At 39.3% G+C, this 60948-nt stretch overlaps 7 protein-coding genes, 1 long non-coding RNA gene and 1 pseudogene across 12 annotated transcripts in view; 3 read left to right on the forward strand and 6 right to left on the reverse strand.

Moving 5' to 3' along the window:
• The window catches only part of LOC122031049 (long chain acyl-CoA synthetase 4-like), an 8450-nt gene extending 6691 nt beyond the window's left edge, over positions 1-1759 (reverse strand). Inside the window, exons 1-3 of one of the 2 annotated variants that reach the window (XM_042590098.1) lie at positions 1523-1759; positions 1381-1444; positions 1217-1306 (exon numbers count right to left, since the gene is read on the reverse strand). In XM_042590098.1, the coding sequence (XP_042446032.1) occupies positions 1217-1306; positions 1381-1444; positions 1523-1683 (315 nt within the window). In that variant the 5' untranslated portion in view covers positions 1684-1759. The remainder of the gene's footprint in view (positions 1-1216; positions 1307-1380; positions 1445-1522) is intronic. The other variant, XM_042590099.1, reaches the window with a different exon arrangement.
• Positions 1760-2120: 361 nt separating this feature from the next.
• LOC122031051 (probable protein ABIL1) lies at positions 2121-6050 on the reverse strand. Of its 2 annotated transcripts, none has more exons than XM_042590102.1 (9): positions 5794-6050; positions 5299-5381; positions 4815-4965; positions 4640-4742; positions 4464-4556; positions 4279-4363; positions 4128-4180; positions 3973-4040; positions 2121-2560 (listed from the first exon to the last, which is right to left on the reverse strand). In XM_042590102.1, the coding sequence occupies exons 1-9, from the start codon at positions 5878-5880 to the stop codon at positions 2402-2404; spliced, it is 882 nt and encodes a 293-aa protein (XP_042446036.1). In that variant the 5' UTR covers positions 5881-6050; the 3' UTR covers positions 2121-2401. The 2 variants fall into 2 exon arrangements, with proteins under 2 accessions (XP_042446036.1, XP_042446035.1); XM_042590101.1 differs by having other exon boundaries at positions 2121-2569.
• Positions 6051-6600: 550 nt separating this feature from the next.
• LOC122031050 (protein TOO MANY MOUTHS-like) lies at positions 6601-8120 on the reverse strand. Its single transcript, XM_042590100.1, has one exon. The coding sequence runs from the start codon at positions 8051-8053 to the stop codon at positions 6650-6652; it is 1404 nt and encodes a 467-aa protein (XP_042446034.1). The 5' UTR covers positions 8054-8120; the 3' UTR covers positions 6601-6649.
• A 344-nt stretch (positions 8121-8464) lies between these two features.
• Positions 8465-13963, forward strand: LOC122032887. Its single transcript, XR_006126242.1, has 3 exons — positions 8465-8802; positions 12310-12939; positions 13094-13963. It is a non-coding gene; the product is annotated as an uncharacterized LOC122032887 (long non-coding RNA).
• A 3386-nt stretch (positions 13964-17349) lies between these two features.
• On the forward strand, positions 17350-19186 carry LOC122032951 (probable membrane-associated kinase regulator 2). 2 transcript variants are annotated; one of them, XM_042592269.1, is made up of 3 exons: positions 17350-18110; positions 18309-18800; positions 18865-19186. In XM_042592269.1, the coding sequence occupies exons 1-3, from the start codon at positions 17741-17743 to the stop codon at positions 18978-18980; spliced, it is 978 nt and encodes a 325-aa protein (XP_042448203.1). In that variant the 5' UTR covers positions 17350-17740; the 3' UTR covers positions 18981-19186. The 2 variants fall into 2 exon arrangements, with proteins under 2 accessions (XP_042448203.1, XP_042448202.1); XM_042592268.1 differs by having other exon boundaries at positions 17356-18800.
• Positions 19187-27541: 8355 nt separating this feature from the next.
• Positions 27542-27937, reverse strand: LOC122031660. Its single transcript, XM_042590750.1, has one exon. The coding sequence runs from the start codon at positions 27935-27937 to the stop codon at positions 27542-27544; it is 396 nt and encodes a 131-aa protein (XP_042446684.1).
• Positions 27938-28174: 237 nt separating this feature from the next.
• On the forward strand, positions 28175-46776 carry LOC122031785 (heat stress transcription factor C-1a-like). Of its 2 annotated transcripts, XM_042590926.1 has the most exons (3): positions 28175-28182; positions 45575-45866; positions 45946-46776. In XM_042590926.1, the coding sequence occupies exons 2-3, from the start codon at positions 45654-45656 to the stop codon at positions 46621-46623; spliced, it is 891 nt and encodes a 296-aa protein (XP_042446860.1). In that variant the 5' UTR covers positions 28175-28182; positions 45575-45653; the 3' UTR covers positions 46624-46776. The 2 variants fall into 2 exon arrangements, with proteins under 2 accessions (XP_042446860.1, XP_042446859.1); XM_042590925.1 differs by lacking the exon at positions 28175-28182 and having other exon boundaries at positions 45535-45866.
• A 603-nt stretch (positions 46777-47379) lies between these two features.
• Positions 47380-50241, reverse strand: LOC122031784 (GTP-binding protein At2g22870-like). Its single transcript, XM_042590924.1, has 4 exons — positions 49647-50241; positions 49290-49359; positions 48718-48880; positions 47380-47989 (listed from the first exon to the last, which is right to left on the reverse strand). The coding sequence occupies exons 1-4, from the start codon at positions 50158-50160 to the stop codon at positions 47771-47773; spliced, it is 966 nt and encodes a 321-aa protein (XP_042446858.1). The 5' UTR covers positions 50161-50241; the 3' UTR covers positions 47380-47770.
• A 5033-nt stretch (positions 50242-55274) lies between these two features.
• On the reverse strand, positions 55275-58053 carry LOC122031661 (annotated as a pseudogene).
• Between the last annotated feature and the right edge of the window lie 2895 nt (positions 58054-60948).

Genomic DNA, 60948 nt, shown 5'->3' on the forward strand with positions numbered 1-60948 from the left:
ATCTCTGTTAGAGGGTCTCAAATGAAATAGCTTTGGAATGAATTGGGAATATTAGATAATACATTCTCCAAGTTGATAGGAGTTTAAAAGCTAATATTGGAAGTGAAGGAGTCGACAGTGTTCAAGCCTTGTATGTGAAAATCTGGTAAAAAGGAAGATTAGTACTTCCCTTGTTGGATGGCACAATCTCTGTTAGAGAGTCTCAAATGAAATAGCTTTGGAATGAATTGGGAATATTAGATAATACATTCTCCAAGTTGATAGGAGTTTGAAAGTTAATATTGGAAGTGAAGGAGTCGACAGTGTTTTTCATGAGAGGAAAATTATTGGTAGTGTAAAAAATGAGATCTCAGCTCAGGGTGGTTGGTAATTTTTTTTAACAACCATTTGATTGATCTCTTTCATTTACATGCAATTCCATCTAAGATCAAAAAAGAAACAGACTAGAGGTTGTCTCTTTTGAAGAATAATAAATTAAAAAGATGGGCATATTGGAAAGACAAGGTAAACAGAGAGGAGATACGAGAAAGAATTGTTCCTTGAGTTGTTTCCTTGAATGGATGCATTCTTAAGGATGCATAATTTTTTGCACTTTTAAATTTCTACCCGGATTTGGGCCAGACAAGTTACTGAGAATGGGTGGTTAAATTTGCCCTTTCAAATACTAATCTCCCTCTTTATTCATCCAATAAATAATGGAAAAAATGATCCCACCATTCACTTATCCCTAGCTTCTAGTTCATCTTTCAATTTATCCATTCAATGAAACTGACCTAAAGTTCTAAACCCTAAAGTTAAGGCATATAAGGATCGAGTCTCAGCTTCGGCGAATTAACGGATGAATTTCCTTTAATGGGCGGATTAGTCTGCGTAAGCTGGATACCTGGAGGCAACTAAAAAAAAAATACTTACTTTCAAATCAACAGTGAATTGTGACAATCTCAGATACTTGCGTTTCTGAAATGTGAAGGGTGGCAGTTGCCAAAACACTGCAGATTACCAGACAAGTAACGACAACATGAAAGTGTGAGACGGCCATCAGCAAGAATCTAAAATGGTCTAAAGCGTATCAATCACAAACAACGAATGCAAGGAATCAGTTTGTATTTTTTATAAGATATGCAGCAGTTGCCACTAAGTCCCTTCATTTGGGAATATCACTCGCTATTCACTTTACGAGAACAAAGACTAACTGTGACAATCTCATAGCTCTTACCTGCTCGATCCCGCAACTCCTTAGGGAAGCCCCGAGTTTAATCACAGTGTCGTACACTTCCTTATAAGTCATCCAGACATATTTACCGGCCTGAAAACGAATTTGAGGAAAAGAATAATGATAGGTCAAAAGAAATAACAGACTGCAAATAACCAGCATCCAACCTTTCCATCCACGACTTCTCGACGGCCAAGCATGTTCCTCCCAGGAAATTTCTCAGCAGACAAACTAAATTAAATCGAGGTTTAACAACGTTCTTTTTTGGAAATAAGACAGCAAACGAATCTGATATCAAGGGCATCGCACCGGAAGATGTCCCAGCAGGAGTCTATACCAGGGACGGGCGGAGGGAAGCCGTCCTTAGCAAAGGCGCTGCGGTAAACTGGTCCGACGGAGGGCCGGCCGTCGATGGCCTCCTGCCCCTTCTCCACCTCTACCAGGTGCTTCATCTCGCGGCTGCTGCCCATTGGTCGCCTCGCTTTTCCGCCCTTTCCGATCTCGATTCACAACGATCGAAGAAATTCAGATCTGGGGTGGAGATGGAGATGACCGTTTGGTAGGTGATGAAAATAGAAAGATGCCGTTACGTGACCTTGCGGGATCATCCAGGTCGGTACCCGCCGCGTGATTGGAAGAACGCGATCAGCATGGTGGACCCTGCTCACCATTCCCACCGATCCAGGGATCGGGCGAGCTTCCGCACGTGAGATAGCACGTGAGATCACCTGAATATGGGCCATCCCTGAATCGAACGGGCCTAGCTCATAGCGGGCCTTGAAATTGCCCATCTTGGAAGCTGAGCTGGAATTTGGGATGAGAATATGCTGAAAATGCATATATTAGGAAAAAAAACAAAATATCAAATACACAAGGGAAGCGTGCAAAGAACTGTCACAAATAATGGTGAACCACACAGAACCCCCAAAAAATCCTCATACCAAACAACATATCATCTGTTTCGTTCTCATACAAACAGGTGAGAATTTTTCTGAACAAACCATGTTGAGCAGGACCGACTCTCTCAAACAATACAGACTGACAAATGAGGAAGCAATTGCAGAGATTCCCACTGACAGACAGATACACTCGTCAGTAAACCAACAAACTAGATGCTCACTCGCTCCAGGACACAGCTGTCTGCGCCAACCATGGAAATGGGGGAACTACGTATCAGTAACTGCCACATTAGGAGACTGGAACTCTTTTGGGCTTGAAGTTCTTGTTTCTAGGAAACAATGCTGAAATTATGTTCTTGCTGCGAGGAGGAGGCTGGCTGATCTCGCCCCGTACAGACTTGTCGAATGACTTGAATTCTGATAGAGATTTTTTAGCCTCCATTTCGTCCTGCTTCCACTAAGAAGACATTGTCAATAAGACCAGAAAGTTTGGCTATTATGTGAGTATGTTAGTCATTACCAAAATATCAGTCATATTAAGTTCCGATCGAAACACTAATGTAGATGCTAAAACATCACTTCTATAATTACATTAACACAGGTTAAAAACATCTCATTTTTATAAGTTCAGTGCATGAGTAATCGATCTTCCAAGAGACATCAAAGGACATGAAAAGATTAATCAGAAGAGGAAGAAAAATGCGAGATAAAAAAACTTGTGTTTACTTTTGAATAAATTTATCCAAGTAGTGGACATGAAAATATCTTTCTGTATATGTGGGGCAACCCCAAAGATTCAAAAGAACATATTGGTATGACAGATGCTGCCAAGAAAGATAATACATATATTCTTCAACCAATCAGTGTCTCATTTTAGGTCTCATTGGAATGATTTCTTTTTTTTTTTTAGGATAGCCATGATGCTCAAAAAGTTGATACATATTGCAAAAGATTGATATTCATATACTCTATCAAGTGCTACAAGTAGGATTTAATTTCTATTTGGTGGGTTAACACTTGAATCAATCAGACCCCACCTATTGGGATAAAGCATGATTGTTGTTATTGTGTTGGGTTAACACTTGATTAAGAACACACACAATAATTGCCATTAAGGAACTAAACCCCAATTAAGTAATCTAATGTTTAAGAGATAGAGAGAGAGAGGGGGGGGGGGGGGGTTATAATGTTGGATGTGGATTTAACGTGTAGATCCGTTAACCCGGTTCATTAATATTAATGGATTGTTAATGATGTATGAACTTTATGTGCACGGTTCCTATAGGATGAGTCAAGGGAAGAAGTCTCCTGATTTGGCATCTTGAATCTTGGATTCAATTGAGCTTCTTCATCTTCTTCCTCTCTTCCCCATTGAAAAGGACTACGGATTGTCATCCATTCCCTAGAAGACCATTCCACACTTGTAGGATCTCCGACAAGTAAGAGATACAATGGCATTAGCTATGAACTCAGGTCACATTTGGTTTGTCATTGTATCAATTTCAGTTTTGTTTTACCTTAAAGCTTGATGATAGCTGGATTCTATTGTAGATACATCATATGATTTGTTTTTCAATGTATCACTATTCTTTTCACTACATTTTATGAAAACAATTCCAGAATAAAAATCAAAATGCATGATAAAAAATGTTTGCCAAAAAATGAAATTAAACTACATTGTGCAGATTTTTGCTTAGTGAATCATGAATGTTGCCTTAATTTGAATGAATGGAGGATTGATCATTTATGATTATTAACATTTTGAACAGTCAAGTTTTTGCGCTATAACAAAAATTCAAGTTAATGAAGAAGGAGATTCTTTGGATATGCAGACTTATGCATCATCAAGAAAATTCTCACCTCCACACTAGTACCATTTCCCTTGGCAGCCTGAAGATGACTTGATAAGGACATTGGCGCCCCATGCTCTATTTACAATTGAATGGACTTCAGTAAAATGAGTGAGAATATCAAAAGAGAGAACAAGAATGAGAAGCCATTGAAAGGCAAGATACCTGAAGGAGGGAGAGAATTCATAGTCACATTTCGATCTCTAGAATCTTCAACCCTGTCAGAAGGCAAGAGATAAAGAATTATCCATAGAAAAAAAAAATACAAAGTTAAAATTGTGTGAATTAGCATTCAGTGAAGAAATCCAGGGACTACAAAAGTGATGTCCATGACTCTTTGCTCGGTGCAGGGCTGTTATCCGAGGCAAGGTGCCAAGATAAAGTTTTGGGTGCAAGAGTTCCTTATTGGCCAACCAAAAAAAAAAAAGCTTGAGATTCAGCAAAAAACTGTTATAAGAACAAGACCAACATCAACATACATAGATGAAAAAAACTACACACCATAAGATTGAGGAAGAGGCATTGATTGAACATGACTTGACCTGTTATCCTTTGGTAAGTTTGAAATGTTCTCTAGACGTTTGTGGATGGGACCTAACTTAGCAATTAAAATGAAAGAATTATATATATTGTTTAAACAATTTCAGAAAATAGCAAATTTTAATTTAAAATCATACTCGGAAGTATGTAATGTTTTTTATGCCTCGGTGTCGTTCTTGAAGACAGTTGCTGCTGCCTAAGACCTTCTTTATCGGCGAAAGTTTGGCAGGTAAGTATTTGCTGAAAATTATTTTAAAAAAAAGTCTTAGTGAAATACCAAATAAATTCTGCTCCATTTTGTCGCACATTAACCTGAGATAGGCATGAAATCTTCAGCTCTACAGTTGAGATGTCAGATGATTGCTGCTCAGAAATCTCTGTCAATTTGTAAGTAACTGTACCAAGATGATCAACAGCATTTACAAGGGCACGGACAGCATACTCTTTCAGATGATCCAATACCCTGAAAGCACGAGATCACAGATCAGGTAAGCAAACAGCCAAAAATAGTTGATAATCGGTTGCCCAATATTAGATTTCCTGAAAGCCAAGAAATATCCACCATATACTTCACACAGACAACTTCAAAACAGCTATACTTTACCATCTAAAATATTACATTAGTACAACTTGACAAGACCTTATGAGCTTTCTAGATGGTTCAAAAGTGCTAAAGGGGAAAAGGATGTAGATTGCTTATAAATGTATTCAAGACAATATTTGTAACAAACTGAAAGAAAGATAAATAGACAAAAGAAAAACAGTCAAACAACAATTACAAGAAGAGAAAACTTACATTTGTTTCTGTTCACTGTGAAGATAAGCTTTTTCGCAGTAGTCCGCAGCAGAATAAAGCTGAGGCCTCAAATTTTTGAGTTCCTAAGCATGATCAAAGAAAGTATATCGAGAAGTGTTTCAGACCATATTATACCAATATAACAGCAAAAATTGTTAATACAGCCGAAAAATGACTTGCGGCGGTTGTTTCCCACTCTATTGCGTAGTAAGAAAATTATCGTGAGAATCAAGTAACCTAAAGCGATAGAACAGCGACAAATTAGAATCGCCAGCAGGCCCAATTACAGCAAGCAGGAAAAAATAACTGGAACAAAGAAGCAAATATCCAGCAAGTAATACAAGAAAAGGGGGGAAATATATAATCTTTGGGTAAACGATATCATGAGCCATAAACGAAACTACGAAGGAGAGAAATCAGCGTCGAAGAAATCATAAAGAAGGGATGAATATCAGATCAGGAGCCCATCGGATTAGGAGGAGAATCAGGGCTCACCTGCAACGCTTGGACGAAGCTCTTGCTCCGCTCCAAAGAGACCTCATCGAAGGTCATGGCCGGTCTCTCGGGCCCAAGTTGCTGCATCCTTCCTCCCCTCACTCAGCCTCCGTGATCCGGCGCCAAACCGACGAAGCAAGAAAGACTCGAACGGTTCCGAAGTGAAGATGCGATTTTTGTTTCGATTCTGAAGAAGGAAGAAAGGGAGAGAGAGGATACGACAGAGACGATTCGGTACCGGGAAGCGCACTTTTTGGTTTCGGATTTTATTTTTTATTTCATTCTATTTTTTTTTTTGCTTTCTATTTAAATAATGCGACGGGTGATGAAGCACTCATTTCCCCGCGCGTGGACCCGATGCGAATGTGGTCAGGTCTTTAGTCCGTCACATGACGCACATGGCGTTTGGATTATAAGATTGATCGGATTAATTGGATCGGGCGCTTGTGCAGTGATGCAGTCGACGTAGATGACTCAACTCAAAACGGTAGATATTTTTCTTTTTTAAAAAATATATAATAATAATAATAAATTAATTAATTAATAAATTAATGATGGATCCAGTGAATACAATCTTGCTTGAGCTTTGCATTTGCTTTCCTTCAAAGAAAACAAATTTCTTTTATTAAATCAAATCTAATGTTTAATAACTATTGATTATGTTTTGAGTTATGGTGCAGTGATATGATATTCAAATTATTATTTAGATATTTATGATTATATTCGTTATAAATACTTCTTGATTTATTCTAATGATAAATAAAAAATTTACATCAAATCGAATCGGTCACTTAGACTCAATGATTGTTACCTTGCGTTCTATTGAAGAAGTCATATTTACATACAGAGGCTGAAGCTATAAAAAGACGGTTACCAAGAACAGCAACTCAGCGACCGCAACGAGCCGCTCAAGGGTCCCTCCTAATCCAGGGACCGAGTCCGACGAGCTCGAACCGGAGGCCGAGGGAGGAGTGCGGTTCACCCTCGCCGTGTCCGCCGCCGCCGCCGCATAATGCTTCGTCGCGTGCCTCCCTTCTTCCCCCTCCGCCGACTTCACTTGGCAGTACTTGACGCCCGACATCGACTCCATCCCCTCGTATCTCCCATTGCTCAGATCATAGCACAGCCCCGAGTTGTTGTGAACCATCAGCTTCCGGCCCATCTTCCACACAAGTTCCCGCCCGATGGGGATCGGTCCGGCGAGCATGTTGTCGTTCACTCTCAGCTCGCTCAGCTTCTCCAGCTTCATCAGGTTTCTGGGCAATGAGCCGTTGAACTTATTGCCGTCGAGATATAGAATCCGAAGCTTTTCTAGTTCTCCAATCGATTCGGGTAAGGGTCCTCGCAGGCCCATGTTGGATAGCACCAGAGTGTTCAGCTCCGTCATGCCCTTGAATGCCTTCTCTGGTATGGTGGCCGAGCTCATGGGGTTGCTGTTGAGGAGCAGAGTGGTCAGTGAGTTAGGGAAAGAACAGGGGAATGGACCGGAGAGTCGATTGTGGCTCAAATCCAGTAGAATTAGGTCCGTTAGCTCCCCGAGGGATGGCGGAATTGGGCCGGCGAGAAGATTCCGACTGAGATCGATTTTGACCAAGGAATTGCACTGGGAAATCGAGCTTGGGATCCGTCCCTGGAGGTGGTTGTGGCTGACATCCATGACGGTCAACTCCGGGAAGCTGAAATCCGGCAGCGGACCGTTGAGTTGGTTATAACTGAGGTCGAGTAATCGGAGCCGCGTCAGCCGGCAAAGCGAAGTGGGAACGGAATTACTCAGCCCGTTGCCGTGGAGGTCGAGCACGCGTAGCCCAGTGAGGTTCCCGAGCTCCTCCGGGATGCCGCCGGCGAGCTCGTTGTCTCGGACGACGAGAGAGCGAAGCATAGGGCCGAGCCGACCGAGGAATTCCGGGAGTCGGGTGTTGCCGCCGGCGAAGCAACGGTAGAAGAATAGGGAGCGGAGATGGGGGAGCGCGAGGAGCGCCGGGGAGAAGCCGGCGCGCGCGAGGTCGCAGGTGGGGAAGGCTGTGTCGGCGGAGAGGGAGCCGAAGGCGAGGGAGACGACGTGGTAGACATCCTCGGTGTCCGGCATGCACTCGATGCCGTGCCAGCGGCCGCGGCACACGTCGGGGATGGACGTGGCCCACCCGTTGCCGGTGGCCTCCATGATGGCGTACACCGCGCGCTGCTCGTCGGGGTCGGTCCGGGCGCGGTCGGAGAAGCCAGTTTGCGGGGCATCGACGAGAGCGGAGGAGGAGTCCGGCATGACCACGGTGTACTCCGACGAGTACAGGGGAACAAACGTTAGTATGAGAAGGCACAAGAAGGTTGCGATGGCGGCCATTTTGGATGGGAATTTGGAGGGAAGGGAGGTTTTTTATACGCGGAGCGAGTGCGTGGGGCAGAGGAAGGGCAATAAGTGAGATCACGGGTAGGGAAAGGGAAGGGAGGAATCAAAGAAGCTGCATTGAATGGGTTTCACGGGAATGTCGCCGGAGCATTCAGCTCTCCTCCCCAAATTCGATTAAGGGCTAAGATTGAAACAAACCAAGCGTCGGGCCCGACCCAATTAGATATCTGTCCTGTTATCCTAAGATCTCCGCGTCCGGCCCGGCCCATGATTCCTCCTTAAATTAATCACGTGCCCGGTGGGTCCTTCTCCAACCTCTCCCGTCGCTTCTGCTACAATCTTCACCTCCGAAGTCTCCGCCTCGCCGATTGCTTCCGCTCGTCGTGTTCAACGAATACCCTCCTTATCAAGGGATGCCTCAAGCACGGGAAGCCTACGGTTCGTCGGCGGCTGAGATGGCGGTGCTAACATCTTGTGCGGCGTGAGCCCGACGGGCGCACGTTTCACTTCGTTGTCACAGCGTGCACCCATTTGTAGAGACGGGGCTCATCTGTATGCCCTAAAGTGGAACTCCGTGGTATTGCAGCCGCACGCAAGGTCTTAGCCATGGGATTTCCCTAATGAACTCCGTGGTATCAAACTTGCTCTCATCGGTTGCTCTAAAGGTATGGATTTTTTTTTAAAAAAAAACAGGATGGAGATTTAGAATGCTATCTTGAGTGGTATGATTGGTGTTCCAAGACAACCAGTCACGTGAAGCTCTCAATTTGTTCAATTGGATAGCCATGAGACGATATAATCCTTCTCAATCTATTTTCGCTAATGTGATTCTTGCTTGTGCAAATTTCGGTTATTGAGAGGATGGTAAATTTCACAGATGAGAAGCATTCTTCACTGGGCATTCTTATCAGAGTTGAGAAAATGAGATACTTTATTTACTTCAGATTTAAATTAGTGAAACCTGTACTGAGATTAATACCATCAATAAAGTTTTGAGTCTCGCGTTTGAAAATTTATAATTTTCATTTGGCTCTCTGCTGTGTCCTGCATTCCCTTCCTAAAGATAATAATGGACATTCATGCTCAGGCTATCAAAATACGCTCTGAATTAAGATGGTTCCAACTCTGTTATGGATGCATATACAAGCGTGGAATTATGACCGCATCAAGTAAAATATTAAATGGAAAATATGTATACTGAGCTGCAAGGTTGTCTGATGCATACAATTTAGTCAAAAATATGATTCAAGGATCTGAGAATCATACTATTGAAGGGGTGCCCGTGCCTTGCTCAGTGCTTTCAGATTGTATTTTGATCATCCTAGTGCAGTAGCAGCTGCCAAGCATCTCTTCCAGCTAGAACCAAAATTGTAGCAAATTACAAGATGCTTGCAGTTACTTTTACATCAGGGAGAAGAACTGATGTTAATGATGTTTCATAATACCGTGTCAAATGGTTTGTGAAAGATTCCTTGTTTGAGTTGCTCTAGATGTTGGAAGTTGACAGTTTTCCTTGTCATGGTTTGACTCAAGAATGGAGTTAGACATACATCCTCGCTATTTGACTAGACCATACCAGAAGTAAAGCTGATGGCATGCTAAGCAAACAAACAATCTTAATTTATTTCTTCCTCTTGCTCATAGATTCTATCCAGAGTGAAATAATTTACACCAACTAGTGTGTATAAAGAATTAAATAGGCAAAACAGAGACATGCTATTGAAGTGAGAAGGATTGCCAGTAATGTATGGTTTTGTTTGACCATTTAATTTATCTTTTTTTATCTTTCAAGTGGAATGGGATATTATGTTGCAATTACACCCCATTTTACTCAGAGAAGCTGTCTGCATTGGCTTCAAATGAAAAGTATTGTTGGATCAGTCTTTTCTTGGAGACTTGGATTCCGGTTTACTACATGATTCTTTACACGGAAATAAATTGAGGTGGTTAGTGTTGATTTTTAACTAATATCAAGAAAGGCACTAAAAGATTAAGTACATCTATGATCTACAATGATTTCTAATTGAAGTAAGCCAGTAAGGTTTATTACGTTCACCCAGAGAATGCTCATTGCGAATTATTAATTGGGAAAAAAGACACCTCATGGTCAATTTTGAGTAAAATTTGAATTTGATTTTTTTTCTTTGTTTGTGCCAACCACTACACGATCATATAGTGCTGTCTGTCAGATGAATGATTGTTAATCCTTGCCTTTTGGATAATCATCTGGGCCATTCATTGATTACTATTCTATATTAAATGTTGAATTGGAATTGGGTTTGCCAGATCTAGATTATCCCTTATCCTTTCCAAATGGAGAGTTGATTCAAACATTAGTTCTTTGGCATACTTATGTTAACATTCAGACTATTCCTGCTTGTTTGGTGGACTTAAAGATCAAAGAACTGTTTAGTGTTTATGGGTAAGGAACTTGATACTGATTCCGCTATGCATTGATGACATGTAATTTTATAAGCAGGACTACATCAACACGGGTAGAAAGTAAATGTGAATTGTGGCCATTTGTTTGACCCTTTGATTTAGCTATTTTTAGCTTTCAAGTGGAATGGGATATTATATTTCAATTACACCCCATTTTACTCAAAAGAAGTTGTCTGCATTGGCTTCGAATGAAAAGTATTGTTGGATCAGTATTTTCTTGGAGACTTGGATTCCAGTTTAATATATGCTTCTTTACATGGAAAAAAATTGAGGCGGTTAGTGTTGATTTTTAACTAATATCAAGAAAGGCACCAAAAGATTAAGTACATCTATGATCTACAATGATTTCTAATCGAAGTCAGGTTTATTAGGTTTACCCAGAGAATACTCATTGCAAATTATTTATTGGGAGAAAGAAACCTCATGGTCAATTTTGAGTAAAATTTGAATTCGATGTTTTTTTTTGTCTGTGCCAACCACTACATGATCATACAGTACTGTTTCACATGAATGACTGTTAATCCTTGCCTTTTGGATAATCATCTGGGCCATCCATTGATGACTATTCTATATTCAATGTTGAATTGGAATTGGGTTCTCTAGATCTAGATTACACTTATCCTTTCAAATGATGAGTTGATTCAAACATAATTGTTTCAGCGTACTTAAATGTTGGCATTCAGACTATTCCTGCTAGTTTTGGTGGTCTTTCTAATCGAAGAACTGTTTACTGTTTATGGGTAGGGAACTTCACGGGTAGAAAGTAAATGTGGATTGTGTCCATTTTTTTGTCATTATCTAACTGCCAACTGATTGGGGTCAGTTTCATGAATCTTATCCCTTTAGTGGCCTTGTGTGACATATGAAACTAAAAGTGCTTGACTGATATTTGTTGCAATATTCTCAGATCATACTACTTTTAGTTCCATGTATACAGAATACTTTGATCAATTAAATAGAGATGAATATATTTTCTCATGCCTGTTTATCTAAGATTGATATTAATGCAATTTTGGAAATGGAAGAGATTGAAGCAGTAACTGGCGCGAATGCTCCAGAAGTGGCATTCTTTTCTGTTGGTCGCCATGCATGATTGTTTTTTTACAGCCGTTACTTGGATTGAGACCTAATAATGAGAATGGAAAGATGATAGTTCCCAGTGTTAAAAATTTCAGGAGGTGGCTCCAAAACATTTTAGAGTTCCTACTCTGAATTAGCTATATACTTGTGTCTCTGTGCAAGACCATGAGTTCAGATAAATAGCAGATTTACTGTATAGTAATTGAGATTGTCCATTGATTATTGATCACTAAAAATGAATGTGTGTGGTAGGGTTGGAATTGTTGATTGAGGAAACTGTAAAGGATGCTGTTGCTGATGATGGCAGTATCTAATGTAAATTGGAGATTACACAGAAGGGCCTATTCGAATTGTCTGGCAAGGAGGATCTATATATACTCAGTTTGTGGCAGTTACCTCAATTCTTCAGCATTTGGGGATTTACTAGAGTTCTCTTTTGCGCTATACTTTCCTTTTCTTCTGGTGTTTTATTTCTTAGTTTAAGTGAGAAGTGATTTTCGTTGGCTTTTACTTTAGCACATGCTTTAAATTTGGTAAATTGCCGAATGTCGGCAGGCCCTATGTGCTTCTTCATCCACCTTTACTTCCTGTGTGCAAATCCAATTGTGCAAATTTCTGATTTTTGTTTCTGTTCATCCTCATGCGTGTAGATCCTTGGTTAATTTATCTGGCCAATTGCACAATCGCCTGATTAATGGATTTCTGTACTTGTGGGTCCACCATCTGAAAATAGATCTCGGCCTACCTAACCAACTTCAGGATTGCACATTGAAATGGTCCGATTACTCCGATAGCTCAAGCTTGAATCAGACTGGTGATCCTGACCTTTGCCTGGCTTCCCAGTGACAAACAGCACATTGTGGGACCTTCATTTTTAGGTTTGCAGAGGGTATTCATTTTTCTACGAAGCAGCAGTAGCAGCAGCTTTTGATTAGATTTTTAAAGTCAGGAACGGTTGCTCGGAATTATGCAGGAGTAACTTTCAATATCCAATCATGCCACCTTTTGAATTGTATCTGCTGTTGAATTCCAATAACAGGACAGCACTAATCCTTACTGTAGACCCACCAGAAGATTGTATGCTCTGTAAAGGCCAAGAATTTTGATTGAAAAAAGGTCGAGAATAGCAAATGTATCTTGCAAGTGTCAACATGTGTGGCTCACCTTAAATTAAGGAATCTGCTTCTACTTCATCAGCATGATATCCAGAGACTAAGGCTTGGGCAAGTTGTTACAAGGATCTCTGGATTATCACTTTCTCGGATAGCAACGAGTAAGATGTAAGTTTTTTTTTTTTTATTTTGGATTTAATTTTGCTGTTTGTTATTTGGGCATTTCATGTGCCCTTGACCATGATTTGACAAGTTCTTCCAGCACTTCACTGTCCATTCCACCATGCTCGGTTAACTTGTGCTTCTTTGTTACATTTTGCAGTTGATGGAACAGAAAAAGAATGGCTGTCTCATAAGAACCAGAGATGTTTATTAGAAAACAAATACCTCTGGTCGACAAGTTACAAAACATGTGTTGGACAATGTACAAGTTATGAGAATTTGAATAGAAAGGCTCTGACTTTGGACAAACCGGACACTCTTGGTTAGAATGAAGTTCGACATGATGATCTAATAATGGGTTGACCATTGGGTAAATGCGCACACTGGTATCAGCTCTAAACTTGATTTCTTGCCAACGATCAACTACTGGTCATATTTCAGAGGTTCTTGATTTATTGAAAAAAAATATATGGAGAATTTTGTTGACACACGGTTCTTTACAGCCAAATTAACCTTGGAGCAGGTGGCTGCTATATTTGCCAGTTTCAGACAAAGGAAAAAATATTTGCCAGTGCCTGCACCTAATAATACTCTGTTTTAAAAAAGTGAGGTGAAACCTAACATTTGTCACCATGATGTCTCAACCAAATTATTGTCTCTTATGAAATAAATTTGGTGGTTGTAAGAATTTAGCTTAGCAGAGCAGACAAGATGGGTCGACCATCAACGTTATTGCTTCCTACCAATTTGGATGCATACGGAAACAAATCATATGAGCTCTTCAGACAGTCGAAGTGTCCCCAGCAATTTGGTAGAGTTAGAAAAGGACCATTTTTTCTGCTCCTGCAACACTTGTTCTTGCATTAGATTTCACTTCAGCTGCCACCGTATAGTATCACTGTCATAGTCCTAAAATTTGAGGGTAGTGTGATGATATAACATCTGCACCTGCCTCCGTCATATCATATCAAATCAATTATATTGTCATATTTTTCATGTTGTTATAGTAACATAAAGTAACTTTGATGAACATTGAGCAATGTTTTGCAGGTTTTAAAAGGTCAACTTGGTGAATAACTTTAAGCCATGAGGTCTCCTTTTGATGATAAATGAAAAAGAAGAAAGTAAAAGCTGCCAAGTCTTTGCTGAGGGCTTGAGACTCCCCTCTCCCTCTACTTTTGAGTTTGGAGAAGCTCGGTGCTGCACATGCCTCGCACCTAGTCACCAGTAGTCGTCTCCAAACAGATCAACTCCCTGCTCCCCTTTCTTTAACATCGTCGTTTGCGCAATTTTGCCTTGAACACGCACGATAAAAAGATGTCTCCGATTCCCTTTTTGCAACTTTATTAACCTGGTGAGAAAATCGTTGGGCAATCCATTGCCTTACATGAGTGATATGATTCAGAAATATGAGCATACATCCAATCCTTTTCACCTACTTGATTTACCACTTTATGGGAGCTTTTGTCTCTACAAAATTTGTCTTAAATTTTAAATAAGGGTATTTATATCAACTTCTTTAAATATAGAATTTATCTTAAATTTTAAACAAGAGCATCTAAATTAATTTATCTAAATACAGAATTTATCTTAAATTTTATATTTTACATAAAAAATTTTTATATTAGGTACGCTATCTATTCTCTAATTTTAGATTTTATAAATAGTATTTTTCTAAATTTAAAAAATAAAATTTATTTTTTAAATATTAAAATATCATTTAAGTTGAGAGAGAAAAAAAATAAAAGGAATACATTGGATAATGAAAAATAAATATTACATAGGGAGAATGCAAAAATAATAAAAAAGAAAAAAAAAAGAAAATAATAAAAAGTAAAGATAATGAAAATTATAGGACAACTGATATAATGTGTAGTAAAAAAATAATAGGATAAAATAATATTACTTCGAGTTGAATCGAGATAAAGAAGGATTCTTTGCGAAAGTTAGTCCTTTCACGTGAAAGAAGAGAAAAGAGAGGAAAGGAGAGGGAGAGAGGCGAATCATTGTGGAAAAGGGGAAAGGAGAGGAAGAAATATTGTGGAAAAGGGTGAGGAAAAAAGAGAGAAATAGAGAAACTCATTAAAGGAAAAAAAATAGAAAAATAACATTAGCGCAAGACCTCCCTTCCCTTTGCGAGCTGTTGCGTAAGGCCTCTCTTTGCTAGCGGTCGGTGAGTAGAAGCGGTGACATGAGGAGTTCGGAAATGTGGGGTTTTATTTAAATACGTGATAACTTTCTCTCTCTTTTAGAACTCACAACTTTGCCCAAGCAGTCGTCTATGGCTACTTTTCCTTTTCCCTCTTCATCCTCCAACTATGGCGATGCTTTTCCCATCGTTGGAGAGGTAGGAAATGTCGTCCCTCCCTTTCTCTCTCATCGCTGGCGATCCGGTGGTAAGGATGAGGGATTCTCATGGGCAGAGGGTCAAAGACACGTGGAGGTCAATCCCAAGTTCGCGCCGAACGAAGGATGCCGGGCCGAACGGAGGATGCCTGACCGAACGGAAGGATGCCCTGCCAAACGAAGGATGCCGGGCTGAACGGAAGGATGTCCTGTCGAACGGAGGATGCCGGGCTGAACGAAAGGATGCCGGGCTGAACGGAAGGATGCCGGGCCGAACGGAAGAATGCCGAGCCGACCTGACATTCGGCCAGGAGCTTCCTGGGTCGGACAGAAGACAACCCGACCATGGACGGGTTTCCGATGCTCATAGTGAAAAGGGTCACCTTGTGCTCGGACTGTAGCAGTATGGTGTCAGGTAAGCTCTTCTGACAAGCCCATACCGAGGTATGGACAGAGGACACGTATGCACCTCAGTATGTGTGCCCGAGCCTCTTCACAGCTCTATATAAAGGGTCCTCATCATTCGCCGGAGGTACGCATTCTACGATTTTTGGAGCCACTGCTTTGTTGCATGCTTGCCTGACTTGAGCGTCGGAGGAAGTTCGTGCAACCCGACGGAGATCTACATCAGCGACTCGGAGAGCGCCACGTGCCCAGCGTCCGTTGATTCAGCTTTCGAACAGGATCAGCTGGTTAGCTTGGGAGATGCCTACCTTCGTGTCGGCCTTGGCACATGTGGTGTCCGGAAAGTCTATCGTTATCTCTTCTTTGTTGAGAACTCACCCTAATTGCGGAGCATATTATGAACTGTCTCATAGACCCCTCAATCTCATGCTCCAATAGTAGCCATGGAACCGCCTTCGCCTCCTTCCACCCCAAGGCAGTACTGTGACGTCTAATAGCGGCTATGGGGCAAAATGGACGGTGAAGATCCACGACCCATGCAAGATGTTCAAAGTGTGGTTGGGACCTTCGGGACGACGGAGGACCTTCGAGATGGCAGAGATCCTCTCTTCTTTTTTTTGTTTTCTTTTCATTATTATCGATGTTCGAACATGCTCAAGGCCGGTGGCGACACAGTGCAATCCACACGCATGGTTGAGGACAGCGACAATCACGAGGAAGGAAGGAAAGTGGTGTTCCGTCAAATTTTAGATGGATAATAGTTTATTCACGAAGGAATCAATGGATGGATTTATAAATCCATCCGTCTATGATTTTAGATCAAGTAAACAAAGAAAAGGATATCAAATTCATTCTCTTATGTGAAATACACTGAGGAAAATTTTGCACACAAATTTTTTCTTAATTTTTAAATCAAGGTCTTCATGTGACAAAAGGTGATTCGTTTGTCCCAATTTTCCTGCTAATCTATTTCTAGACCAACACGGAGAAGATAAATTATAGGTGACCACTAGCTATAGTGCAGATGGCCAAAGTATAAAAGAATACATACTTAGTAAACCGAGTTTTGACCATAAGATCCCATATAATAATATTTCATATCTCAATCATTGCACCGCTTGTAGGGAATTTTTAAATCCACCCTCCAGAGTTAGGGGTATTATCAAGTCAAGCCAAGTCAAGTCAAACTCTTAAATGTTTAAGTTTGGCTCGTTTATAATCGAGTCTAAATGAGTTTAATAAATATAAATTATAAATTTAAATATTCATAAAAAATAAATTATGTATTTAGAGGAAATTATAATATTTTTATTAAAATTTATAATTTTATTCTAATAAATAAATTTAATATATTTATTTATATTTTTCATAAGTAGAATTTAAAATCTATAAATTTAATATTAAAATTATTATTTTTTCATTTAAAAATTGATTCATGAGTTTACTAACGAATATATTCATTAGCTAATGAGTGAATATTATGAAACTTAAATTTGATTTATTTAGTTCAAATAAATTTTTATGAATTAAATTTGGAATAGTTCATGAATAATTTGATTCGTTAAATCTCTATTAAGAGTCATGTAATGTTTCATAGAGCGAAACAATCAACCGAAAAGGTTTTGATTTTTTTGCATCGAGTCAAATGAACGGCGGATGTGATCTCCCGCGTGATGCGTGCCCGCTGAAATCACGTCGCTTTATCCTGTCGTAGGGCACAGGCTCCGGTCAAAGGAGGGCAGGAAGGAGAGCAGACAGCCGTGCTCTCGCTATCCGATCGAATCCGAATCCAATTCATGGCGCGTCGGCGTCTCCTACTGTCTACTTCCACTCTATCTCTGTCAGCTGATGCTGGCGTTCTCCTTCTCCCTCCTGCTGAGGAGCCGCGCCCGAGCGCCCCTCATGCACGGCACCATGACCACGCCCCCAATTGCATGCGTGCCCTCCTTTAACTTGAGCCTGCCTTTTGCTCTTTTCTTCTTGTTCCCTCTACGACTACAAAAGCCCTCAAAGCAGATCCCTAAAACAAAGCCATAGGCCACAGGGTGAGAGCGCCATGAAGCTCCTCAGACTCCTCACTCAAGCTAAACAAGGCGGCGGGCCACTTTTCCTTTCTTCGAGGCGCGCCGCCATCGTCACCACCACCATCTCCACCACCGTTGACTTCGGCGGCGGCGGAGATTGTGAGGACGACGGCCCTTTCTTCGACCTCGAGTTCATGACCTTACCGCTGCAGGATGGAGCGCGGCATGCTCTAGAAAAGCAACAGCAGAAGTACTCTGACGCGGAGTCGGATGAGGAGGCCGACGAGTTCGAGCTCGCGATGTCCCCGGAGGGTGCAAGGTGCGGGCTTGAAGGCTGCGGCGGCGGTAGCCTCCGACGCATGGACGGCGTCGCCGTCTTCTCTGACGATCTCTTCCTCAAAGGTAGGCTCTTCCCGCTTCAGCCGCCTTTGCTCGGTGATTTTGCAGCGTCGGAGCCGGGGTCATCGACGCCTCAAGTTCCGGCCTTTGTCAACCCTGCCGCCAAGTTTCGCGCCTTCAAGCTGGGATTTCGCAGGAAATCGAATTCGAGCTTCCCGCCAGCTGATCCCGCTGACAAACCGTTTGTGAATTTCAAAACAGAGGCTGCGGCGGCGGCGGCGGCGGCCCACTTTACCAGGGACATCAGCTCCCGAAGCTCCTGCAGCAGCAGCTCCGGCGCGAGTCGGTTTCCTAAGGACGTGCTTCATCGCTACATCAGCAAGATCAAGCCGCTCTACGTCCTGCTCTCTAAGCGGTACAGCAAGAAGCTACGCTTCTCTGGGCCGCTGGTATCCAGCGACGCCGGTAAGGTGCGCCCCGCCGGGGAGCTCGGTGAAGATGGCTTCGGAGATCACCCGAAAGATCAACCTTCGGCGGCGAGTGGCCCCAAGCGATCGTTGAAGGCCCAAGATGCGAACATCCCAGCGGGGCTGAGGGTGGTGTGCCGACGGCTAAGGAAGAGCCGATCAGCGTCGGCCGCCGTCTCATTCCGCTCTCCTTCGCTGGCGTCCGGGCGACGCGACGACTCGCTCCTGGAGCAGCAAGACGGCATCCAAAGCGCCATCGCCCACTGCAAGCGCTCCTTCAACAAAGGTACCATCTTCCCTCTGCCGAGGTCGAATCCCCATCTAACTCGCAGGGTCAACTCTCCCTGCAGGTTCCGAGTCGCCGCTTACTCGATCAAGAAGCGATCCCGGCGACGGCAGATCAGCAGAATCCAGCAGGAGCTGCGACGTCGTCGTATCATCATCGTCCGTTCCGAATTTTTATTAGAACGGAGAACGATTTCAATTCACCATAAAAAAAAAAAAAAAATCAAAATCCCGTCCTTTCTCTGTCTAGCGCAGTGTTTACTCCCTTCCTCGTACATTTCCATGTAACGTTTGTAACTAGTAAGATTCTGCTGTTCGTTCGATTACTCGACTCCTCTCGTCTTGTAAATTGTAAGGCATCTAATGATCTGATATGTTCTTGTTGCACCCGATGGAAAAAGAAAAACTCGAAGCGATGTATCGAATTAGAGATGGTCCGGGAATGATGGCGAGGAAGAGGACAAAGGCCTGAATGATTCCGAGCGTTGGAAATCGTGCCATCCTTTTGATTATTTAAGTAACTGGCGACAGTCGTCTTCGTTTTCTTTTTTATTGGAGGCAGAGGTCGTCTCTTTCCTTCTTTCCTTGGCCTTCCGATGGGCGAGGGCGTCGGTTAGCTCATCGGCAGCACGAAATCCTGCCTTCGTTTTTTCTTTCACTTAAATTCTGAAAGCAAAAGGAAAGAAAAGGGTAGACAATGACCGGAACAATAAAAAGCTTTGACCACTGAAAAAGATAAGCCACCACTACCGCTCTGCTCCTTACGCTCTCCCACTAATTGTCTCCATATCCGAGCTTCATCCTCTCTCTCTCTCTCTCTCTCTCTCTTGGTTGCACTGACATTGGAAAATTTACCTGTTTTGTCTTGGATGAATCAATTGGCATGATGTTCTTCTCTACTGTCACTGCCGGCATGAAATAACAATCATAAAGCAACCAACGCTCCCACCGAGATACGATACTGGTGGTTTTTTCTTCAGGGGACAGTCTGGTGGTTCAGATTTAAAATGTTACGATATAAAGGGTTACAGTTGAAATTCAGTAGTTTAAGCATGCTTTTATTGATATGTTGATCATATGTACTGATGTCTAGTAGACGTATAGGGATGAGCTATAGTAGCCGTAATAGCTCAGATTTAAACTCGATTCTATATTAAATTCGTCACATTTAAGATGAGTTTAAACTCGATTAAACGGATTATGAGGTCGGTTTAAATCTGTTGATCATGTTTAGAAGTGGGTTCGAAGCAGATTACGAATTTTAATGAACTCATCCAAAACCCGTCGCATATATATATATATATATATATATATACGGTGATGAGGAGGGGTCTCATCCCACGAAGGTAATTGGCACAGTAGAGATCAAAGTCAAAGCGGCCAACACTCAGATATCATCGATCGGTCGAGTGATCATTCCTCGACCGAAGGGAGAAGGTCCCGATCCACCGCAGCCTCCGACACGAGGAGTCAAACGACTGACGTTCAATGGAGTATGAGACGATGTGCAGAAACCAAGCCAAGTGGCTACCCCGATCGCGCGAGGCAGTAAGACTTGATATTGACACAATGGAACTTCTGTTGAGCGTCTACCCCGCTCGGTCGGGCAACAAGGCGCGACAAACATAGTGAAATACGGTCGAGCGAACGTGTCACGAGCACGGTTGGGTTCCGGCCGAGCGGACGAGATACAGGAACAGCGAAGTCCCGGCCGAGCGGTCAGTCAGCTCGGCCTAACGGCATACTCTCTCTGATATCCATCGACATTCCTTTGGGAATTAGTTGTCGTCGACGTCGGACACGGACAGCTAGAAGATCGTACCGCGGAAACTTCCACTGTCACTTCAAAGATTTGCTTGGACTGTTAACGTAATATGTCAGGGACACTTTACTGACAAGTCTTTTCAGGGAAAACTTTGGGAAGTGTGCTCGCCTTGGATAGTGTGTACACGTGCTACAGGAGCTCTCTATAAAGGGGGGTCCAAGCATCGACAGAGGTATGCGATATTCACCGTTTGTACCATAGTCTTCTTGTTGTTCCGCCTTACACTTCATCGTCGGTGACTGAGTTGAGCGTCGGAGGGCCAACGCCGGGGACCCCTTCCCTGGCTCGACACTGACGTCATCTGTGTTGTAAGTCAAAGCGGAGTCTATAAGCGGTCAGCGGGAGTGTCACATCCCCAGCTTTCCATCTCTTCGACTTTCTAACAGGATCATATTTAGCGTCATCTGTGGGAACATAACCTGCATCCGAGCCAGGAAGATGGAGGACCCTAGATGACTCACCACCGCGACGCTCACCCAGTAAGAGCTCAATATGCTCGTGCAAGCTCGAGTGACAAAGATGATCGAGCAGCAACAACAACAGGCATTAGCCGATCGGCAAGCATCACAACCTGCGACATTAGCAGCTGGGAGACGGGTAGGGTAGGAAGATCGAGCGAAGCAAATCTTCATATGGGGGCATAATAGAAGGCCAACTGGCACACAGGGGGAAACACCGCCCGCGCCGATCCCCTTTCATTGCACCTTGGTCCAAATCCCCTCAGAAATATCCCAAGCGAATCAAGAACGAGGATCATCTTCGAATGATGCTCCCGTTCGGGATGCACGAAAAGCAAGGCGCCCCCGAAGCAACGCGTCGCCCGAACGGATCAATCAACAATTCTCTGAGGAGATCTTACAAGACTCTCTGCCCAGACATTATACCTTGCCTCTATACGTATCCACGCCGAGTTCCTCAAAACAACTCCTTGAGTATAAGCCTCTCCTTTGAAAGTTACTAGCTACGAGCGAAGAAGAGGGATTAAGAGGAAGAGGAAGAGAAACACACAAGGGAGAGTTTTCTCCCTTGTGGTGGTCACAAGAACAAGGGAAGGGCTTCCCCTTATTAGAGGCGGCAAAGAGAGAGGGGAGAGGGAGAGGAGAAGAGAAATTAGGTTAAGGTTTTTCCAAAAACCTTATAAGTCAATTAATGATCTCATGTGTATAATCTTCTCTCAACTATATCAATATATAGCTCTCATTAATGAGTTGAATTAGAATGCCCAAATTCAACTCATTACCCCTTAACCAAAAATTAACCCATTAACCCCTTGGTTTGGTTCACAACTAAACCAAGTTGGTTCATGACTAATTTATGATTAAACTAAATATGGTCCAACTCTTCCATAAGAAATGTGGCTCATCCGCACTTCTATTGTGACAAATATTTTCATATTTATCTTATATATGGTCTAATCAAATATTTATCTGTTGATAAAAAAATCTTATTCTTTAACTTATTTTACGTCTTTTAGAGACTCGTTAGTGCGTATGACCCAATAGATTCTCGATTTATGTTGGTCGTCCATAATTAACTACTTAATTATAGAACGATCATGAGTGACACCTAGTAGTACATCATGATTCTCAATTAGTTGGAAAATCATAGTTGATCTTAGAATTAATTCTAAACCCTTTAGCAACTATAGTGAGTCATGTCTCGTTCCTTTCACTCGTCTTATACCCACTTGGATTAGGGCATGGTCTATGTGTCTTGTCCCCACTAGGCTGACTACGTCAAACCTAGTCCAAGTAATACTTTCTCGTTCTATGGATTCAAATTAGTGGTACATATGTACAAGAGTCTCGCACTCTTAACATGTGATACTTTGGTCAAAAATTTTAAGTAATAATCCTAACGAGTGGACATAGGGTATACCTCTCCTCGCAAGGAGCAGTGAATCCTCCGTGGGCTATCCAAACACCTTTGGACACTTCAATTTATACTCAGTCATCCCGGGCCTACACCTCAATGAGATGCTTGCTTATACTCTATGACAAAGATGACTTATATACCTCGAGTCGAAGGAAACTTGTACTCGTGCTGCAGTAAGAACTTCACATACATATCTATATATATGTAGAGAATCATAGAATCTTACAACGAGTCACTCTAATGAACTAATTACCATAACCAGCATCCACGTTTAACTCTTGATATCCCAATATCTCCAGACAATGAGAAAACAGCTGCTTGGTTGAATCAAGCAGTATAACCCCGTGCTAGTCTTACAGAATTGATGATGTCCGAATGCATCAATTCGATGATTAGAGAAATTTCAATATATTCATAATTGCGCATGTAGAGATAATCACTAGTTGCGATCTAATCGCAAATTCTTTCATGCTATGAATTATATTACAAACATTCAGTAAATAACTTTAAGACAATCAGACATATAATATGCAATCAAATAGTGAATCTATACTTATCAAATAAATAAAAAAATAGTCAGGTTATTGCCTTAGGACATCCTTCACATTCTAATAATATGAACTGTAGTGGGCTTGACCAAAAGGCTAAAGGTCTCAACATAGTCAATGTCTAGTTGTTGGTGGAAACCCTTGGCAACCAGGCGAGCTTTATGACGATCAATAGAGTTGTTTGCCTTTCGGTTCAATTTAAATACCCATTTGCAACCAACAAGATTTTAATGAGCAGTACAAGGAACCAAGGACCATGTATCATTGCTGATGAGAGCGTTGTACTCTGAAGCCATAATAGTTGGTTGGCTCAGAAGGATCGGAAGTGACAAGATGGGCATGGAGACGAAGAGACCCAATTTTGTCACGAGTAATCATGGGATGTAAAGAATAAGAATGAGCCCTGAGAAGGCCCCGTGTTAGACATTGTCAACCGGGAATCTGAGGAGAATGGTAGAGAATAAGCAAGAGCCCTGAGAAGGCCCATGTCAGACGATGTCGGCGAAGAGTCTGAGGAAGATGGTACCTCGGCTAGAGGAGTAGAATTTCTGGTGATAGTGGAGGGGTTACTGGGCAACAATGATGAGAAACCATTGGTATGTGACTTGGAGCCTGCAAGGATATCTAATACGATAGGAGTAGGACCATGGAGTGATCCAGAATCCTTGTGATCAATAAAAGGAAAAGAGGTTTCATCAAAAACCACATGCCGAGAAATAAATAGCCTCCCTGTAGAAATATGAAGACAATGATAACCTTTGTGTGATAGGCTATATCCCAGAAAAATACATTTGATGGATCGAAAAGTTAGCTTGTGACGATTGTATGGGCGAGTAAGAGGAAAGCAGCTGCAACTAAAAATTTTAAAGAACCTATAATTAGGAGACCGTTGAAATAACATCTCAAAAGGAGAACGATAATCTAGTGTGACAGTGGAAAGTTGATTGATTAAGTATGCTACATTAGGAAATGCTTCATTCCAATAAAGTAAGGGCATAGAGGCGTGAGCTAGCATAGCAAGACTCGTCTCGGTGATGTGATGAATTTTGCGTTCAGCAACACTATTCTATTCACTCATGTGTGGACATGATAGGTAATGTCTTTCCTCCCCCAATCTGTCTTTATTATTTTGATCATCCTGCTAAATTGATTTTCAATAAAAATTTAAAATCGGAGAAAAGTTGAGAGTACATCAAATTTGCGTTTAAGAGGGAATATCCAAGTATAACAGCTAAAATCATCCACAAAATGTATAAGGTAGTGATACCCATTAGTAGAGAAATTAGGGGATATATGGTCCCCAAACATCAGAATGTATCAAATCAAGAGGTCCTACAGTTTGAGACTGAGATAGGAAAAAGATAGTTTATGGGCCTTTCCAAATTGACATGCATCATAGAAAAAATAATATTATTGTCTAAAGTGGGTAGATCATAATGAGAGATAAGACGAGCAAATATAGCGGGCACCAGATGTCCTAAATGATGATGTCATGTGCTGATAAAATAGCACTCTCCAAGACAAGTAGATTGCCTAGTAGCGAGCTTACCAATCTGGGCTAGACGATAGAGACCATCTTTAAGGGTATCTCGAAGTAGTTCCACCTTCGTAGCCTGATCCTTAATAACACAAAAGGTTGGATGAAATTTAAAAAATACACTATTGTCAACCGTAAAACAAGTAACACTGAGTAAATTCTTAGTAATGGCAGACACATGTAATATATTTCGAAACTGCAATAATCTGGCAAGGCTAAAAATAGATGAGTCGCCAATATTTGATATGGGAAGAGTCATATCATTGCCAACAATAATTTGTTCTATACCTTAATAAGGAGAGTGAACTTATAAATTCTCTAAATCAATTGTAAGATGGTCAGTAGAGCCTGAATCAGGGTACCAAGTAGGATTGGAGATTGTGCTAGGTTCGTCAATCATAGTTGATGGTGGTAGTAGAATCTTAAAATTCTTGTCAAAGCTACGTTGACACAATGCTACAGAATGATCCTTCCCGCCACATATTTGGCACTGGTATGATGTACGGCAGTTAGCAGTAACATGACCAAACTTATCAGACAATTGATACTTAGGTCGCCTATTTCCATTATGCTAACCTCCGCGGTATGAACGCCCCTCGCATTGTTGATTATGGTTCGAGAATCCATGTGTAGATATAAAAGGAGCTAGGCTTGGGTTCTCTGAATATTGGGCTTGAAACTGGTTGGGTGACCCGTAAGAGTTGAGAGCCCCAGAAGGTTCGAAGAAGGGGGCGCCCAACAGAGGGTTCCTTGTAGTAGCGCCTATATGGAGCGGTACCTCCGTGAAAGTTTCTCCCAGATGATTCGAGTGCCAAGTATGCCATGGAGATGGCTCAATGGCATGTAGCTACTCCAAACATTGTTCATGAGTACTACATGTTGGTTAACTCTTCTATGCTTACTCCTTCACTTTTGGTTGTTATGGCAACCACCATAGATTCATACTTGGATTCGAGTCCTCCAAGGATGTAAAGCACTAAATCGGTCTTTGGAACTCGATGTCCAGTGCCTATGAGATTGTCCGAGATGGATTTTACCTTTTGTAAATATTCGGTCATGAATAGCCCGCCCTTCTTCACTGTCTGTAGTTGAAGCCGGAGTTGCATGAGGCGTGCACCAAACTATGAGGCTACCATTTTCTCCAACAATGTCCATAAGCACCTTGAGGTGGTGCAAGGGGGCCAATGATTTGACCCCAAGACTTCCTCTAACAGTGTTGATAGAAGTCAACTGAGAAGACGTTGGTTTTGCTGCTCCCAAATTGCATATTCGGGATTAGCTTTGATCTCCTCTACACCGACTTCATTTCGAGTTACTATCGTCTTAACTGGGGTTACGAACTCTCCAGAAATAAATTGAAATAAGCAATGACCTTTTAGTATAGGTAGTACCTGAGATTTCTAAAGGGTGTAGTTCCTCTGGTTTAGTTTTGTCGATATTTGGGTAGTGAACGACGTCATTAGTTGTAGCTTTTCGGCCATAGGATCGTTGAAATTTTCCTTATGGCTCTAATATCAAGAAGAACAAATGGATATATTGTATTAATTCTTATCGTACAACTACTATTGTTGATACACTATTTAAAGAGGAATAATAATAAGTAAAGATTCTTAATTTGTGGGATCATGATAAATACAAATAAATATAGATCCTTAATTTATGGGATTAGATACTATCACTAAAAATTCGGAGATAATTGTAAACCTGATCCGGAATTCCTAAAATCATGGGAAGTATATCCTTTAACACGGAAGCAAAGGCTCTACAAGCGGGGTGATCACTCTCCCGGTTTGCCGCTGCTCCTCCTTTTCCCGACAGATCGCAAGGCGGTGCTCAGGCTGCAAGGGGTGGGCAATGGCAGAGACGGAGGGTGATCGGGAGGTGCAGGCACTGGAAAAGCATGTTTTTTCGGAGCGAGGGTTGGGCGTGTGGCGAAGAGGGTCATCCTTCAGGGGGATGTACCGTTCGCGGCTGAGGGTCGTGTGGCAAGTGGATCGTCAATCATGGAGAAGGGGAGATCAGGAGGGTGGGCGGTCGATGCGACGGTGGAGCAAGGGTCAAGGGAAATGGAGGAGAATGGTGGAAGGAGGTGATGGACTAGGTTTTAGTAAAATTGAAATAGATTGTTTCATTTTTAGTCTGAGAAAAATGTTAAATAGAAAGAAAAAGTATTTTAATTCATTCAAACTAATTATTTCAATATTTAAAATTATAAATTTTATTTTATAATTTATTATTTTGTCAAATACATATCATCAAATAAAATGTCATTTAAAATGAAAAATAAAACATTAAAGCCTTCCTAATTAATAATAGCCAAAGTTAACCTTCTCTTAGGTCAAATTACAACTCTTGACCTACATTACACACGTAGGAACATAAAGAAACCTATGTATCAATAACAACAAACAATTGACGATGACCCAACAAAATCTGTTGATAAGAAGCAAAGCTCACATTGAAAGCGCCTTCCATCTTTCGAATCCATCGAACCATTACACGGAAAATGAATTGCATAATCTTATATATAAATCAATCTTCACAGAGTAGGTTTTTGCTAAATATTAAATTATTAATGCTTCAATTAAATTCCATCCTCTTCACTCGATGGTTGCAGTATATTTGATCGTGATTTATTTTTTCCGTATTTTTAGATGGATTGATAGAGTACTGAGATGAATATATTCATTTTTTACCATCGTGATATCGGAACTGACCGTCACCTCCAGATCCCGCTTGTACATCCCCCACACCTTCATCCTCTCCTCGACCTCCGTCGAGCTCCTCAGCTCCACCTCCACCTCCACCTCCACCCCCGTCACTAGCTTCTCGGCCGTCACGTTCATCCTCCTCGCCACCGGATTGGTCATCACATCGCCCCTCACTGTCATCCTCACCGTCCGGTCCGCCCCCATCTCCCCCGCCGGCGCGTACGCCACCCCCACCGTCGTCTCCTCTTAGAAAAACGTCGTCGCGCTGCTCCTGAACCGGAACGACGCTACGTCGGGGTTCTTTATCGATACGTCGGCCTCGAACGTGAAGTTGAAAAGGAAGATGGAGAGGACGCCGTCGTCGACGGCGCCGTTGGCCACCGCGAATCGGGAGCCGGCGAGGGAGAGGGAGTTGATGGTGAGTTCGGGGTCCTTGACGACCTTGAAGAGAGTTAAGGCGAGGGCGAGGACGGTGATGCCGAGGACGGTCACCGCCGCGCCAAGGCACCCGCAGCACCAGAAGGCGCACCGGAGGCGGCGGAGGTAATGGGCCGAGCGCCACCGGCATGCCGCTGCCGCTTCCTGATCCAGCGAAGGCTGCGCAAGCTGCTTCGCATGCTCCGATTCCCTTTCGGTTACCATGATTCGATCTATTCCTTATGCTCTGCTCTTCCTCTGCTTCTTATACGGAGTTCGTCATCGTCAATCGTCACCGGCGACGACACGTTCCGCAATCACAACATTTATTAATTGAAATGCCATTTATCAATTAATGATTGAATCAGCAATGTGTTAAGCAATTGACGGCCGATAGGATCCCACTCGTCGTCCTAATCAACCGGTGGCCTTCAGCCATCAGCCAGATCAGAATTATATCATGGGGAAAGGTGAACCTAGGAGATCGTGGCACGATTAACGTCGGAATCCGGCCAGATCTATGAGAGAGCTCAAATCAACAGTAGAAGAAAATCTGCTCAAATCCGGCCGGATTCCGACACCCGACGATTCATCTAGATTCATCTTTCTCGGATATAATTTTGATCGATCCGATGACCAGAGGATACCGGCAATGGACTGGAAGTTATTGCTGGATCGCCACGTAGTGGACTCGATAGAGTACCTCATGGGCCTCATAGCAGAATTAGACCGGTCACGATTCGAAATCAACAGATGTTCACAGTGCAATTCATAATTTATCATGATTCAGTAATTAATTATTAAATAATTAACTAACCTGTCAAATTATTTGCCGATAAATAATTATAAATTAACTAATTAATAAATAAACATCTTATTTACTCTTTTATAATTATTAAAAAAATAAAAGAAATGATATTCTTAAAAAAAAATCTCAAGAAAAATTTTTAAGGATAGACACATAAATGATGAGACCCACAAAAAATGAAATGATGGATCCCATCATTTATGTGTCTATCCTCAAGAATTTTTCTTGAAATTTTTCTTTAAAAATATCATAGCTCAAAAAATAATAATATAATAAAAATACTATTAATTAGTAATTAAATAATTAACAATTACATTAAAACATCAATAGTTACCATCTAGATGCGTATGATACTCATTTTCGAGTTTCAGCACTAATAACTTTTTTTAACATCTATAAAAAAAATTATAAAAAAATTATCAAATCGATAACAGTAGTCGACCTATTAATCCGATTATGGACGCAGATTTTATGAAGTTAATTTATAATCGACCGTCAAATCTCCTATCGAAAATTAATTCCTATCTTCGTTGTAGCAAATCTCATCCTAAAGTTCATATCATGTTAAACTTGCAACCGATGTACTAAGCTCCTCGATGTGTTGTCATTCGATTCTTCATGCTTACGAGTCCCCTTCATTTTGGACCTTTGTGCCATCAAGCTCACAATCTCCATGACCATATATATAGTCACTTAATACTCATCGTCCTAAATAGTCCTTTGAGCTCTTCCAAAGTATCAAAGTATGCATGCTCTTTTAAAGCCTTCGAGCCATTAAGTACAAACCAACTTAACCACATGGAGTCACCAAACTGGCAAACTCTATCCGTATGAATTATTCTAATTATTTGTGGATAATTAATGCACATTTAAATACCACAATTTAAACCTAATTTAAATTATTTTCTTAAACAAAAACAAAAGTAACTTAATTGAACTTGACCCTCGAAGCATCTTTCCGTGAATTTAGTACTAAGTAATAAAGGTCAAATATATTTTTTTATATTCGCTACTTTTTAAAACTTGGTATTTCAAGGGATGGTAAGAAAGCAACTGTTTAAAAAAAAATATTATTAATGACTGAATTAGTGATGGGATTTAAATTTCATTATTAAATTAGCCATCAAATTAATATTCAAATAAAAAGATTTATATATCATTTAATGGTATAAATGTAGGATAAAGAATTCATAAATCTCCACCTAGAGCCGATCCCACGAATATGGAGAGAGGTAAATACAGGTACACAGTTGAAAGTGCATAGCAGAGACGTTAACCTCGTGTCGTGACACCCCGAGGATCTCTATAATGATATAATATTATTTAGCCTAAATCCTCGTAAATTTATTTTTGGCATTTACCCAAAAAAATTTATACCAAATATCTTCCGTCTTTTAAATTCATGATCTTTTCCATGTATTTTTAATATGGAACTTTAATTGTATTCCAAATAAACCTCCCCTCAAACGAAAAACCATTATTACTCTTTTGGTCCGGGCCTCCCCTTAGGTATTTGGTCATTGTTGACCTGCTAAGATCTTCTCCGCAAGTATCCAATTACTCTTGATATGCTTTGGGTCTTTCCATAGGCATTCGATCACTCTTGACTTGCTCCGAGACTCCCCTCAATTTCGTTAACTGCCACCTCATATGACATTTGATTTGGACCATGACACTGATACCACTTAATGTGACTAAAAGAATTCATATATATATCTCTATAATGATATGATATTGTCTATTTTGGGTCTAAGCTCTTATGGATTTATTTTTAGACTCTATCCAAAATACCTCATATCAACGGAGATATCTTTTATTTTTTATATTCATAATATTTTCTATGTCTTATTGGTACAATCATCCTCCGAAAGTTTCAATGATTGACAAGTATTTAAGTTTAAGTTAATACATTAGATCTAACTTGAGTTATGAGTGTGCAGGATAAAAGAAACCCAAGAAGGTCAGGGACTGAATTCTTGGCAGAAAGAAGTCCATGCAGGTTAGAAGGCCAGATATAAGACAAGGGAATACCAAGAAGATCGGGGACCGGATTCTTGGCATGAAGACCTGGAGATGAGAAAGCTCTAGGCATAAAGTCCAAGAAAAGGTCGGGGACCGAATTCTTAGCATGAAGACCCGAAGATTATGGAGCTTCAGGCACAAGGTCCAGAGAATAGGAGGTTCATTTGACATGAGGTATTTGAGATCGATTGAATATAAAAAAGGAGTTTGTGCTCAAGGGTTTAGGGGTGAACAACCTATTTTAGGGTTCTCTAATTTATTGGTGAGCTAAAACCCAAAACTCGGAAGCAAAAGAGTGTATCAATCGATTAGCACAAATTATCATTCGATTGGTAATCAAATTCAAGCACACAGAAAGCTCCGTGATCGATTGGGAAAATCACCAATCAATTGGTTGATCAATTGAGAAGCTCTCTTCGTGATAACAGAAAGCTCCATGATCGATTGTCTGATCGATTAAGAAACCACTAATCGATTAACTCATCAATTGAGAAACTTTCTTCACGAGAACAGAAAGCTCCGTGATCGATTGATTAATCGATTGGGAAATCATCAATTGATTAGTTGATTTATTGAGAAGCTTTTTTCACAAGATAGAAAGCTCCATGATTGATTGACTGATTGATTGGGAAATCATCAATTGATTGGCTGATCGATTGAGAAGCTTTCTTTGCAAGAATAGAAAGTTCTCAGATCAATCAAGAATAGAAAGTTCTCAAATCAATCAACTGATCGATTGGGGAACTACCAATCAATTGGGTGATCGATTAAGATGTATTCTTCGCAAGAACAGAAGGCTCTCATATCGATTGGTTAATCGATTAGTGCTTAATACCAATCAATTGAGATTCAAAATACAATAATCTCAGTCGTCCATTTGAAGTCAGTAGCCGCTCAACGGATAATTAGTAATCGATTGAGGCGTTCTTCAAACAATTTACGACGACCAAAAAGTAGAGAAACGCTCGATTCTAAAGCATCTAAAAAAGAGAGATTTGGACTCCAAACTAAGTTACTGTTCTATTACTACTCTTTTGCTCATTGTAGTGCCAATCTCTCATCTTCAATCTCCAAGCAATCAAAAAAAGGAGAACCAAGCTAAAAACGTGTAATCTTTCCTTTCTTCTTCTCCTTTGTTGCCATTTTCTTTTGAGAGCTTTGAAAGCATGTTGTATAAAGTTTTTTCACTTTTGGTGTTATTCTGAGAAGGAGAGTTCATAGTGGAATCTATGACTACTTATGTGGACCCTTAAATTAGTTATCTCAAGGAAGTGGAGACCAAGTAAATCAAAATGTTAGCATTATAATATTTTCAGTTTCAAGTATCCGTTGTAAAAAAAAATCAAACTTAATTATTCACCCTTCTTTCTCTAGCTCTACATATCCTAATATATATTTTCAATATAAAACTTTAATTATATTCCCAACTATAAAAATTTAATTATTATTACCACTCTTAACTCGTCAAAAAGTTTGTTTTCGCTTAGCTAAAGTAATTTTAATAAATTTATGAAGTTCAATTAAGTTGATAATTCTTGTGTTTTTTAAATGAAACGGTTATATATAAAAGATTTTTTTATCAAAGTAAATTAAAAAATAATTTATTTTAAAATATTATATGGTAGTAATAGATGACGATACTTTTTAACATATGTCTCTCATAGTTAATACTCGAATTATATAAAAGGTGGTCGTTAAGTCAATTTATAACTAATATATTATGATATTAACATATTAGAGCTGTATGATTGCCACACATTATGCAATTATAATGACATTAAACTAAAAATATTTTTAAAATAAGAAATATAATAAAATGTTATTTTGATTTATTTATTTTTTTAAAAAAGCAAAATAATAATGAGGGCCCAAATTCAATGGTTATATTAGCCTTGCCAATTAATGCTCACGACATTACTTAGGGAGATTCTTTATCGTGATTTTTTCTTTAATGTCGATCCTTATAGATAAATATAAGTATATAAATTAAGGGGATAAATATAAATATATAAATTATAAATGTATGACTGAATAAATCATAAATTGTCAATTAATTCTTAATTATTACATTAAAAATATCATGTACGACCATTTGTATTAGTCATGAACATTATGTGATGTTCTAATAAGTAACCCTTAATTATAACTAGGGTTGTAAACGAATCGAGCTGGTTCGTGAGTTTTTCGAGTCTATTCGAAAAATATTCGATTCATATTTGAATTTATCGAATTCGAACCGAATTCGAATATATTCGAACTTTTTTTCGATCCGAACTCAAGTCCAAATTATATTATTCGATAGTTCGCGAGTCGCCATGAGCCTTAATATTTTATTAATATAAGTTAAATATATATTAAATAAATAAATTTTGAGTCTTTCGAGTACCTATTTTCGAGCAATAATTCGAATAGTTCGCGAACATGTTCGAATCTTTCGAACCGAACTCGAACTCGAGTCCTGATTCGAACCGAACTCGAATACAAAATTCTAAATTTTTCGAACTTCGAATCGAACTCGAACTCAAATATACCTATTTCGAACCGAATTCAAATTTTAAAATTTTCAACATATTTAACTCTATTCAATTCATTTACGTCCCTAGTTATAACTGATAGCTATAACTTAAATTAATAATCTTACGCCAATTAATGCTGATGTACTTTTTCTTCAGATTATAAAATGTCACCTCCGGAAGGATTTGGCAAGATCCGTGGAAAAAAAAGCTTTGATAGTAATGTGTCGGTGAGTGTCTTTGGGTGGTAATCAATCAACCAGTGGCACAATAAATAAATAAATTGATAAATATATAAGTAATCAAAATTTTCCTTACGCATATTTAAATTGGACCTCTTGTTTTTGGAGAGAGGTCATATGATTAGGTTATTAAGTGAAAAATTAAATATTTAAAAATTTAATTGTAATGTATCAAGAAAGATTTTTTTTGTATTTGAAAACATTAGTTGTTTGGGCGCATTTTTATATTTATTTTTTAAATTTATCTACATGATTGATTGAAAATTGTTATGAAACTAAATTTCACCATCTCTTAAATTAATCGAGCTTAAGATTTGGGTATCTAATACAACTAAAAATTTTTAGATCTCATCAATAGTTTAAATATATAGGAGCAAACTAAAGAAACTTCTTTTTTTTCCCATCTTTGCTCCCTTCAAAATATTTTCTATAATTTTTGTTTAAAATTCATCATCCATCCACTCAAAAAAAATAAAATAGTAATTTACAAGTAGAGTATTAAATATACATAAACTATGGTATAAATTATGGAATTCAGAATATATCTCGATTGATATAAAAAAAATTAAGTAGAGTTTAAAAATAAATTCACGAAGAATTAGTTTCAAATTGAAAAATATTATATCCTTGTGAAAATAATATATGAATTTCTTCGACTTAACAAGTGATATCAAAGTATGGTCAAAATGAAATCATGTGAAAAATCTCAAGAAAAAATGAAGGAGGTAAGGAGGCTCAGATGACGTGAATAATGGTAGGAACTCCTAATAAAAATCCATAATAAACTATTAAGACATGTATGTGGTGCTCTGAGTATTAATATTCCAGTAAGGTATACATCTAAATGTAGTGTAGAAGTGACCTCGATTGAAGTATGGTGGTCTTAGGAGTAGATTTAGAAATTTTTTTTTTTTGAAGCTACAATTCATATAAAATTATAAAATATAATTTATATCAACTGAAAGACAAGTAGAAAAGTTAAAGTATTATTATCAATTCATATGTGACTTACAATTGACATTTAAGCATCTTTCATTTTTTTTTTATAATAATTCATGGTACAATTATTTGATAAGTTACTAAATATATAATTTTTAATATGTCACCAAAAAGTCATTTAACTATTGATCACTCATTTTATTGATAAATTTATCAGAAGACTCTTCGGTTTTATTTTTAACATAAGTTTTATAACTCCTTTTTCGATAGATTGTTCAGTATCCTTTCATCTCGAAGATGATGGTTCTTGAAAATTTGATTTTCTTAAAAAATATCTTAACATATTACATATAATTCTACCAAAAAAAATCAAAGCAATATCAAAAAAATAAGAATACTAAGAATCAATTCTAAATAATAAAACTAACAAACACTCCAAAACAAAAGACAAGATTTAAAATTCCTATTATCAAAATAGATGAAAATTTAAAAGCACCAAACTAACAATTAACACATAAATATGTTAGGACATGTATCAGCTAGGGCGGTGAATAACTTTGATCGCTTCTTTTTTATGTGTAGCAGAAACTTGAAGTGAAGATACTCAATAATGCTAACACTTGAATTTTACTTGGTATCCACCTTCTTGAGATGATTAATCCAAGGATTCATTTCTCTTAATCATAACTCTATTATGAAAGTCTCCTTCTCAGAAACTTTCCAGAAGCGAAAAAGCCTTATACACTTGTTCTTACAAAAACACAACAAGCACAACAAAATACATAAGCGAATATGAAAGTAAACACTTTACAATGAGATCTTGCTTAGCTTGTTATCTTGTTACTCAGAAATACCTCTTGTTGAATCAGAAATGCAGCAACACTTCACTTCAGAATCCCCAAGAACCGGTCCTTCAAATGCCCACGAACTCCCCTTTTCTAGGGTTCCTTTCAATTTCATACTAATAGATTATCAGCTTATAATCGATTAAGTCAATTGATTCTGAAGCTTTATGTTTTTCGCAAAAACACTCAAATCGATTAGCCTAATCCATTTACCCTTGCTAAATTGATTGGCTCAATTGATTCTAGCACCTTCTGTGCTCTCGTGAAAAAACTCTCCAAATCAATTTCAGCACCTTCTATGCTTTCACGAAAAACTCTCAATCGATTTGCTATGCTGAATCGATTAGCCTAATCGATTCAGTAGCTTACTGTGCTTCGGGAAAACCAGCCTCCCAATCAATTGGTAATGACTACCAATCAATTGGTGTTGCTCAATCGATAAAGACAATTGATCCCAGTAGTTAAACTCAAAAGGTCATATTTAGGGTTTATTAATCGATTTTACTTCCTAGTTATCGATTACTAATCCTAATTTCAGCCTTTTCGAGGTTGAAATTACATCTTGCATGGTATTCGGTTGATCTATGTAGGATCGAAAAGAATGAGAGGGGGGAGGGGGGTGAATATCGTTTTTAAAATTTTTCTTTTCGGCATTAAAAACTCGTCAAAAAACTAAGTACATAACAAACAAATTAAGTATGAAAAAGAACAACAAAAAATAAGTATATTTTTTGTTTTACTTGGTTTGAAGCTTTTGACAACTCTTACTCCAAGGATCACGATTCCTTGAACAGTATTGATTGGGTAATCCACTAAATTCTTCTTCGAAGAGCCTTCGAGCAGAGAGGTCTAGTACAAAGATGAAGAAAGTGTAACACTCTACACTTCCTCATGCAACAACAATAATAATTAAAAATAAACTTTTACGGAAAATAATTGGATTAAATATTGAGGCTTGAAGTTGGTGTCATTCTTACTGTAGTAGTTGGGTGAGTATAGTCGCAGCAAATAGTTGTAGAGAGATGGCGTAAAAGAATCAACTTGGAACAAATAATAGAAGTTATTTCTTGAGTGTTGGCCTAACAGTTCTTTTATAGGCATTGGGGACACCTCGGTTCATCCAGAGCATCTCAAGTGTTCAAACTTTATCCTTCTGGAGGTGCCTCCAATTATCTGAAGGCACCTCCAATGCCATCTGAGGCGTCTCCAATCAACCTAGGGTGTCTCTACCAGCTAAAACTTCATCCGTGAAGTTTATCTATGCGAAGGTGCCTCCATCCATCTAAGGTACCTCTAGCACTGTTCATTCAGGGTGCCTCCATTCAACTAAGGCACCTTGAGCACTATTTATCTGAGTCTTATTTTTTTATTTTGACTCTTGTAAATATGTTAGAACAAAATAACAAAGAATACCTATAAAATAGAGTTATGACACATAATAAAATTATATATTAGATTATGCTTGGAACGACCAGAATCTAATTTTGGTCTCAACTTAGATTTTTAAAATGGATCTAAGTTGGACCAACGACTATAGTTCCACTAAGGCTCGTCCTCACTGAATCTCTCTACCTGATCTTACTTGCCAAACATCTGGTCTTCTAGACCTTATTATACTTTCTTTGGTCCTACTCAATGTATGATCAACTTATTCGACTAAGACTTACCTGCAACTTTGAGTTAGCATAATAGATATCAAACAGTAAGGTAAAGCAGTGTTAGCAACTTTCAAGATCTGTTGGTCCAATCAACTATATGCGGTCGACTAAAAACCATTCGATCACACATGCTTGGAGTTCACTCCTCTAAGACTTTTCATTACCTAGGGTTACCTCCCCCCTAGGGTTTTCCACTATCTAACTTCACTCATTAGGACTTTCCACTACCTAGCTTCACTCACTCTAGCTTCACTCACTAGGACCTAACTTCACTCATTAGAGCTTTCACCGCCTGACTTCATTCACCAGGACTTCCACTACCTAACTTCACTCACTAGGACTTTCACTGTCTAGTTTCAATCGCCATGACTTGCCCTTAACGTCCAGTTAAAACTATCCACTCAATAGACTTCTCACATAACTAACCTTTGGTTAGGACTTACCCATTCTTAACCTCTATTTAGAATTAGTCACTCAGTAGACTTCTTACCTGCCTAATCTCCTATTAGGACTTACCCTTGCTAATCATCTAATCCTGACTAGACTTCACTCTTCCAAACATCAAGTCATGTTTAAATCAATCCTTGGTCAAACTGACCAGACTTAAGTACATTGTCAAACATCGAGACCCTAGAGGCTGATTGCACCAACAATCTTCTTATTTTTGATATTTGATCATTTTCTTAAGTTAGGTATTGGTATTTAGGGTTTTCTACCAAAGTTAGGAGATTTTGAAATCACTATATTGAGTTTAAATCAAATTTAGCTAATATTTTCACTAAATCACTATTGGAATCTAAGTTTAGTAATTTACGATGACAATTGGGTATGTGTATTATTGAGTAAGACTTGTTGCTATTTTTTAAACATATATTTTTTATTTTTTTAATAAAAATTATTATATGATTTTAAAAATCAATAAATTGATTGGACTCAGACTATGTCAAAACCCTAGGATCCATGTTCTCATAGATTTAGCAGCCTTGGCATATCACAACCACCTAGGAATTAACTTGATTATGTACTATGAAATCTAGATTGGTGTAAGATGCATACGGTGTTAGCTGATCAATTCAGACATTTTAATTGATTGAAGATGGTTATCAATCGATTGAGAATTGATGATTTCGACTAAAATAGTCTAATTTTAGTTCATTAACCCACGTTTAATTAACCTAACAATCCCTAACCTATGAAATATTTGTATAAGTATATTAGGGCAATTTTCTTGGTGAAAATAAAAAGAGGGTGGATTATGGTGAAAAATATGGAGTTACAGGGAGGTTTGGATTCAAGATTGAATTTTTAAACCTCATGACTTCATTTTAAGTTTTCCTAAAGATTTAAGAACTCAAAATCATTATTGGTGCAATGATAGAAGTTGGAGCATGCTTTGAAGGGGAGGTCTTCCTAAAAGGCATGAGAACCTTCATTGTGATTAATGTTCAAGGTTGAGCATATGATACAATAAAAGATATGAGACATTCATTGGGTCCTTTTGAACAAATTGACTCTAGGGAAAAGTTTTTGATGTGTGTCAAAGGGAGAGAAATGTGAATGTAAGTTAGAAACTTTCATTCATGCTTTGGGATGGAATGAAGTCATAGAAGTTGAGTTAATGGCTTAACCTAACTTGAACATATTATCAAACATCAAAAAAAAAAGGAAGATTGTTGGTGTAATCTTCCTCAGGTCAAGATCAACCAAGTTGCCTAACTCTAATGGACTCGAGTTTGAGTTTCGATATTTGACAATATATGAGATCAAAGTCAAGTAGGCCATGGAGGACCAATACTTGATTAGTAAAAGTCCTAACTGAAGATTAAGCAAGGTAAATTTCTAAACTCGAGGGTTAGGTAAAGGAAAGTCCAATAGAAAGGTTAGCAAGAAGAAAATCCAAGTAAGTCAAGGAAGACCGAATACTTGGTGTGAAAATCCTAATGGAGCTAGGCAAGGGAAAACCTTAACTGGAGGTTAGGCAGGGTGGAAGTGAGTGACTAGTCCTAACTAAGGTTAGGCAAAGGAATGCCCATGTAGGTCAAGGAAGATCACATGTTTGTAAAGGAAAGCACTACTATGGTGTGGTAAGAGAAAACTCTAATTGAGGTTAGGTAGGGTAGAAGTCTACCGAGTGGCTAGTTCTAACTAGAAGTTAGGCAAGAAAAAAATTCAAGTGGATCAAGGAGGACCACACTTAGTAATCGAAAGTCCGCCGAAAAGTTGGTACGAGAAGGAAAATTCAAGTTGGTCAATGGTTAACTAGACACATGGTAAAGATCTCTTGATAGGTAAAGTCCCAACAAATCATAGAAGGCTTCAGGTTGGGCAAAGAAACTCTAAAACCATATTTGGGGGATTAGGGCTAGGTAATTGATTGGGTAATCGATAAAGGTCAAAGCTAATGGATCAACTGATCGATTGGAAGCTTTTCCTCGTGAAACAGAAGGGTTCTGGATCGATTGGGTAATTGATCAAGATTATCTCCAATCGATTGGGAGAAATCACGAACGAGCAGTAGCTTCCCAGATCGATTGGGTAATTGATTGGGAAGGTTCTTCTTCGCAAACAAACACATTCCTAGTCGATCAATTGATCGATTAAGAAGCTGCTTAATCGATTTCTCGATTGGAAAAAGTGAAAAAGAGTCATTGCGAAGTTTGAACAGCTAGATTCAATCTGATTTGACAAGATAATCGATTGAGAGTAAGGTCAATCGATTGAGAACCCTAAATCAACGCGATATAAAGGGATTTTGCAAAGGATTAAAGCAAACTCTTCTCTGCCTTTCATTCGTCAGTTCTTGAGCTCTCGGAGACAAGTGTTACTGCACTTTCTAGACATCAAGAGGCATTTTCCAAGCAAGAAAAAAGTAAGCTAGGCAAGATTTAAGTATTGTAAAACCGTTTTCAATTTTCATTTGTATTTGCTTCTTCTTTTTTTTGGTATATTCTAGCATTTGTGCTTATACAAGGCTTCTCATACTCCAAGGAGGTATTCATAGTGCATATGTGAATGAGGAGAGTGGACCCATGGATTAGCCACCTCAAGGAGGTGGATACTAAGTAAAGCGAAGATGTAAACATTGCTTCAAGTTTTCCGCTGCAATATCAACAAGAAGAGAAGCGAACTATTCACCCCTTCTAGCTATCAAGTGTCCAAACATTACTAACACTGCTTTACTTTATTGTTTTTATATTTATTGTGTTAACTCAGTATTGTAGGTAAGTCTTAGTCGACCTGGTTGATTAGACACCAAGTAGGATCAGAGAAAGTCCAAATAGGTATGGGAACCAGATGGTTGGCATGTAAGGTTAGGTAAACAATTGGAGGAGAGAGATCCAATGAGATGAGTCACTTAGTAAGCTTCTCACTTGCCTAACTTCCAATTAGAACAAGTCACTTAGTAGACTTTGTTGGGGTTGCAAGGTTGCAAACATAGTCCCATATTGAAAACACATGGAAAAGATCATGGGTTTATAAGAAAAAGATATCTCCATTGGCATGAGACCTTTTGGGTAGAGCCCAAGAGCAAAACCATGAGGGCTTAGGCCCAAAGTGGACAATATCATGTCATTGTGGAGATATCTAAATTCTTTTCGATCCTACAATTGGTATCAGAGCCCGGACTGCCAGAAGGTTTAACCGCCGACTGTGCACAAGAGCTATGGTCTGATTGAACCATGTGAGTACAATATTGACCTCGAACAAAGAAAGTGGGGGCTCCTATGTTCGGATCAAGAGGACTAGACACCAGGCAGGAAGTCCTAGTAGGTCGGGTGGACCGAGGGGCAGGAAGTCCTAGTAGGTCGGGTAGACCGAGGGGCAGGAAGTCCTAGTAGGTCGAGTAGACCGAGGGGCAGGAAGACCTGGTGGGTCGAGGATCGGACGTGGGAAGCCCATGGTCCTTTGTTTGAGGGGGGGATTGTTGGGGTTGCAAGGTTGCAAACATAGTCCCATATTGAAAACACATGGAAAAGATCATGGGTTTATAAGAAAAAGATATCTTCATTGGCATGAGGCCTTTTGGGTAGAGCCCAAGAGCAAAACCATGAGGGCTTAGGCCCAAAGTGGACAATATCATGTCATTATGGAGATATCTAAATTCTTTTCGATCCTACAGACTTCTCACCCACCTAACCTCCGATTAGGATTTATTTTTCCTAATCATCTAGTTATGGCTAGACTTCTCTCTTACAAACATTAAATCTCATTTAGATCAACCCTTAATCAAACTGACCAGACTTAGGTACATTGTCAAACATCGAAACCCTGGAGGCTGATTACACCAAGAATCTTAATCTACTAGGACTTCCATTGGCCGACATCCAGTAGTCTGTGATATGTTAGGATTTCCCGTTGCCTAACATCCGATCAATCTTGACTTGATAGGGTTTTATAACCAAGTGTCCAATTCGTCTTGTCCCATTTAGATTTTTCTCTTATCAACTTTTTATTGGACTTACGTTCACTAAGTGCAATCCTTCTTGACACACTTGAATTTTTCTCTTGCTATAACCTTCTCATTGGAGTTTTGTTCACCAAGTGTTTGGTCCTTCTTGATCCACCTAGACTTTTTCCTTATCAATTTCCTGTTGGACTTCCGTTCACCAAGGGTGGTCCTCCTTGACCCATTTGGATTTTTCTTTTGTCAACCTTCCCGTTGGACTTCCATTACCTAACCTCGAAATTTCCCTTGCCTAATCTCAGTTAGGACTTTCTAAATTATAATTATCTGGTCCTCCTTGATCTACTTATTTTCTCACTCATATATTATGAAATATCAAAATTTAAATTCAAATTAATCTAAACTTAATTAATTTAGTCAACCTTCACATAGAGTAGATTGCACTAATAGGAGGCCCATGACCCCTTACCTCTTTATGAGTCCGTCCAAGGGAAAGATTGCATGAGTCCGAATATAAACTCATGAGAATTTAATTTCAAAGTAGAAAACATTATATTTCATACGTCCCATCCAAAACAGTCACTTATTAAAATTACAGAAGTAATTGAGAGAAAATTTATAAATTCCATCGTGATTTTTTTTAAAAAAAAAAACCGCTTAAATAAGTTCTAGATTTTTAAATATATATATTTTTAACTTTAAAATATATAATTTTAAAAAATATTATAAAATAAAAAAAAACCTAACCTCAATTAATGTGATACAAATGTTTAAAAATAATAATAATAATTTTGGTCAAAACTAGGACGCAGTAGTTTCAACCAATCATTTTTTATTTTTTCTTGTAACTCTGAAAACATAAGTGAATTTAATAGTCTCTTAAATTGCATCTCTTCGGATTTAAATTTTATTTTTAAAACAAAATTAATTAATTTATAGTTGGTAGGATTTGCACACTTTGGTTTTTATTACTTAAAAAAAAAATTATATCTCATGATAATATAAAAATTATAACTTTTAAATTATATAGATATTTTCAATAATTTCTGAGAGTTTAGATTTTTTTTTAATAAAAATGATATTTTTAAAAAAAACACAATCATAATATTGTTACCAGGGCTAAGTTTTTATAAATTTATTTTTAGACTCTATCTACCACACTTATACTAATAAAGATATATTCCAACTTTCTAGCGTTTAAATCCATGACTTTTTCATATATTTTTAATGTACAATTATGATTGGATTTTCAACCATCATCCCCTCAAGCATCTAGTTACTATTGACCTGCTTTGATTTTGTACAAATTTTTCACTGCCTAAGATTCACTTAGGGGTGTAAATGAACCAAGCCGCTCATGAGCTATTCGAAGCTCGATTCGATAAAAGCTCATTTGAGCTCGTTTAATGAGGCTCGTTAAGATAAACAAACCAAGTTCAAGTTTCACAATACTTGGCTTGTTAGCTCGTGAACACGTTCGTTAAACTCATAAATCAACTTTTAAATAAAAAAAATTAATAATTTTGATATTAAATTTATACATTTTACAATCTACTTATTGGGTTTGGTTGTTGGATGTAGACCTTGTATGTATAGAACCTATAGTCCTGCATCTATTATTATATATGGACTGATAATAGATGTCCATTATCTAGGGTTGATCCCCAAGCGCTTAGGGAGTTATTTTGACATATATTCTTGTTCCCCATTGACAAGAAGTTTTACGCCGGCGTCATCCTTTAAGCGCCTTGGAAGACTTTTTTTTCCGCTGCATTTCTTCCATAGAAATCAAGCTGACGACACTAAAGACAAGGATATGGTTCTTCAATCAGGTTCCTTATCTATTATGTTTATAAATTTATTTTTCTTATGTCATATTTAATTGATAAAACGAAGATTCATGCTCATATATTTTTGTATTTCCTATATGTGAATTCTTATACGGTTCTTAGAATTCATGCGACTTAGGTTTTACAAGAACTATCAATTACCCTTGACCTGTTTGAATTTTTCACTTAGAGTTCCCTCCTTTAGGAAACCCCACTTCCTTCACCTAGGGATCACTCCCTCAAAATTTTCGCCAAACATTCAATCACCTTTGATCTATTTAAACTTTTTACTTAGAGTTCACTCCTCTAGGAACCCTACTTCTTTCACCTAGGGTTCACTTTCTCAGAATTTCCGTCAAGCATCCGGTTACGCTTAATAAGTTCAGACTTCTTGCTTAAAGTTCACTCCTCTAGGAACCCCCACCTCTTTCCTTTAAGATCATTATTCCATCCATATATCTCGATTTGGACCATGGTTCTAATATCACTTATTAGGATTAAAAAAATTTATATAGATCATGATTCTAACATCACTTATTAGGATTAAATTTTTTTACATATTTCTAGAATAGTATGATAATATTCACTGTAAATCTAAGCCCTTATAAATATATTTTTAAATTCTATTAAAAAATTTATATTAATAAAGACATCATTTTATCTGTTAAATTATTTTTCTCATGTATTTACAGGATGATACTTTCATTATATTCTCAACATTTATCTCACTCTATTCCTTATTTGATATATATATATATATATATAATTTTAAAAATCTATAACTTTTTTAAAAAAATTATATATATTTTAATTTTTTATCAAAACTATATTACATATGACTATTTAAGCATGCACGTTGAAATAGATCTCCAACCTCTTTTAATATTTTCTAAAAAAGTATTCTTTAATTTTAACCAATTATATACATGAAAGATAATGGTGAGATCTGGCCTAAGATCAGAAAAGTCATTTCGAGGTGATTGGAGATATTATATACACGTAATTCCGCCCATTGGCTCACACTCCCCTGATTTGTTATTATATGATTAGAACTCGATGAATCAGTCGCCACCATGGAGATCTATTAAAAGAAGATCCCTGAATATTTATTATCGAGATACGTTCATCAGATAAAATCGATGAAGATAAAAAACTAAAGGTCAAAAAATAAAAAATTCTCACCGGTGAGCCAGAGAGGTCCCACAGCACCCTACTACACAAACAGTCCGTACGTCTCGAAGTAAACGGCACACTCATCCTTGATACACAACTAAAGTTTTTCGATTTTTAAATGACACCCGACTATCTCGTCTTGGTTTCTTGTTTGGCTCTTTATTCAACCAGTAAATTTCGTACCTAAAAAAATATTGAATTATGTAATATCGGAAGTTTTTCATTCGCCATTGGCCCTTATAGCACAAATGTAAAATTCATCATCCAACGATCTCATACAGTCAATTCTATAATCATATAATCATCTATGAAAAAATAAATCAAAAAATTATAATTAATCAGCACAGAAGATTTTTTTTTTCTTGATCTTATGAAAATTAGAACTCTTGTCCTATGACAACTTAATCTTATTTCGGGGGCTATAAATTTAATATATTAATGTGGTAAAAAATGAGTCACTCGTCTATAGTACTCCTGTCAATTCGTTTTCATATTAACATGGAAAAAATAAATCATAGATGACTATTAATTATTAATACAGTGACCAAAATATAAAAAAAATATACCCAAACAAATCAAATTTAAATCTTATAATTTAATAGGATAACACGTCGTATCTTCAACATCGCACCATGCCAGGGGACCTATAAATTTAGTACACGAGTTCGTTGTTCACTTTGTTTAGAAAAGTCAAGTTGGAGAGGATGGGGAATATTTTATCCATATACAAACGGCTCTTGAAACTAGATTCCCATAAAAATTTTGTTCGTAAAACTTTCCTTCGGAAAAAAAAAAAAACATTTACTGCGCACAATCGACACGTCCGACAAAATAAAGGAGGACCTTCAATTCCCTGCGTAAAAAGTCAGAATTAAATGTTGCACTGTAGCCACTAAATGGTGCAAATATGGGCATGGATTACGAAAGGATTTCTGACGCATTATTTAACGCATCGTATTTGCAGCGAAGGAATACATAGGGCGGCGGGCATTGTAGCTGAATCAGAGAGCATCACACCGCACAATTTGTCAACGAACACCACCGACCAAAGATAACGAGCAACTGGTATACCTTTGTCGTCTACCTTTCAGGCTCTAGTTTCACTCGACTGATCAGCTAGTGTTCAGCCCGGATCCACATGCCACCCATGCCACGAGCATGATGTTTGACGCACACCGATATAGATTCATTGGGGAAAAACACACGCAGGCCACATGAGGTACGCAACTTATTAAAAGCGTAACAACGCACGCACAGTGAATTCCGTGACCTCTTCTAGTTCACAAATCGCTTCGTACGAAGGATCAAGGAGTCGGCGCGCGTCCCGACTCTCCCGGTGCCCTACGAGAGCTACAATTAAATAGACTATATATGATTGCGCGCAAGGCTATAAATTAAGGCATGATCGATAGGTGCGAGAGAGCAAAGGAAGAGGAGCTCCCGGTTGTCTGTCCATTCATCGGCTCCACAGGTGATTCGGTATATAATTTTGAGTAAATATCTAGAAATGGAGAAGATGGATCACACTTTGCCAGCGGCTCCTTTCGTGGCGAAGACGTATGAGATGGTAAGCGACCCGAGGACGAATTTGCTGATCCGGTGGGGGAAGGGGGACAACAGCTTTCTCGTGCTCAATCCCAGTGACTTCTCTCAGCTTCTTCTGCCCTTGTACTTCAAGCATAATAACTTCTCCAGCTTCGTCCGCCAGCTTAACACTTACGTACTCACTCAGCACTATTTCTGGTCAATTTCTCTTGGGTTAATTCCGTTTCACTTTGTTAGATTGCGTGGTGTATCAGGGATTCAGGAAGGTGGATCCGGATAGATGGGAATTTGCTCATCTGTCGTTCCTCAGAGGGCAGATTCACCTCCTCCCTCGGATCACACGAAGGACCAAGAAGAGCCAATTTTACGATGCTGCCAGCAGCAGTAGCGGCGGCGGTATCAGCAACGATGAAAAGAAAGACGCGGCAGCGGCTGCGGAGATGGAAGGGGAAGTGGAGGACGTGGTGCTGCTGCGGGAGCTCCACCGGCTACGGCAAGATCAGATGGTGCTCGACGAAGAGCTCCAGCGGATGAGCAAGCGGTTGCAGGCGACCGAGAGGAAGCCGCGTCAGATGCTCTCCTTCCTCGTCCAGATGGCCAAAGAGCCTCAGCTCGTGTCCAGACTCGTCCACTCTAAGAAGCTGCAGTACTCGGCGGCGGCCAAGAAGAGGCGTCTCGCGAGCGTCATGCCGTCGCTGACTCCTCCACACCCGCCGCAGGAGCTCCCTGTTCTAGTCTCAGAGGCCTTCCAACAAACAGTTCGTGAGCCAGCGTTACTCACACAAGTATACCCTGGCGTTGCCATCAACCCTATTCCGGCTGGTAACGTCGTCAACCCACACGAGTTTGGACTCGACGCGAGTTCAGAGACGACAGCAGCAGCCGCTGCAGCCAATTTCCCGTTCTCTTTACTTGGCCACGTATTTTTCTAATGTTTAATTAATGACAAAGCACCGCTCCAAATCCAATCTGGCGCCTGTGCGTTAGGAAGATATTTGTGTACTTTTCATGAAGTAGATCAGCGTTATGAACATCTTTGAACACCATAAAGGTCAGAAATGATAACAAAGATTTACCATTTACAAGCGTTGCGTTGAATATTTATCCATCGTTTTCGCTTGCAGTAAGTGCTACCGTAGCTGCTACTCTTTCATGGCGTGGAGTGTTTGCCAGCGCCCAAGTCTGTTGCTTTGCTAGAGTATGAGATAAGGAAACAGTGAATCTCAGGACTTGCCTTTTCGTTGGGAAGGATGAGAAAGCAGGGCCCATGAGGTGGAGCAAGAACAGGATAGGGGCCCTTTAGGCCTATAAAGAGTGGGGGGCACGGCCTACATGAAATAATTAGTGTGTGGGCCATTTGATTGGGGAGTGAGTGATGGCTAATCGACAGGTCGTAATCCAAGCATTTAATTTGTAACCTGAACAGACAAGTGCAACGAATCATTAACTGTTCGGAGAAAAAGGAAAACAGTGAGGAATTTTGATCATGAAGATCCTACCGTGAGGAGAAGCAGGGTGGTCCACTGGATTTGGAGCAGAAAATGGGGATATGATAACACAACGCATCCCTTGTTTATCATTTACTATCATATCAGACATCATCCCTGAGATTGCAAGTACACGGCAATGATTTCTTACAGCATCATTTATAATCCTCACGCTCTTTGTATGATCCTAAGAATTATCTATATAGTGAATCCACGATTAAGTAAATATCTTTCAGTATTTTCCAGGTACACACATAAACACGTTAGTATCGGGTGAGCTAATGCAAAAATGATGTTACAGAAGCGAGATGCTGAAAATATTTTGTATCAACTTTGTACAGCCATTTCTGTATGAAAAGCAGATACCATAGCGATGTGGGTCTCGACTCGGCGAATAACAACCGAGTAAAGCAATTTCTGAGTGCCAATCTGTAGGGCCAGAGCCAATTCCATTATCTTGAGAGGTAGGTTTGAGGACCACAGGAAGAGCCTGTAGGATGGAGAGATAAATATCTAAATACCTTTGAATTTTCTTTTAATTCTCTTGTTGTGGTCCTGAACAACATTAGACGGTGCCACACCGGACCTTATCCTAGTGCTTAAGCCAATAGTTTCTCAACTGAGCCATGTGCAATAATATCTCATCCCGACCTTGGTTGGTCACACTACTAGTCATTATCCAAGGTGGTGCTTCCTGGAAGTACTCACTTATCAGTTTTTGAAAGTCTTCTACATGTTCTTCAGGTCTTTTACCACCACTCTTCTTCTTTTTACGCTTGTCGCACTTTGTGAAGATAATTGTCATGGGGATCTGACAGGTCCATGAGAAAAAAGGTGCCAAGTTAAAATCATGAAAAGGATGCCATCTGTTTTAAGTAATTAACCAACTCAGAATCCCTTGATGCAAACTTGTTGTATAAATACAACCAAACATAATTTATCTAGGTGTCTACAAACAAAGACACATCAGGCTGCAATTAAAAGTCCTTGAAGAGACAACACATTGCATTATTGATATGCCTACAAATAAATGGGAATGAGAGATGTCACAATTGTTCGGTATGTCAGGACGCAACTCCATGCCGTCATCGATAAATTGAGTTAGAATACAACATCTTGGTAGGCCATATAAAGACACTGAATTAGCAGAAACTTAACAACAGCAAGATGGAAATCAGATATTGAGTAGAAAATAATGGTTATTCTTCCACAAACTGTTTTCCATAAGCGATGAGACATGAAAAACAAAAAATATAGTTATTGGACAAAAGAAAACAACAAAAAGGAAACAAGATGTTATATATATGAGTGGCGGTTAGTTGTTTGGTCTCCAGAAGAACTTGTAAGTAAATATGTAAGGATTGTTTCAAGGCATCACTAATGGTGCTATTGATGACTCTTGTTGCATTTAGAACCCAATGCATCATAAAGCGTGAATTGGTTAGAATACAAAGAGCTCTATCTATCAAACCCACATCAAGAAGAGGCCAACTAAGAAGAAATTGAGAAACCAACAATTGGTGAATCATAAAACTTTACCTGGTTTTGTCCCAGCCAACTAGCATATTCAAGATCAATCTTCTTAGCCGGGATGCTGGCATCTATAAGTAAGAAGACGGATACTAATGTTGCCCGATCAAGAAAGTAGCTTTTGGTAAATTCATTCCAGTTAACCCGCAGTTCCTGTGGTGCAGCAGCATATCTGCTCTAAAATGTCTCGAGAATTAGAAACTGCAAGTGCTCATCACAGGTAAAACCACTATAGAACCATGAGCTAAATTTTAACAAATTGATATCATGTTGGTATCTAGATTAGGTAGAAAGTTTCTCACATGAGAAAATGGATATATTACCACTTATTTGTCATTCTGATAGCATTGTTAAAAACAAAAAGCAAATTTGAAGTTGTTATCTTGACCAGTTGGGCTTCAAATCTTAAATGTTTGGAAACCGAAAATTCAAGTCACCAAAAATAATGAAAAAAGTAATATTGTATCTGAATTCATATAAATAAACGAAGGTTACACAGCCAGCAAAGACGATTCTGAACACAATAGTATGAGTGTATGAGGTTTGTAATAAAAAAGAGACGGCTTTATTAGAGACATTACCCATAACCAGGCAGATCCACCAGAAACCAAGAATCATTTATGCGAAAATGATTAATGCACTGAGTTTTTCCTGAAATAAAACAAGATTGTACTTAGTTAGGATTGGAGGAGCGAGGGGTAGAGGGAGAACGGAAAAAAAAATCTCTGTAAGTCACTCCAATAGTCCAATTGACGTAATAGATCTGGAGAAAGGAAACTTTATAGTCATGAGAGTATGAAATCGATATGATATAAATTCCAATCAAATAAAATATAATGCACGACTATTGTTGTTTAAACTCTGAAAGAAAGAAAAAAATCCCAACTCCGAGACCCAAGTAACACGTCGCAAAGAAGTAACATCAACGAATAGCATACCGGGCTTCTTGGAGGTGAGCGCGAGGCGCTTCCGCCTGACAATGGAATTAAGAAGGGACGACTTGCCAACGTTTGAGCGTCCGACTAGGGCAAACTCTGGGAGGCCATCGGAGGGGCAGTCCTCGGTCTTGGTACTGCTTTTGACGAAATCAGCGGTGGAGATCTGAGCGTCATGGGCGTAAGGACCCAGCACGATGTTAGATCCTCGGAGCACCCTTGCACTAGCAGCGGCGGCGGCTCCGGCACGGTCCACTCCCGGCGGAACGAAGAGCCTGTCGAATGGTATCTGTACCTGGGGAACCTCTCCACCCTCTTCTACGATTCGGGGCGAGATCGGGGAGTCAATTTCCAAGGGTGCGGACACGGCGACCTGCGCTTTGGTGGAGAAGGAACAAGAGCGGGGAAGGAAGGGAGAGGGAGCCCTTTTCCTGGCGGAGAGGAGGAAACGAAAGGATCGAGAGGGAGGAGGGTAGCCGGAAACGATAGGAAGGAGGAGGCGAGAGTGGAGAAGCATCGTGACGGTGGTGTTTGTGCCTGCGATTGTTGCGAGTGGAAGCTTGGCCGCCCTAGAGCTCAGTTGGCCCTAACCGATAAGGTCCAGAACTCTGCTGCATCACCTAGGACACGAAACTTAGTGTTATCCTATCACAAATGATAAGTTCGTAGGTGCACCAAATACAAATTACGTCAACGAACGGCCAAAGATCTGTTTGCTGTCTTGCTCAAGACTCTGGGGAAAAGTATTGAAATTTAGTCACGTGGAATAGCAAATGGGCCAATATTTAAACCAAAAAGATCATAGATAAATGGCCGGCCCACAATAAGGGCGACTACTGCACACAAAATGGCCCACGTTCTCACTGTGAGAAATAATGACATTAAACAAAGAGCACATCTAAGTATCTAACTTTCCAAAATACCGTAATAATATATTAATATAATTTAATTTTTTTATATAAAAGATAGATGTCCTTTTTCTATGGTTTCGGCCAAATATGATGGATGACCAAGTCATCTGTCAATGAATTGAATTGATGAGCGCGCTCTTTATAGATCATCGATAAAAAGGATGATGAACTTGATGATACTTCAATAGAGAGAATAATGTCATAGAGTAATTTTGACAAGTCGGTTCAACACTCTAGAGTTTATATACCTATCAAAAGAGGATGGAGCCTCAGAGAGTCCGAAAACCTTTGCACTTATCTTCTTTAGGGTTTATACACCAATCAGAAGAGGATCTTCAAGTTAGACATTGCATTCTACTTCATAATCTTCATATGAGTCAATGAGGGGGTTAGATCCGACAATCATTAGTTGTTTCTCCATTCACTAAATGTGTCTGAAGTTGGGAAACTAAGAGATCAGATCTAACAACCACAAAATTATTTCTTCATTCACTCGGTGCCACATGTTTTTAAATATTTATAGTTGTTGTCTGCATCTATCAAGAAAAATGATTTCATCATTCAGATAGTTATGCTACTCCCTTATCCACATGTGCCATACACATTTCAATGGGCCAACATAAAGGGTGAGCTTGATTTGAGGATGAAAAAATGAGGTCGATGTTAAGTGACCTTGAGGATAAACGAAGTCAGTGACAGAAGTCGAGACAAGGAGGATGTTGGGATATGAGGTCAAGTTCTAAACAGAGTCGATGGCTCGGGCTAAGTTGAGGATAACATCGACGACTGAGGCTGAAGCAAGTATGATGTCGGCAACTGAGGTCAAACCAGGTATGATGCGAGATCTGATACTAAGGCATGGAGGATGTCGACGACTGAGGTAAGGGATAATGTCGAGATCTGAGACTGAGATATAAGGGATATCAGCAACTGAAGCTGAGGGATATGTCAAGATATGAAACTAAGATATGGATGATGTTGGATTCAAGGTTGAGACATAGATGATGTCAGCGACTGAGGTCGAGCGATGTTGGCGACTAAGACTAAGGCCTGGATGATGTCAGGATCCAAAAACGAGACATGGATGATGTCAATGACTGAGTCCGAAGCGGGAACGATGTTGACAACTGAGACTTAGGCATGGAGGATATCAGGATCAGATGTTGAGACATGGATGATGTCGTGATTTGAGACTGAGGAAGAGACGATGTCAACGACTGAAGTCAAGTCTTAGTATTTGTCTTATATCCAAGCAAATTCTATTCCTTGGGATGAGTGTGCTGAGTAGGTTCGATCAGACCCTTTATCTCATTTGGACTGAGTCTGATCCCTTTTGGGTCAAGTTTGACCTACTTTACTTTGACTAGTAGCTTAGCATGTCTTTTGACCACATGGAGCACGTGGGGACTGTAAGATTTCGCTACATCACAAGCTTTCTCTTCAAGTCTAGTTGAAGGAGATGCAGTCCGATTGATTGGACTGTACTGAGTTATCATCTATCTTCAGAGCTTATCTTTTCAAGATGTTGGGTCGAGGTGTTGGCATTTCATTTGGACGGCTAGCCAGGTTTTGGTTGTCAGAGAGATAAGGCATCACAATTAATGAACACGATATGAAAGATCACTTATCATCCTCATGATTGGCGTGTCGTACCGTCTCATTAATGGACGACATATGGTATCCATCTCAAGTCGCAAGAGAACCTTACCTAATTTAATTGTGAAAGTGTGTGGTGGTGTTATTGTTAATGCAATTGTGGATCTGATAAAGGTGGTATGTTGCTGCCTATTTGGTCTCGACATCCGACAGTTGTGCTTAAACCATCACGAAGATCAATATGTCGTTTCATAACTTGTCATTGCTGCACTCTAATGGGGAGAGATTATATCACAAAAAGTTCATCATCCCTTCTTCTGTTTTCAACCCTTTTGCCTTGTCCTTATTCCCTCTTCTAAATCTATGGTCGTCAATGACCCATCAAACCTTTGTTATGAGGCTTAATAGACCATATATATGAGAGGTACAGAACCGCAACTCCAACTACAGTTCAATATCCCTTCCGTTCACAAGATCTAGATTCGGCACTAGAGCATTGGCCACACAAGCCACTTCCAAGATACATCACCTATTTTTATGTTTATTAAGTTTTTTTGACAGAACATCATATGCTGGTTCGGCATCCCACGCCGACTTGTATCTGATAATGGGAGACAGTTTGTCGGTCAGAGGCTCAGAGAGTGGTGCGAAGTGTTAGTATTACCCTAGTACCAATTATGAGATGATTGTAAAGGGCATATTTTGTATCATATATCACTATTAATAAAATACAAAGGTTATAGTTATTATATTTATTTCAGTTCAGTGTCGATTGAATAAGTATAATAATGTCGTAGAGTAGAAGGTTCTAATCTGCAATATATCAATTTGTTGAATTGATAGTGAGATATTGTAGAGAACGCTACTCTAAACTATTTCTAGTCGAACATTAATATACAAGGACAATATTAATGCATTGAGACTAGCATGTAGGTCAACGGATGACTTGATCTCACAAGCCATGGATATGATATATCAGGTTGACACATGGGTATATATTAGAGAATATAAACTAAATGACTCGCCATGAGAATGTTTCATAGATCGTTATATGAGTGCCATAAACATTCTCATGTGACTATTGGTATGAATAGTCCTTAGACCTGAAGTCACTACGATTCCCTACATAAGGAGTTGTATACATTGATATCGTCAAACGTCACCCGTAATGGGGTGGACTATAAAGTCGATCACTGGTATACAATAAATTATGCGGAGGGATGTAAGTGATGTAGATGGGATCTTTCCCTTCCACATGACGAAAGCGATATCTGTGGACCCCTTGATTAGTATGACACAAGAAAGCATGGTCATGCGTAAATGAGTCAATATGAGATATTGAGCTTATTTGATTAAGTGTGTCTACTTGTAGATCAAGAAACACAAAGATTAATAAGAGGATGACACAGTCTATACCTCATTGATCAATCTAGATATTAAGGATAGAGGGACCAAGTCATACAAGATGATAATCGTGGACAGGTTAGGTCGGATCTCGACTTTCTCATCACTTGAGTAGCAATGATGTCTTGCTAGATGTAACTCATTGCTTATGTATCTAAATGTTGATTTGGGTACATTGTCAATGTTACGAGAACCTAGAGGGTCGCACACAAAGAACAAGTAGATTTGGAGATGGGTTCATATGATGGATCATTTGGATTAAGTGTAATCCGAATTTGACTCATTGAGTTAGACTCAAATAGATCCAATTGTTGGATTGAGTTCAATTGCATGGGAATTAATGGGTTAGACTCATTGGGTGAACTTGAGTTCACAAAGGAAGTTGAATAGTCAAAATTGAACCATTGGATTGAATGGTTGATTTTGAGGCATTGGATTAGAAGATGAAAGGATGGAGACTCTTGGTATACTATGGGATGGATATAAATATCATTTTGGATGATATTTTTTATATGTTTTCATTAGATGAGAAGGTAAAAAACCTCTTTGATTCTTCTTCTTCCTCCTTCCCTATCTTGGCCGAAACACATCTTGAGGTTGCTAGCACAACCTTCACTACAAGAAAAAAGCCTAACAACAACGGTTTTTCACCGTTGTCGTAGCCCATTTTGAACTGTTGTTAAAGGCCGTGTTGTTAAAAGGGGTGCCCAAAGACAACGGTTTTTAACCGTTGTCTTTATAGGCAAAGACAACATTTTTGCAACGGTGAAAAACTGTTGTCTTTTCCTTCAAAGACAACAGTTTTTCACCGTTGTCTTTGAGCGTATGCCTAGGCTCTTCAACAACAGTTTTGAACTGTATACGACAACGGCTAAAAACCGTTGTCTTTTTTGCAAATGACATCGGTTTGACAACGGTTAAAAACCGTTGTCTTTTAGCGAACAATGTTAATTAACATCAGTTTGTCACTGTTGTCTTTTAACTCCATTGACAACAGTTTGACATATTTAAACTGATGTCTTTGGGTACAATATACAACATTTTGACAATAAAAAACATCATCATCCAATGCAAATTTCATCCAGTGCAAATTTCATTGATAAAAAACCTACATAATCAATATTTACAATGCAAATTTCATTAAAGTACCAAACATCATCATCCTAACATCATTAAAGTACCAAACATCAACATTCAAACATCACAAAAGTTTACACAGCCAAAAGTTTATATATATCACACATATATATAAAGTCCAAAATATCATGTTTTGTTGGAGCACGTCTTCTCTACCTGTGCATCTTCTAAACTGCAGCCTTTTCTGGTTTCTCCTCCCTCCTAGCTTCTCTTTTCTTCTCCTTTCACAGAAACGGGGTCATTATCTTTTCCCTGAGGTAAATAGCATATGATTGCAAGTTAAGTCATTTCCCAGAAGTAAATGGCATAAAAAATGGATCTCTTGTAAATTTCAGTTTTACAAAAACTCAAAGAGTAGTATGTCTTAAAAGACCAGCTATATGGATTTACAAGTAACTCTTAAGTATGGTAAACCAAACCTATCAACTTTACATATACCAAAAAAAATTCTATCCAATTTGAAGTCTAGCGAAACTCCATCTACTATGGGTTCAACTGCTTTGTTAGCGAGATAATCCGCCAGCAACTTAGTGTTCAAAAACCCTCAAGAAAAAACTGAAATTTTTGGAGACAGTAACTTGCTTCACACAACTAACCAAATCCCGTCAACTTGATGAGTCTGTCTAATTAACCTCCATGCAGACTTGGATGAGAAAGCTCCATCCAAAGATAATTTCCAGATCTGCAAGTCAGGCTCTCCCCTCAGAATATAAACATCAAGAGCTTTTACAACCAAATCAAGCGTAAGCACCTCTCTTAATTTAAGAAGAACCCATCCCTGCTCATCCCACATAGAAGACACAGACCTACCAGGATCTCCAACCATATTACAAAGCTTAAACAAAGGACCTGCATCTAACAATGTATCAAACCAGAAATTAATATGATCTTCACCTAAACGCCATCTAATCTGCTCTTCTGCTACGTTTCTCATCTGTAACATCCTTTTCCAACAATGTGAAGCTTTGTTTTTGAGTAAAACCACCACAGGAGAGACTGACCCACAGTACATGCTAGACAGAAATTTCGACAAGTGTGTTCTCTGCTCCCTGAATCTGCACCACATCTTCCCTGAAAATGCATTAGGCACCTCAGATAAACTTCTCACTCCCAATCCTCCTTCTAGCTTAGGTTTACAAATATCTTTCCAAGAGATCCAGTGAATCTTCCTATTGGAACTGATAGAACCCCAGAAAAAATTGGCCATAATCATCTCAATTTGATGTAAAATACCCCCTTCATCACTATTAATAATGGAGGCATCTAAAAAATGGATTCTTCCTACCAATATTGAATTACTTATGTTACAGGGTGATATATGCAATCAAAGTTTGGACCTCAAACATTAAATTTCTCTGTTAGTTACTATACATGGTAAAAGCCTCGTTAGACATACATTAAGTTGTAGTTAGGGAATCAACAAAAAAAAAACACACTTGCGTTGATATTTTTGCTTGCGTATTCTTTTGCAACAGTCTTGGTGAGACCAATCCCTCCTGCCTTTGCAGGACTGTAATTAGCTTGGAATACATTACTGACTAAACCAACAACAGATACCCCTGCTCAATTGAATGATATTTCAATATCTCAAAAAAAAACTAAAGCATAAAGATGCTGCAGTAACAAGATTATTACCCTTCTAAACAAAGACATCTACATTATAAAATTGAGAACCCCAGAAAGTTTGTTATGTAAACCAAAATACAGTATAAATATTTGACAAAGGATTAAGGTTAATCATTTTTTATATTTGACAAAGGATTAAGTTATTGGTTTGTATTTGATGTTGGTGCATCAAGTATGCAGTTTAGTCATGCCGATTGGATTTGGTAAATGGACTCAGAGACAGATATCTCCAAATCAAGTGCAATCAAGTATAAGCAGCATGTATTCAATTTAACTGAATATTATTATTGTCAAATGCAATAAGATGAACTCATGTATATACCTATTCATAGATATGATCTTGTATGCATTCGGCTATCTCAGAGCGCACTTCATCAATTTCTTCTTGAGAGTACTCCGCTTTTGTGAACTGCGAACACACATAAATTATATGATCTTAAAGAACAAAATATAATTAATTGGAAAAAAATAATAACTAAATAACAATTCGTGAAGTGATACCAAAGATCATTTTGAGAAATTCGTCCTAGTTGATCTACTAAGATTACCCCAAAGAAGTCATCTAATATGATTCCCATGCTGTGAGCATAAGGTATTTTAGAATTGGTATCGACTTTTCCACCCGTGGATGGATTGCCAATCAAGTAACCCTGAAAGCCAAGGTTTTTTCTTTCATATAAACTATGACATAATTTAAAGATCAAAATTAGATTCTTTCCCTTTATTGCCAGTGGCCCATCAATTCAAGCAATTTACCTGGAGGTTAAGTAATGGTTCTTTCCCTTCATCAATACCTGAATTACAGTAAATGAAAATGGCATGTAAATTAACACCCTCATCAATAGTTTACATTAAAAGTAGAGTTACCATCCAATATTCTTTTGGCCACCATAGGTACAATTTTTCCAGCATATAAATCCCCAGCAATGTAGAGGGGATTGGAGATGAACTGTGGGTGCTCAACAAGCCACTGCAAAAGTGAAAGATTACATCTTTAAGGCACTTACAGTAATTACATCAGGAATATATATGATCTTTCCCACCTGTAAAAGAAACTTAGAAGCCTGTTCGGACCAAATAGTATCGTTGGCATCATACCCTTCATATTTTCTTGAGTATGAGAATCCAGAACCCAACGGGGAATCTACAAAGATAATGTTGGCTACCTGCACGAATGTTTTCACACAGACAGGACAAAAGCATGTATCATATTGCTTCCTCAATTACTGATCAAGAAGAAGAAGTTACCTTGGTCTAGGAATAAGGATGGTAGACCAAGCTTGGCAAGCTCCCGTTGTACTCGGCTGTCACAAATTTCAGGGGCCTGCAAATGGATTTCTACTATGAAACGAGAGTAGCTAATCATAGCAAACATGGAAATTTCACCCACCGATTTCGAAGACTAATCTGCTGAAGGCAGAGCACCTGGGCCCGCCGGTCAGCCAGAGGAGCAGGGGGTCCTCTGCCGGATTGTTCTCCGACTCGATGAAGTAGTAGAAAAACTCACCGCCGTGGTCCTGGTCCACCTCCACGTACCTGCACCAACGAGAGCAGAGGTTCATGGGGGTCAGAGCAAAGTTAAGGTTGGGGGAAACAACATCTGGACCCTGTCTCTAAGTAGAAGGGAAGGGGGCCTTGGAATCCAGGTAAATAGGTGACCACAGAAGATGAGAGAGCAGAGGAAAAGAAGCAGAGAAAGATCAGTGAGACAATCAGGAGAGGGATTTCCATCTTCCTCCTCCTCCTTCCTTCTTCTTCCTTCTTGTGTTGGAACTGGCTGAAAGTCGAGGCGACGAGGAGGAGGCGGTGAAGATGGCTGAAAGTAGAGGCCGCGAGGAGGAGGTGGCGAGGCCGAAAGTTGAGGCGACGAAGAGGGCGGCGAGGAAGGAGGCGACGAAGAGGACGGCGAGCAGGGAGGCGGCGAAGAGGGCGGTGAGGAGGGAGGCGGCGAAGAGTAGGGTTTTGGGAAAGAGACAGAAAAAAACAAAGCGTAAAACAGACAAATGACGAAGGAGAAAAAGTGACGAAAGAAAAAACAATCACATTCAACAACACTTAATAGACAACGGTTTTTAAAAACTGTTGTCGTAATCCCAAAAAAGCGCACATAGACAACAGTTTTAAAAAACTGTTGTCGTTCCCTTTAAAAACCATTGTCGTATCCTAAAAAAAACATAAATTGACAACGGTTTTTAAAAACCGTTGTCATAGGCCAAAAAAATTACTAAAAGACAACAATTTTTGTTAAAACCGTTGTTAAAAGGCAAAAAGACAACGGTTTGGTATAAAACCGTTGTCGTTTGAGTGTTGTTGAATGACATTTTTCTTGTAGTGCTTGTGTGTTTTCCTCTCCAATCTTGTTGAGTTTGTGAGACAAACGAATGCAAGGCTTGTTCGTGTGGATACCGTAGAGGCGCGAACGTGAGATCGTGTTGTGATCTGAGTTGTCGAGAGATCGTGTGCACGCATCAAGGGTATAATCCTATCATGTAGCTTAGTATAGATTATTTTCAAAAAATGTTTCTTCCCTTTGCATGGATCTGTTGGATAAGAGGATCTAGTATTTTTCCGCTACACTTCCGCGTGTTTAGCGCGCTAGATCCCAACACGAAGGTTATAGCATCTAACAAGACTTCACCTCTGTGGCCTAACCCTAGGGCAACGGACAAGTCGAAGTCACCAATCGGGAGATCCTCAAAGTTCTACACACTCGGCTCGACCACGTTGGAGACAACTGGGTCAACGAGCTCCCCAATGTGTTGTGGCCCCTTTGTACGACCCCGAGAAAAGCGACCGGCATAATTCCCTTCCACTTGGTATACGGCGGCAAGGCAGTCGTCCTGTGGAGGTCGGAGTCGAATTCGATCATATGCAGTACTACGATGAAGGAAACGTCGAACGGAGGCTCATGGACCTCAACTTGGTGGATGGAATGCGGGTGAAAGCAGCAGTTTGGCTAACGGTGTACCGACAATGAATAAAGCAGAACTACAACTGGAGGGTGATCCCTAGATCCTTCTAGGTCGACGATCTCGTTTGGAAGAAAGTGAAGTCGGTCAGTGACATCACCAAGCTCGAAGCACCATGGGTGGGACCTTTCAAGATCGTGCAAAAGCTCCATTTAGGTGCCTACTGCTTAGAGGATGAGGGGGGACGACAACTCGAGAGTGGAGCGCGAACCATCTCCAACTCTACAGGGTCGGATGAGGGTGCGCGAGTGAATACATGTATTTTTGTATGTTTCACGAACGCAGGGCAAAATATGAATAAAAGTAGGGATGTAAACGAGCCGAACTGAGTCGAACAATATTAGGCTCGAGCTCGACTCGTTTAAGTTATATTCGGGCTCAAGCTCGGCTCGAGCTCGAATAGAGCTTTTATCACAAGGCTCGAGCTCGGCTCGTTTTAGAATTATCAAACTCGCGAACAATTCGAGCTCGGCTCATTATTAGCTCGATTATCAAAGTTAACGAGCCTAACTCGTTAAGCGAGCTCGGACTCATTTTCGGTAGGGGTGTAATCAAGCCGAGCCGAGCCGAACTCTTGGATGTTTGAGTTTGGCTCGTTTATAATCGAGCCGAGCTCGAGCTTTATTTAACGAATATATTCATGGCTCACGAGCTTTTATCGAGCCTAAACGAGCTTAATAAATATACATTATAAATTTAAATATTCATTAAAAACTAAATTATATATTTTAAAAAATATATAATATTCTTGTTAAAATTTATAATTTTATTCTAATAAATAAATTTAATATATTTGTCTATATTTTTCATAAGTAGAGTGTAAAATTTATAAATTCAATATCAAAACTATTATTATTTTTATTTAAAAATTGATTTGTGAGCTTAACGAACATGTTCACTAGCTAACGAGTCGAATATTGTGAAGCTTGAGCTTGGTTTATTTATCTTATCGAGCCTAATTAAACGAGCTCAAACGAGCTTTTATCGAATCGAGCTTCGAATAGCTCACGAGCGGCTTGGCTCATTTACACCCCTAATTTTCGGATTCGTTTAGAGCTCGTTTTTGGCTCGTTTTATAGCTCATTTTTTTGCTCATTTTAAGGCTCGTTTTAGAACCTTTTTTTTTGCTCGTTTTAGAGCTCATTTTTTGGCTCGATTTAAGGCTCATTTTTTTGGCTCGCGAGCCTATAAACGAACATATTCGCGAGCTCACGAGCCGAATATCCTTAAACTCGAGCTCGGCTCGATAAAACTATCGAGCTCGAGCTCGACTCGATAAGATAAACAAACGAACTCGAATGAGCTTTTTACCGAATCAAGCTCCAAATAGCTCGTGAACCGTTTGGTTCATTTACATCCCTAAATAAAAGCGAAGAATGCCAATCTTGATATGCGTCTACGTCAACGGTCGAGCGATGATCTTAAACTCTAGACTACATCAACGGTTGAGCGGCGACCTTAAACCCTAGTCTATGTCAACGGTCGAGCGACAACCTTAAAGCCTAGTCTACGTCAACGGTCGAGCGACAACCTTAAACCCTAGTCTACGTCAACGGTCGAGCGGCGACCTTAAACCCTAGTCTTCACCTAATCTTCTCCAACGGTCGAGATGTGACCTTAAACTCTCGTTTTCCCCAACGGTCAAGCGGCGACCTTAAACCC

Source organism: Zingiber officinale, chromosome 11A, assembly GCF_018446385.1.
Source record: "Zingiber officinale cultivar Zhangliang chromosome 11A, Zo_v1.1, whole genome shotgun sequence".
Lineage (NCBI taxonomy): Eukaryota > Viridiplantae > Streptophyta > Magnoliopsida > Zingiberales > Zingiberaceae > Zingiber > Zingiber officinale.

Excerpts from the sequence above, each read along its gene's own strand:
- LOC122031660 (XM_042590750.1), bottom strand. The coding sequence starts at position 27,937 with ATGGTAACCGAAAGGGAATCGGAGCATGCGAAGCAGCTTGCGCAGCCT.
- LOC122031784 (XM_042590924.1), bottom strand. The coding sequence starts at position 50,160 with ATGCTTCTCCACTCTCGCCTCCTCCTTCCTATCGTTTCCGGCTACCCT. Across the intron at positions 48,881-49,289 it reads GTGGATCTGCCTGGTTATGG|ATATGCTGCTGCACCACAGG; the intron begins GTAATGTCTCTA and ends ATTTTAGAGCAG. Across the intron at positions 47,990-48,717 it reads GTTGGCTGGGACAAAACCAG|ATCCCCATGACAATTATCTT; the intron begins GTAAAGTTTTAT and ends TGGACCTGTCAG.
- LOC122031051 (XM_042590101.1), bottom strand. The coding sequence starts at position 5,880 with ATGCAGCAACTTGGGCCCGAGAGACCGGCCATGACCTTCGATGAGGTC. Across the intron at positions 4,966-5,298 it reads CACAGTGAACAGAAACAAAT|GGTATTGGATCATCTGAAAG; the intron begins GTAAGTTTTCTC and ends TCGTGCTTTCAG. Across the intron at positions 4,557-4,639 it reads AAAACATTACATACTTCCGA|GTCCCATCCACAAACGTCTA; the intron begins GTATGATTTTAA and ends TTGCTAAGTTAG.
- LOC122032951 (XM_042592268.1), top strand. The coding sequence starts at position 17,741 with ATGAAGCTCCTCAGACTCCTCACTCAAGCTAAACAAGGCGGCGGGCCA. Across the intron at positions 18,801-18,864 it reads CAAGCGCTCCTTCAACAAAG|GTTCCGAGTCGCCGCTTACT; the intron begins GTACCATCTTCC and ends CTCTCCCTGCAG.
- LOC122031785 (XM_042590926.1), top strand. The coding sequence starts at position 45,654 with ATGGAGAAGATGGATCACACTTTGCCAGCGGCTCCTTTCGTGGCGAAG. Across the intron at positions 45,867-45,945 it reads TCCGCCAGCTTAACACTTAC|GGATTCAGGAAGGTGGATCC; the intron begins GTACTCACTCAG and ends GTGGTGTATCAG.
- LOC122031050 (XM_042590100.1), bottom strand. The coding sequence starts at position 8,053 with ATGCCGGACTCCTCCTCCGCTCTCGTCGATGCCCCGCAAACTGGCTTC.